Source organism: Erinaceus europaeus, chromosome 8 (genome assembly GCF_950295315.1).
Source record: "Erinaceus europaeus chromosome 8, mEriEur2.1, whole genome shotgun sequence".
Lineage (NCBI taxonomy): Eukaryota > Metazoa > Chordata > Mammalia > Eulipotyphla > Erinaceidae > Erinaceus > Erinaceus europaeus.
The window spans coordinates 49,707,853-49,779,941 of NC_080169.1; the positions used below are offsets into that span (position 1 = coordinate 49,707,853).

At 38.1% G+C, this 72,089-nt stretch overlaps 1 protein-coding gene and 1 long non-coding RNA gene across 2 annotated transcripts; both read left to right on the forward strand.

Annotated features, from left to right (window-relative positions):
* Positions 1 to 7,225: 7,225 nt before the first annotated feature.
* On the forward strand, positions 7,226 to 33,151 carry SEM1 (SEM1 26S proteasome subunit). Its single transcript, XM_060196192.1, has 3 exons — positions 7,226 to 7,407; positions 28,643 to 28,736; positions 32,945 to 33,151. Exons 1-3 carry the CDS (start codon positions 7,332 to 7,334, stop codon positions 32,985 to 32,987), a joined length of 213 nt encoding a protein of 70 aa, XP_060052175.1. The 5' UTR covers positions 7,226 to 7,331; the 3' UTR covers positions 32,988 to 33,151.
* Positions 20,267 to 24,016, forward strand: LOC132539777 (uncharacterized). Its single transcript, XR_009551076.1, has 2 exons — positions 20,267 to 22,091; positions 22,389 to 24,016. It is a non-coding gene; the product is annotated as an uncharacterized LOC132539777 (long non-coding RNA).
* Positions 33,152 to 72,089: the final 38,938 nt, after the last annotated feature.

Genomic DNA, 72,089 nt, shown 5'->3' on the forward strand with positions numbered 1-72,089 from the left:
AATTAACTCTATCCCCTCTGAAGATTCCTACAGGCACTTCCGCCAAGCCATCTTCAAAGCAGCTTCCCAAGCTATTCCTCGTGGGAGACGTGCTAACTATACGCCTTGTCTTGATGCTGAATGCGAGCAACTACTAAAGCAGTATGATGAGTCCGGCGACCCAGATGTGGCTGACCATCTCATTGCCTCCCTGGATGCAGCACGCCAAGCCCGCTGGAAACAACTCATGGAAAGTCTGAACTTCACCCACTCAAGTAGGAAGGCCTGGAAGCTTCTTCACAGACTGGGTGCCAGTAGCCAACCCTCTCCCATCTCCCATCCTCCTGTATCTCCAAACTCAGTGGCCAGTCACCTAACTCAAGTTGGACGTGCTAAGATCGACCCAGTCTGGAAAAGAGAAATTTCTCATGAGTGGTCATCCCACTTCCATTTATCTTGTCCATCTCCAAAACTCTCTCCCTTTACACTGTCTAAACTAGAAGATGCTTTGAAGAGGGTTAAACTGGGAACAGCTGCTGGCTATGATAACATCACCCCAGAACTCATTCTTAACTTGGGCCCCACAGCAAAGAAGTGGCTCACTACATTCCTGTCCCACATCTTGGAATCCGAATCTATGCCCAAAATTTGGTGTCGTGCGACGATAACAGTAGTTTTGAAACCAAAGAAAGACCCAACACTGGCCACCAGCTATAGATCAATTTCTCTCCTCTCCGTGTGTTACAAACTCCTTGAGAGGCTGCTTCTGTCACGTATTTCTCCTCTTACAGAGAAATTCCTATCACCCGCCCAAGCTGGTTTCTGCCCAGGAAGATCTACCTGCGAACAAGTCCTGGCCCTCTCAACTTACATTGAAAATGGATTCCAGAAGAATTTAAAGACAGGTGCTGTCTTTGTTGATCTCACAGCAGCCTATGACATGGTCTGGCACCGTGGTCTCCTAGTCAAGATCTCAAGATGCCTGCCTCCATGGGTGGCCAACACTATATCGTTTCTTCTCCAAAACAGAAGATTCCGGGTGCATCTGGGTGACAAGTCTAGCAGATGGAGACTTGTCTCAAGTGGCCTCCCCCAGGGCTCTGTTCTGGCTCCTACGCTATTTAATATTTACATCAATGACCTTCCAGAAACTTCTTCAAGGAAGTTCATCTACGCCGATGACATCTGCTGCGCAACTCAGGCATCCAAGTTTGACATCCTCGAGGAAACACTCACGAAAGACATGTCTCTGATATCTGATTACTGTAAAAAATGGCGACTAATCCCTAGCACTGCAAAAACGGTATCATCTGTTTTCCATCTACACCATGCCTCGGCCTTGTGTGAGCTTAATGTGCAGCTTGACGATACGAGAATCCGGCATGAAGCCCAGCCAGTCTATCTTGGCATTACTCTCGATGGCACCCTGTCATTTCACGAACATCTCATAAAAACTGCAGCAAAGGTGGGCGCAAGGAATAACATCATTGCAAGACTGGCCAGCTCCTCATGGGGCGCGAGCGCTTCCACACTACGATCAGCATCTCTGGCATTATGCTATTCCACTTCAGAATACTGTGCCCCAGTATGGTTCCGTAGCCCCCATGTCCACTTGGTTGATTCCAAATTATATTCCTCCATGAGGATAATTTCTGGAACCATCCATTCCACCCTGGTTCCATGGCTGCCAGTTCTTAACAACATCGCTCCGCCAGATATTCGTCGGGATGTGGCATCATCTAAGTTCATTTCCCACGTCTACGCTCGACCGGACCTGCCAATATACGTGGATATCTTTGGCCACCCTGTCCAACGCTTGACGTCTCGTCATCCAATCTGGTCCCCTACGCCTACACTGAACTTCTCTGTTCCAGACTCTTGGAAACAGAGTTGGCAGTCAGCTGAGGTAAAGAACAAACACCTCATCACAGACCCCTACAAGCATCAACCCGGCTTTGACCTAGCACGTTATGGTTGGGCCCTTCTCAATCGCTATCGAACAGGCCAAGGCCGGTGCACTGCTATGTTCCATCGCTGGGGAGCCAGAGATGACCCGAACTTCCCCTGCGGCTACAGACAGACTATGACCCACATAGTCAACGACTACCACCTCTCCAGATTCAAAGGGGGTCTCGAAACTTTACATCAGGCTCAACCTGACGCTGTTGACTGGCTACGGAAGAAGGGCAAACGCTAGAAGAAGAAGAATGGGGTATATCCCCAGGAGTGGAATTACTGTGTCAATGGAAGGTCCAAGTCTAGCCTTGTGAGAGTTCTCCAGACTGCTCTCCAGGGAGGCTGGACCAATTGACATTACCACCAGCAGTGCAGAAGGGTTCCTCTGTCCCCACAGCCTCTCCAGTATTTGTTGCTATTGTCCTTTTTGATGTATGCCATTCTCACAGGAGTGAGGTGTTATCTCAATGTTATCTTTATTTGCATTTCTCTGACAATCAGTGACCTGGAGCAGTTTTTCATATATTTGTTAACCTTTTAGGTCTCCTCTGAAGTGCATGTCTTGTTCAAATCCTCTGCCCATTTTTGGATGGAATCATTTGCCTTTTTGGTGCTAAGTTTGCTGAGATCTTTGTATATTTTGGTTATTAGTCTCTTGTCTGATGTATGGCATGTGAAGATCTCCCATTTTGTGAGGGGTCTCTTGGTTTGTGTTATAGTTTCTTTGGCTGTGCAGAAGCTTTTCAATTTGATGTAGTCCCATTAGTTTGTTTCTGCTTTAGTCTTCCTTGCAATTGGGTTTGTTTCATCAAAGATGCCCTTGAGGTTTACGTGGGAAAGTGTTCCACCCAAGTTTTCCTCTAGGTATTTGATAGTTTCCAGTCTAACATCCAGGTCCTTGATCCATTTGGAGTTGATTTTTGTTTCTGGTGAGATAAGGTGGTTCAATTTCATTTTCTGCATGTTTCCACCCAGTTTTCTCAGCACCATTTATTGAAGAGAGCCTTCTTCCTCCATTTAGTACTTTGGGCCCCCTTATCAAAGATTAGATGCCCATAGGTGTTTTGATTTACTTCTGGGCTTTCAATTCTATTCCACTGGTCTGTGTGCCTATTTTTGTTCCAGTACCATGCTGTTTTGATGAAGATGGCTTTATAATATAGTTTGAGATCTGGGAGTGTGATGTCTCCATTTCTGTTTCTTTTCCTCAAGATGGTTTTAGCAATTCTAGGTGTTTTAGACTGCTCTTCTTTTAGGACAAGTGTTCCTTAAGTGGCATAGTAAGTTGATCTAGACTTCCTTTGGAGAGTGGTGTAGTCCCTACAATTGCTGCTGTACAGAGAGGAAAAGGTCCTGGAGAGGCCCACAGTAGGGTTTATGATGTTGTTTCTGAAGGAGATGACCAATGATAGTGGAGAGGGCTCTATTAGAGATCTAGGCCCATCATAATTATGTGGGAATCCAAAGATTACCTGACTAGAGCCCCCGATGATGGGGTGGCCTGGCATTGACCAAAAAGGCCAACATTAAGTGTGCCAGTCTCTTGTCCTTGATTTGGTTGAGGTCAGTGGATGTAGTATCACATGGTAAGGGATCAAGAGAAGAAGCATGAAAAAACACAAGCAAAGTCCCAGATGTTCCAGGACTGGAAGAAATACAAATCTTAAAGAGAACAAGGAAGGTTCCTTGCTGTCTTAGAGGTAAAGAAGGCAATGGATAGTTATTATAATAACTAAGGTATTTGGGAACTTGGTTTACTTTGAAAATCCCATAGTTAGGATTTACTGTACCATACATGACCTCACCATGACTTACGTCAAATAATTATATCTTAGATACTAACAATATCGATCTATTTGCTTCTGATCTATTTGGTCTAAGATTTTAGGTAACTTAGTATTTTTAAAAATGTTATTTTTAGGAATGCTTTCACAATTTAAGCTCAGTATTTGAATTCAACGAGTTTATAAATTTAACACATTAAGTGCTTAAACTAAAGGAAGATTTATTCAGAACTGGGGTGGTGGTAGTGTCAGGCTTTCAGGTCCTAGTGCATGATGGTGGAAGAGGATCTTGGCTGGGGGGTGAAAGTGATTTGCAGAGAACCAGGAAATTTTATTTTATTTTATTTTATTTTATTTCTACCAGAGCCATACTCAACTATGAGGGATTATGGTGGTGTAGGGATTTAACTGGGGAACTTTGGAGCCTCAGGCATGAGAGTCTCTTTGCATAACCATTATGCTATGTATCCCCACTGGAGAACTAGGAAATTTTACACGTGTATCAACAACTGTATATACTGTAAATCATTAATACTCCCAATACAAAATATGAAATAGTGCTTAAATTTTAGAGTGGTTCTACTGCTCTTATTTTTAAAAAATATCATTTATTTACTTATTTTTATTTATATATTTGTATTTATTTATTTATTACCAGCTCTGGTTTATGGTGGTGCAGAAGACTGAACTTGGAACTTTGGAATCTCAGGAATCTCTTCACATAACTGTTAAGCTATCTCCCTGCCCCTACTACTGCTCTTCTTAACGTTGTGACTTTAGCATATTAAATACTCCTTGTATTGCAGTTCCTTCCAGTATAAAATTTAAATTGTAATAATTTAATAAGCCTTTTGTTAAGAGCACTGTGCTTGATACAAAATAAACACTTAAATACAGATCAGCTATAATAACTATAACAACAATAATTATTATTAGCTCAAGGAGGGAATGACTTTTTTTAATAAAATACCAGCCAGATATAACCTCAGAAACAAAACGTAGACTTAAGTGTTTTATGGTTGGCATTGAGGATTCAAGATTTCTTAAAAATTAAGACTCTTATTTAATTATAGCTAACATATATTGATCACTTAATATGTGCTAGGAATTGTGTGATGTATATTAAATATACAATTTCATTTCCATTATAATTGTGCAAGTAAACTATATGCTATAGAGAAATTAAGTAATTTGCTTACAATCCAAATTTAGAAGAAACTGAGTCTGCATTTATATCCTTATTAATCAATTATTTATGTTATGTTTAACTCAGTATGAAATCACACCTCTAACCCTTTAACAGTTTTCCTATGCAAAATGAGAAGTTGTTAAATGTGTCATTTACCACAATAGTTAGAAGAAAAAATTGACCTAATAAAACAAGAATTTATTTCTGTGTCTTCAGCATTCTAGATTCAGTGAACAAATACACTTTTTTTTCAGGGGGTCTGGAGACTTGCCATTTTTGTTTTGTTTTGTTTTTTAAGATTACCTCTTTGAATGTAGTTTTCCTATATTTACTTTGATTTTTTTTAATTTACTAAGAACTGACACAAATATCATCCTTTATCAGATAAAATAATATTCCCAGGAAATAGAATTTGGGATGCCTGAGTCTTAGGGCAAATTTTCATTGCATTTAAAAAAAAAAAGAGATATACCTTTCATCGCATTTTTAAAAAAATGAATTAAAAAGTTTTGAAATGTATATACCAGAGAATTTTAAAAAGTAAATTTAATGAACTTTTCCAACCATCATTACTATTTCCAAAAATATTTTCATTACCCCACAAAGAAATTACAGTCTTAGTAGTAATTAGTCTCAGTTAGTCCCAGTGCAACTATACAGATAGGATTTAGTACTTTTTTTTTTTTAAACTAGAGCATTACTGAGTTAACAGTGGTCCTGGAGACTGAACTTGTGAATTTTGGAGCATCAGCTCTGAAAGCCTTTTGCATAACCATTATGTTATCTCCCCAGCCCACAAATAATTCAAAATTGAAAAAACATACTGTATATTTTATACATTTACTTCCAATTGTAGATTTCCCTCAATGTCTCTTTAATTAATTTTACATTTATTTATTTAAAAGACCAAATAACATGTTTTGAACCTAATTAGGAAGATGTAAATGCTTTTGGTAATTATATAAATCAAAATATTATATAATAATATAAATATATTGTTATACAAACCAAAAGTATTACAATGGGTCTATTTTAAAAATTCACAAGTCGCATTTAACTGTAGGTTCCAAAATTCAAAATGTATGATCTATTTACTAACTTTATTCTTTGTATGCCCATAAATAACTTTATTTTAAAATGGATACACATATGCATTACTATGATTCACTGTGACGTCTTTATTTCCGTGACTCTGAATGGAATATAAGTTCCTTGGTGGAAGGACATAGTCTATAAGTTTGACTCTCAATACAGCTCCTGGCACATACATGACTTAATTCTGTTGAATTAAAGAGTGAAATTTAAGTACATATACATAAGTATCAAAATTGCACTAATGCCCAAATATATATTTATATTTATTATTACATAATTTCATCTGTACACAATTGTCACCTAGAGTTCACAACATATTCAAAATTATATTCAACAGCTGAAAATTCCAGAGTGATGTATTCCGAATACCAGAATATTATACTTGTTAAAGTATTCATAGATGACTCTTATAATCTGTGTAAAGTAATTATTGCACCTGCACACACTATTCAACAGGGTATTCACCACAGTTTAGTTATAATACAGAGGAGTGAATATTGAAAATGTAAAGTTCGGACAGCGACTTAAGCCAAGTGAATAGACATATAGATAAATGTCCAGTACTCAGTGACTGTGGCTATTTTTGGAACTGGATTTGCTGTGATGTGTAGCTATTTATTATTATCTTTCCTTTTTATCTATTTAAAATTTTTAAATATTTATTTTCTCTTTTCTTGTCCTTTGTTTTTTATTGTTGCTGTAGTTATTATTGTTGTTGTTATTGATGTCATCGTCATTGTTAGGACAGAGAAATGGAGAGAGGAGGGGAAGACAGAGAGGGGGAGAGAAAGACACCTGCAGACCTGCTTCACCACCTGTGAAGCGACTCCCCTGCAGGTGGGGAGCTGGGGGCTCGAACCGGGATTCTTAGGCCGGTCCTTGCCCTTCGCGCCACGTGCACTTAACCCGCTGCACTACCGCATGTGTACATATTTAATAACATGATTAGGAAATAAGTTTTAGAATCAATAATCTATGTTAAGGCACTTAGGAGGTCTTTAAGGAATCAACAGTAGACTAAGAAAAAATGCTTAATGTCTTGTTTTAAGGGTTATAAATTTCCCAGTTAGGGCAACCTACCCTCACCCTACTTTGCCAATTAAGAGAACTGACAAGGCAGTGAAGGCAGAGAAGAACTCGCTTTTCCAACTCTGGAGGAAGCGCCAGGCCGACCTCCAGTATCCCAGCATGCCCCGCGCCGCACCCGTAGCTCTCCTCCCGCGTCTCTATGGTAGGGCCGGCCTTTGGGGCTAGAGCGACGCGGAGGAGGGTTGAACGTGACCGGCTTTCTCACTGACCCGCGAGGGTTTTGACCCTAAAACTTCGCTATGTCGGAGAAAAAGCAGCCGGTGGACTTGGGTCTCCTGGAAGAAGACGACGAGTTTGAAGAGTTCCCCGCGGAAGGTAACCGGCGCCTCTGGGCGGCGCAGACAGTGACTCAGGCCTCCGAGTGGAGGCGGGAAGCCCGGTCTCCCCCGGCGGCCTGGCGGCCCGGGGCGCTCGCTGGGCTGAGGGGCCGCGGCCTCCGCTTCCTCTGCGCGCAACATGGCGGCGCTTCTCCCGCCCCGCGATCCGGGCTGGGGGCGGGGGGTGTCCCTTTTGCTCTGCTGCCGGGCTTCCCGCCACTTGACTTGTGCGTCCGCGTCCTGTTTTCTCTTTATTTGCTCTCAGTCTGCAGCCTCCCTTGGCTTTTTTCATCTTTCCAGAAGTAGCTTTTTTTCCTGACAGACCAGTGCTGCTCATTTCCAGGACTTGAACGGGGGAGAGAAGCTTGTTGCCCGGGATGGAGGAGCCGGCGTTGAGCTTGAAACTCAACTCGCTTGCTTTCTCCTCTTGCCCCCTCGCCATTTTTAGTCACTTGGAAAGTAAATAAGAAATTTAAGGTCCTGTAAGACCCAACGTCGACTTCTACATTTTCATTGGCCCTCTGATAGCCAAGAATAACTTGGAAACAATTTTTTTTCTTTGTAGGGAGGGAACTTTATCCAAAGACCCAAATTTTGGTTGGGTAGTTTTCTTTTCTAGGTGCTTGTTATTAAACACGTTTTCACAGGTCTAGCAAGTAAGTTCCAGGTATTGCCACTTTCCAGATAAAGAGTCTGAATCAGTTTCAGAAACTTCCTCAGTGTCAGGAAGCACCTGACTTAAATGCAGCTGAAGCTCCCAGGCGCCAGCTGTAGGACTCGGTTTTGTTAGGTTGTGACTGCTGGTCAACTCCTCAGAGTTGATGTGCTCTGTTGGCTAGTTTCGTGTAGGATAAGAAAGAAAAAGAGGTTGCTGTGGGGGGGCAGCCTTTCCAGAATTGGTAGAAAGGGAGTTTGTGGTTAATGGTGTACAAATCTATTAAGGTAAACAGTTTTCACTTCACTAACTTTGTCGTAAGTTGTGCCCATCATGATCTTATTGTGCATAAAACCACAGAGCTGGAACACTTGTTCTCTTTATTATTTATAGTGTACTCTTTTCTTTTGTTTAGTGGAAGACGACTTTAATATGCATACTGCGCAGACTTAAACTAACCCGAAACACATTTATTTTCAGTTCTGGGATTCATTAGAAATTGTGGGGGTTGTTTTTGTTTTGGTGTTGGATTTATCTATCAAGAGACAAGCTTTCTTTACCCCACTTTCAGGTTGGTCTATAATCTTCCAGCCCTGACCTGTTCGTAGAAAACTGAACTTAATTGAAAGCAAGAGCTCCTTTTTATTCATAATCAGATGAGTAGCATTTACTTATTGTTTTATTATATACAAGGTACAGTGTTAGGTACTTTAGTTACATTATAAAGTTGAATTAGCCCCAAATCCTGAAGAAACTGAGGCTCCGAGTTTAAATAAAATAAGCTGCCTTTGACCTCACCAGGATCTGAAAGGTCTTAACTTCAACCCAGGCTTTTTCCTTAACTTTTGGCAAAGTGCTTGGCACTTTGGTGTTGAATGACCCAGTAAGTAGTTGAGGACTGAATGGTTAAAAGGGGTCTGGAAATAACAGTGTACCCAATGGTATATTTGGTTTTGCAGAATATGAAACTATTATTGAGTATATCATTAATAACTTGTTCAACATATTGCAAGTGCATACTATGAAAAAAAAAAAAAACACTTAGGGGCCAGGCGGTGACACATCTGATTAAGTGCACACATTACAGTGCCCAAGGACCTGAGCTCAGGTTCCTGGTTCCCACATTCGGGGAAAAGCTTCATCATTGGTGAAGCAGGGCTGCAGGTGTCTGTATCTCTTTCCCTCTATATCTGTCCTCTCAATTTCTCTCTGTCTCCAAGGTATTTTTTAAAAAGTCACTTAAATTAAGGGAAAGTGGAATATATTATTTCTAAAGATAAAAGCCTCTCACAGTAGTATGTAGTTTGAAGTAGTAGTATGAAGTAACTTGTACTTAAATTTTTGGTCATCTTACATTTTTGTTGTCTTCAAGTTTTGAGTTTGTAGAACCTAATTAATTCAGAATAAGGAGTAGTACTTGAAATGTCCTTGTTCTGGACTATGCTTCTTTTCTGATGATTTTAATAAGGTCTTCATTATTGGTCTATTCTTTAAATATTGTACATAGTAACACCTTGGACATATGTGCTTATATGTTATAGCTTTTATTTTGATACAAGGTTTTATGCACTTTTTTTTAATCCACTCACTATGCAGAAACTTTAGTTTGATGTAAAATGTATCTGTGTATTTTTTTAGATTTTTAAATTTTTATTTATAAAATGTAAATATTGACAAGACCATAGGATAAGAGGGGTACAATTCCACACAGTTCCCACCACCAGAACTCCACATCGTATCCCATCCCCTGATAGCTTTCCTTTTTTTTATCTCTCTGAGTATGGACCCAGGGTCATTATGGGTGGAAGGTCTGGCTTCTGTAATTGCTTCCCCATGGGCATTGACAGCTCGATCCATACTCCCAGCCTGTCTCTCTCTTTCCCTAGTGGACAGGGCTCTGGGGAAGCTGGGCTCCAGGACACATTGATGAGGTCGTCTGCCCAGGGAAGTCCAGTTGGTATCATGGTATCATCTGCAACTTGGTGGCAGTAATGAAGCTGGAGAGTTGACTGTTGTTTGTCCTTTAACTTTTGTTTTTCTTTGGACTAGTGTTCCCCAAAGGAACATATTGCCTATCTTTTCTTCTGGATGTTTTATGTTTTACACCCAATTCTTTAATCCATGTTGAATTCTTGGTATGGTGTTAGTAATCTAGTTTCGTTCTTTTGCACATCTCTTCGTTTCCCCCAAACCCAGTTATTGAAAAGACTTTACTTGCTCCATTGTAAGTTGTTCTCTATGTGAGTTCATTGCCATGCTGTTAGTTTTGTTTCATAGATCTGAATCTGTTTTTACTCAAGCACCATCCATGCTGTTTTAATTATTATGACTTTGTAATGTAGCTTGGCATTGGAGAGAGTGATACCTCTAGTTTGTCCTTTTCAGGGTTTTTCTTTTTCCTGTGTGTGCATATGCACATGTGTGTGAGTGTGCACTCGCATTGGTGCTTCCCTGTCCCTGGCTATCTTTTGGGGTGGGGGGAGTGACTCCACAACACCAAAGCACCCCCACCCCATGCCTTAGTACTCCCATGTGGCTTACTAGACTTGAACCTGAGTTACCCCTAATATTGTCAGTTTAAGGATGGTAATTATTCCCATCTACAATTATGGAATACTTTTCCATGTCTTTGTGCCGTGTGTGTGTGTGTGTGTGTGTGTGTGTGTGTGTGTGTGTGTATCTTCCATTATTTTTTAAATTGCTACCGGGATTATCACTAGGATGCCGTACCTGCACTGTGAACCTAACACTCATAGTGGCTTTTCTCTTTCTTTTTTCCTTTTCTCTCTCTCTCTCTCTCTCTTTTTTTTTTTTTTGTCTCCAGGGTTATTGCTGGGGGCTCAGTGCCTGCACCACTAATCCACTTCTCCTAGAAGCTATTTTTTCCCTTTTGTTGCCCTTGTTGGTTTTTTTTTTTTAATTGTTGCTGTGGTTATTTTTGTTGTTGTTATTTATATCATTGTTGTTGGATAGAACCAAGAGAAATGGAGAGAGGAGGGGAAGACAGAGAGGGGGAGAGAAAGACAACTGCAGACCTGCTTCACTGCCTGTGAATCGACTCCGCTGCAGGGGGAACCGGGATCCTTACATTGGTCCTTGCTTTTCGCGCCATGTGCGCTTAACCCTCTGTGCCTGACCGCCTCCTTTTTACTCTGTGTCTTTCTTTCTCTCTCTCTCTTTTTTTTATATATTTATTTTTCCCTTTTGTTGCCATTGTTTTTTTTAAATTATTGTTGTAGTTATTATTGTTGTTATTTATGTTGTTGTTAGATAGGACAGAGAGAAATGGAGAGAGGAGGGGGAGAGAAAGACAGACACCTGCAGGCCTGCTTCACCGCCTGTAAAGCCACGCTCCTGCAGGCGGGGAGCTGGGGGCTCGAACCGGGATCTTTGAGCCAGTCCTTGAGCTTTGCGCCACATGCGCTTAGTCCACTGCGCTACTGCCCGGCTCGACTCCCTCTTTTTTTTTTTTTTTTTTTTTTTTAATGAAAACAGGATTTGCAAGGTTTGAAGGGGCAGAGGAGAGATAGCACCTGCAGCACTGCTTCACCATTTGTGAAGCTTCTCCCTTGCAGGTAAGGACTGGGGGCTAAAACCTGACTTGAGCACTGTAATAATGAGTGTGCTCTACTGATGTGAGATGGCCCAGTCACTTCTGTATCTTTCAATAGTGTCATAATAGTTTTCCAAGTACAGGCCACTCACTTTTATTAAAATTATTCCAGGGTATTTAGTTCTTTTTGATATGATTACAAATGAGGTTGTTTTCTTGATTTTTCTTTCTGTTAGGTCGTTATTTATGAATAGAAATTTTTGTATGTTTTGTAGCCTGCCACTTTACATATTTACTTATCCTAAGAGTGTTTTACTGGAGTATTGGGGATTTTCTGTGTTTGTTATGTCATCAGCCAATAGTGGTAATTTTATGTCTTCCTTTCTAATTTGAATAACTTTAGTGTCCTTTTCATGGTAGTGCTTTCAAACAGTGGTGAGAGTGCATGTCCTTGCCTTGTTGCTGATTTTAGATGGAAAGTTTTCAGTTTTCCACCATTGGGTATGAGAGAGAGAGAGAGAGAGAGAGAGAGAGAGAGAGAGTGTGTGTGTGTGTGTGTTATATGACCTTTATTATGTTGAGGTGCATTTCATCTATATTCATTTCACTGAGAATTTCTTATCTTGAGAAGATAATGAATCTTGCCAAGTACCTTTTTTAAATCCTACTGCAGTTGATCATATAATTTTTCTTAATCCATTCATTGATGGGTATCATGTTTATTGATTTGTGGAACCATCTTTACATTCCCTACAATAAATTTCACTTGATCCTGGTGTATGATTCAGAGGTTCAATTTTATTTGCTAGTATTTTGTTGAAGATTTTTATCTATGTTATTGAGAGATAATTGCTCTGTAGTTCATGCCTGCCTACTCCCCAATGTACTTGTCTGGATTATGGATTAGGATAGTGTTGACTTCACTGAATATCACTTTAAAGTTCCCCAACCTCTCAGATTTATGTCAGAGTTTGAGAAAAATAGTTATTCATTCATTCATTCATTCATTTTTTTTTTTTTTTTGAACGTTTGGTATAATTCTGTAGTGGGACCATCCAGAATTGGGCTTTTTGTGTATGTGTGTGGGAGAGTGGGTAGAAATGATGGGGGAAAACTTTTGGTTACTGTTTCAATGTCTTTACTTGTGATGGGGTGTGGTCAAATTTTCTATTTCTTCCTCATTCTATCTGAAATATATATTTCTAATAATGTGTTCATTTTTTTCTAAGAAGCCCAACTTGTTACCATAGAATTATTCATAATATTCTTAATAATTCTTTGTTGTTTCTGCAGTATATGTTGTAACTTCTCTTCTAATTTTGATTTCATTTTTTTAATCTCCATTTATAAAGGTTTTTCTATTTTTATATTGTGAAGTGCAAGTCTCATGTATGCACTCTTCCACTGTTCTGGACCAATGTTCATTTAAATAGACAAGAAAAAGAAAAGAGAGAAACATCATAGCACCTTCCATGTGGTTCTGGGGCACAAATCTGGACTGTTATGACAAAGCAATCATCTAATCACTAGAGTTATCTCTATCCCCTCTATATTTCTAAAATCTTTATTCACACAACTGTGATCCAAAAGGATATCTGGTAGACTTAAGTCTGGTATCTTGGAGTGAGCAGTGTTTTAAGTATTGTCTCATTTATTTTGTCTTTTTTGGTCTTTGACTTTTTTTTTTTTTTTTGAATGATCTGTTCATTGCTTTGAATGAAAAGTTAAAAGTCGGGAGTCGGGCTGTAGCGCAGCGGGTTAAGCGCAGGTGGCGCAAAGCACAAGGACTGGCATAAGGATCCCGGTTCGAACTCCGGCTCCCCACCTGCAGGGGAGTTGCTTCACAGGCGGTGAAGCAGGTCTGCAGGTGTCTATCTTTCTCTCCTCCTCTCTGTCTTCCCCTCCTCTCTCCATTTCTCTCTGTCCTATCCAACAACAACAACAATAACTACAACAATAAAACAACAAGGGCAACAAAAGGGAATAAATAAATAAATAAAATAAATATTTAAAAAAATTTAAAAGAAAAGTTAAAAGTCCCCTCCTATTGTGTTGTCAGCATTTCCCTTTAGGTTGGTTAATATTTGCTTTATATATTTTGGTACTACTTTGTCAAATATATATATATATATATATATATATATATATATACACATATATATATACACACATATATATGTATGTATATATTAATATCTTTCTATTACCATGATTCCTTTGTTGTTGTTGAATACCCAGTTGTTTGTTTTGCTATATTTCTTGGCTGAAAGTCTATTTTATCTGATGTAGGTATAGTAGGCTTTGTCTTTTAAATATTCCTGTTGGCTTGGAGTGCTAGTTTCTATCTATATTTCCCTTTTTATTGTTATTTCATTATTATTATTTTTGACAATGCAAAAACAAACCAGAGCTTCTTTCAGTATGGTGAGGGTCAAGCTCGATCATGGGTTGCACACCACATGGCAAAGCAGTACACTGTCCAAGTGAGCTGTTTCACTGACCTTCTATCCCTTCACTTTAAAGTTGCCCTTGTTAGCTTGTGTCTTATAAATAACTTATAGTTTTAGGTCTTGCTTTTTAAATTTATGTTGGTCTTTCTGTCTTTTCATTGGTTTAATAAAGCAAATTCTTGTATGGGGGTCCTAAAGTTAGCCAGCTTCTTCAACTTTTTCTGTAAACCTTTATTTTATTCTTTTATCTGAAGAAGTCTTGCAAGACTTTTTCTTTTTTTTGCTTTGAATTTTTATTATTGTGAATAATGTTTTCTCTTTATTGGTAAGTTTATGCTGAGAAATCTTAAGGCAAGTCTGATGGGAATATCTTTATAAACTACTCCCCCTCCCCCCTTTTTAAAATCACATGGCTTCTTAAACATTCTTTGTCTTGAACTTAAACTTGAATTGTTTTGCTATTCAGTGTTTTGGTACAGGTGTCTTTCCTTTAGGTATGTGCTCTATTAGCTCCATGCAGTTGAATGTTTTGTTCCTTGGAGTTTAGATAGATATGCTGTATCCCTGTCCCACTCCCCCCATAAACTCTTTGTATGTTTCTCTTTCATTTTACCTTTGGGATACCCTCATCCTGATGCCTTTACAAATATTTTTAGGATATATATTTGCATGTTATCTCTCTTATCTTATTCCACCCCAATTATTTGTGTATATTTGCCTTGGAGCTCACTTGTTTTTTTTCTCTATCAGGTCTCTTAATCTCATATATATTTCATTTGTCACATCTTGAATCATTTCCTTTATTTACTATTATTATTATTATTATTATTTTATTGCTGCCAGGGCTATCACTGTGGCTGGGTGCCAGCTCTAAGAGTTCACTGCTACTGGCAACCACCCCCCCTTCCTTTCAATTTTAATGGATAAGACAGAATTTGAGCGTGGGAAAGGGAGAGAAAAAGACTTACAGACCTCCTTCACCACTTGTGAAACTTCCCCCCCTTCAGGTGGGGAGTGGGGCCTCTAACCTGGGTCCCTGGGCATGATATGTGCACTTAACCAGATGTGCCACCATTTGGCCCTCTTCGTTTTCCTTAAAAAAAAATTTTTTTTTTTAAGTATTTGAGAAAGACAGAGACTACCACACTCACCTCTACCATTATTGTACTGAGGACTTGCATTTAAATCCTGTGCATTTTGCTCCACTATCTCCTTAGCCCTGTTATTTCATGAGCTCTTCTATCACTGGCTTCCCTTTCTAAGGTTTTTCTTTTTCTAAGGTTTTTTTTTTTACCTGTTCAAGTTACAGAAATTTAAACCTTATCTAATAGGGAGATCAAATCTTCTGTGTCTTAGAACTTGGATTCTGGAGTATTGCTTTTTCATTGTGATGCTTGTGTATTTTTTTGTGTGTGTTTTCTTTGTCTGTTGGGACCCTTCCACCCATAATGCCCCTTACTTATGGATTCAGGTTTATAATACTGTTTTTCTGGTGACCCATTTCTCTATTATGGGTTATATATTAGACTGATTAGTCATGTCAGAAATTTTTGTCTTCTCTTACTATCCCTGTTTCTGGCCTCCAGGGATGCTTAGCCAAAATCAGCATAAAAACAGAAGCCCCTGCAGGCCAAAGTGCCTGGTCAGGAGTTACAGAGTAAACGTAAAATTTGATGTGATTGTTAGAATTGGAGATAATAAATCTCATATAGGCTGGTTTACATACTAATAGAGAGATTATTCAAATATGTACTCCCCTAACATGTGCATATATTTCCCAAAATGTTTATACTTGACATAGCTGTTCTGATGTATGGAGATAATACTCAATAAAAAGACACAGGGAAAGGTTTGCAACATTCAGTGAAATCTCATCTTGGGACATATATTGATGCCCACTGCTCCAGACTTGATTCAGGGTTCACATTTGAAAACCTTGGATCCCAGCACTTGTTTGCTTAGCCTGCTCCTTAAAATTTCCTTGTTTTTGTTATAGTTTGGATCAGCAACTTAGAGTTGAACTACTTATCTTTTTCCAGCAGGTGGCACTGTGGATTCGTTTGAACTTTATTTTGCCTCTACTCACTTCTGTAGGTTGGACTGCCTATATTTATAGGTGTGTCAGCAGGGTGGAGAGCACCAGCTACTGACTACAGTGAGTTGAGGAAAGAGGTTGGTTTTTTGTTGCACTCTGGGTCTCTCTCCTTAAGGGCCTCACATCTAAGACTGCACTCTTAATTTGTCATTGTACTTTATGAGATCCTTTCCAGGCATGAGGGTAAGAAAGGAGAAGCACATGCTAAAATGCCACTCTCTTGTCTCTCTCTACCTGGGTCACAGTCTGTGTGGAACACACTGATTCTTCTTCATGCACTTCTTCAGATCAAAGGGTATGGGCTTCAGGGGGCTGATGATTTGCTCACCTGGTAGTAGTCTGCACGTATCACCATGTGTCAGCACCTGGGTTTGAGCACCCACTACCACATGGGAACACCTGCAGAGGGGGGGTGGGAGAAAGAAGCTTCACAAGCAGTGGAGCAGTGCTGTGGTATGTGTCTGTGTTTGTCAGTCTCTGTCTGTCTGTCTGTCTCCCTTGACAAAAAAAAAAAAGAAAAAGAAAAAATGGCAGCCAGGAAGAGTGGAGTCATGCATGCAGTCATCAAAACCCAATGGTGAGCCAGGTGGTAAAAAATAATAATAATAAAACAAACCAAAAAATAAAAGCAAGGGGCTAGTGCTTTTATAACATGACTCCTACTTAGGCTCTTTCAGAAAATATATGTATATGATGTTTTATTATATGCTGTCCCCTTTATATACACAGAGATACTATCCTGTTTGATTTTATATGAAGTGTTTCAGATATATTTTTACAGTAATATAAAAACTTGTGAATCTTAATAGTTGTGGGCTATGAGTTCATTGGATATATCCATGTTAATTGATTTGACTAGTTCTTTACTGATTGTTATCTGTGGCTTTTTGTATACTTGTATTTTATTTTACAGAGTTTCCTTCAGTGAATACCTTTATATCTTTGTATGTTTTTTGTTGTTATATGTAAACTCTTGGGATATTGCCAGATCAGATAGATTCTTTTTTAATTTCTTTCTTTCTTTTTTTTTTTTTTTTTTATAAAATGAAGATAATGACAAGACCATAGGTTAAGAGGGATACAATTCCCACCACCAGAACTCTTTATCCCATCCCCTCCCTTGAAAGCTTTCTTATTCTTTATCCCTCTGTGAGTATGGACACACGGTCATTGTGGGATGCAGAAGTGGAAGGTCTGGCTTCTGTAATTGCTTCCCTGCTGAGCATGGGCATTGACAGGTCGATCCATACTCCCACCCTATCTCTCTCTTTTCTTAGTGTGGCAGGGATCTGAGGAAGCAGAGCCCCAGGATACATTGGTAGGGTTCCCCAGGGAAGACTGGTTGGCATCATGTTAGCATCTGGAACCTGGTGGCTGAAAAAGAATTAAGATATAAAGCAGAACAAATTGTTGACTAATGAGCCTAAAAGCAAGAATATTGCAGGTGAGATTTGGGGTTTCCATTTTGGAAGAAGCTAGTAGGTCTATTTTAGGTGTATTCCAAGGGGCCCATGACTTTACTAGTTTTTGCCTGCACCTGACAGCTAACATGCAGGTGGGCCAAAGGTGTTGTTTGGGGAGATGGTGTCAGACTGTGTCCAGAAACTTCAGGCCTGAAATGTCGACCCTCCAGCTTCATTACTCTGGTGACACCTTTCGTAGCTCATAGGACTCCTTAATTACATTTCAGGTGGTGCACTTCCTAACAAAGCCTCAGAACCTAGATATAGACCAGGGCCCATGTGTCAGGGTTGCATCGTGGGAGAGAGACCAGGAACTCGTGGCAGAGCAGGAATGCAAATCTTTATTCATGTGGTCGTTCCAGAGTCGGATGTGAGTACAGTGGGTTTAGGCCACATGGAGCTAGCAAAATGGCCGCCTCCCACTATGCATGCCAGCCCTTCTCTAGGTCAGGACACGGAAGGGGGGGCGAGCGTGAGAGAGAGAGAGCAACCAGGAACAGCAGCGGGTTTTATAGGGTAAAAACAGAAGTGGCAAGACGGGATGGAATTAGCTAGGGAAGAGGGTGGAGAGAAAAGAAAAAGGCATTCTGGGAACTTCCTTAGTTGCAGTTGCTGTAGCTTTAGCTGGGGGAATTAGCAATACCCTGAGGGGATAATGTGGTGGCGGAGGAGTCATTTTTAAAACAAGGCAGAAGATTGATATGTAAATAATCCTCGCTTGGAAATATGGTGGTTTGTGGGTCCTGCCTAACTCAACCACATCTGCACAATTTCCCAACACCCATGAGCTAGGGCATATGTACACTTGTATCCATAAGTTAGGGGAAAATATATACCTTAAAAGCAAAAGTGCACAATAGTTTGCAGTGAGTCAATAAGTGCAGTAAGCACATAGAAAGACCTAAAAAAGACACCATAAAGTACCTAATCAATAGTTTCTAGTTAGACCTAGACACCCTCCTCACCTACTTCCTATCACTTCCCTCAATCACTCCTTGTCAAAATAAGGACTGCAAAAGCTAGATAAGGGCAAGAGACCAGCATACTTGCCTCTGGTTACTACCAGACCACCCCATCACTTGGGACCCTAGTCAGGGAGTCCTGGGATTCCCACACAGACATGATGGGCCTAGACCTCTAATAGATCCTTCTAGCCACTGTCACTGACTCCATCAGGAACAACAGAATAGACCCCTGTAGGGAATGTCTATTCTCTGAAGGGAAGTTGGACAACATACTCTTATCTACCACCAGAGGAAGATGGGTTCTGAAATTAGTGCAGCCTGGAATGTTCCTAGCGGTGACCACAGAATGCGAGCTCAGATTTACAGGGATGCAGAGGTTACACAGGCTCCTGTGCTGAATATGGGTCCCAGATTAGATCGATGGGATTTATAGTTAACAATATTTATATATTTTCCATATTTGGGAGCTACTCTCTTCCCTGATCCAGCTTTCTGGTCCTTTTAATTTCTTTTTCTAATATAAGCCTTTTTTTTTTTTTCCCTTTTATCAGAGCACTGCTCAGCTCTGGCTTACAGTGATGTGGGGGACTGAACCTGGGATTTCAGAACCTCAGGCACGAGAGTCTGTTTCTATAACCATTATGCAATCTACCCTGCACTGATGTAAGCCTTTATTTTAATCATTAACTTACAAAATAAAATATGGTTCAACCTTTGCTTTCCTGAAACATTTGATAGTGTAAACCTGGTGGCCATTATTCTAGAATATTTTAATTTCTTTTAAATTTTTTTTTAATCTTTATTTGTTGGATAGAGACAGTCAGAAATAGGGAGACAGACACCTGTAGCACTGCTTCACCACTTGTGAAGCTTTCCCACTGCAGGTGGGGACAAGGGGCTTAAACCTTGGCCCTTGTGCACTGTAACATGTGCTGTCAACCGTGTGCACCACCACCTGGCCCCGAATATTTTAATTTCTTTTTCCTACAAAGAGAAAAACCCCAGCACAGTCATTAAAAAAAATATATAATACTGTAATACATTATCATCTTTTAGCCTACAGATCTCCTTAACGTCTCCAATTTTCTCAGTAATGCCTTAATTTAAAATCATAAGTTGATTGCATTTAGTTATCATGTCTTTTTAGTTTCTTCAGTCTTGAATTATTCTGTTTATCTTTGAAGTATATGATTTTGCCACTTTTGAAGATTATAGACCAGTTATTTGGTATAACTGGTTGACTTGTTGAGCATGAACCTCAACAGGTTTTTTTTCCTATTGTTTCCTCATGATTAAATTCAGGTTTTCCATCTTGGTAGGAATATCATATCCTTGATACTGTTTTATTGTTTCCTGCTAGGAGGAATATGATTCTCATATATCCTTTACTAATAATAACTATTAACATGGTTGTGTGAGACCTTGCCATTGTTAGATTACTTCCTTTCCTTTCAAAACTAATGCATAATTTTTGAAAAACTACTTTGGAACAATGCAAATGCAGTGTTTTCTTCATTATCAAATTTCCAATTTATTCATTTGTTTCCATCTTATTAGCACAGGCTCATTCAAATTTTGTTCTTTTTTGCTGCCAGGCTTATTGTTGGGGCATGGTGCCTGCATGACTCCAGCACTGTTCCTGGTGGCCTCTTTTAAGTCTTCCTGATAGTGAGAGAGAGAGAGACAGAGAGAGAGAGAGAGAGAGAAGGAAGAAGGGAGAGACTGAGAGGATAGATGCCTGTAATACTGCTACATCACTTCTGAAGCTTCTGTTCTGCAGATGGGGACCAGGAACTTGAACCCAGATCTGTATGGGTGATAGTGTGTGCACTATACCAGGGAGTGCCACTGCCCAAAACCATCCTTTGGAAAACTAACTAGTTTCATTCATTAATCAAGCAATAAGTAATTGTGATTAAACTTTTAACTTTACTTGGTTGTTACTAGACACTACACATTGAAAGATGTGATAAACTGAAAACATTGACTATTCAAAAAGTACTTAGGCTCTTCTGAAGCATCTGAAACTTGACAAAATATTCCTTAAGTCCACTGTTGTGTTTTGTTATGCATGTTAATACTTGGTAGAAATGCTGTTGTTTTTATTTTGAAACATGCTTTTTTTTTTTTTTAATCTCCCTTACTCCTCAGGTTCATTTGGTAAATATTTGTGGTTCCTATTATACTACAGTAGATGATGCAAGGAGAAAGTGATGCTGATAGAGTTCCCATCAGTATGTTAAACACAGTCTCATTTAATCCTTATAGCATTGTGATAGCATTGTGCCTGGAACTCAGTAATATTAAATAATTTACTAACATGACAGATGACTAGAAGCTGCACCTAGACAAATTTGACTCCTTAGTTAGATACTGTCTAAGTGGTACCAGTGTCAAGGGAATTATGGATCAATTGTTTGTAGCTTTCATTTCATTTAAATTCTTCAGTACTATGAGCCTTTTTATAATTTGAACATGCTTATCCTGAAAACTGGGGCTCTGAATCTTGCTTCCCCAGCCCCAGTTAATCTAGAGCAACTTTGCTTTTTTACTGTATTTTCCTGCTGGACTCCTGGGTAATATGTCATTTGTTTTCCTTCCATGAGGAGTGTTGGTGGCAGGGGGTCAGGTGAGGGTGATAGAATTAAACATCTGATAACTGCAGCAGCAGTTCCAAAGAAGGAGAAATTATTTCCACTTGTATATAATGTGAGATTGTGATGTTTGAATAGAGTTTTCAAGAAAATAAAAATGAAGATGACAGGTTCTGTGGCACAAAAGGAAGATCCAGTATTGTGGTCTCTCTCAAGTGTTTGTCTGTGTATCTATCTGAATGAAAAAAAGGGGGATGGGAGAGAAAGAACGAACAGTGGTGTTGTGTGTGCAAGATACTGATTTCTTAGTCACAGAACAGATATTTGATCTCTAGAATTGAGTGTATATATTTTTGTGAACCTGCAGGGATAAAAGTAATCTGTTTTTTTACAATTTGAGGAATACATTATTTAACTTCATCTCAGAAAAACTAGATTGAGTATAGTTTTATTATCATACTCATGAGAATAATGATACTATTTGCAACTATTGCATTTTTATTTACACTCACTGATAATGTTGAGTGTACAATTTTGAACTTCTTTGAACTTGCATCTGTTTCTTTATATCTTTTCTTCCTGTAATTTTCTGTATGTACATACACATTTTTATTTGAAGAAACTTTGTTGGAAATTTGTTTGCATTCAGTAGCTTTACTGTTAAGGAATGAATGAGAATTTGATGCTCTTGAAAATTGGTTTAGCATAGAGTTTTGCAGCCTTATTTGGTATAAATGGAATTTTCTTTTTACTTCAAAGTGGAGCACTTTTAAGAAATTTTGGATTGCATGTTGGCAGTGGGGAGAGTAAGTAATTTTAAAAACATTTTCTAAGTCGAGAAAGTCCTTTTCACACTTAAGTATCAAGGCGATACTGAATGAAGTATGTGGAGTCATTGATAGTTCAGGTTTTTGAAAATTTTTTTTAATATTTATTTTATTTATTTATTCCCTTTTGTTGCCCTTGTTGTTTTATTGTTGTAGTTATTATTGTTGTTGTCGTTGTTGGATAAGACAGAGAAATGGAGAGAGGAGGGGAAGACCGAGAGGAGGAGAGAAAGATAGATACCTGCAGACCTGCTTCACCGCCTGTGAAGCGACTCCCCTGCAGGTGGGGAGCCAGGGTTCGAACCGGGATCCTTATGCCGGTCCTTGTGCTTTGCGCCACCTGCGCTTAACCCGCTGCACTACAGCCCGACTCCCAGGTTTTTGAAATTTTAAGGTAGTCACAGGTGTATTCTCACTGGCAAATGTGAACAAGACCAGATTTGGATGCACTCTTAAATACATCAGAATCTGTGGAAGCCTGACTATTAGGTATCTGTTAGTTTCATTCCAATTCTGACTTTTTAAAAATATGGTAAATATTACTTTGCTAGTACACATCTGGAGTCTTGCACACTGAAGTAAATATAGCTGTGGTTATTTGAATGATTAACCACAGCCCTGGCAATGCATTTAGTGTTGAAGATAAACCTTATAAGGTCATTTACATATGAAAAGAAGACACTCTACATGAATTAGGTATCCTTGGTAGGTTTTACTATTTTGCCCTTACCATGGCTATTTCTGGCTTAAGTCATTTAAAATAAGTTTTTTGTTTGTTTGTTTTTTATTACATAGGACCCAGGTAGTGGTTGTGGTATACCTATTAGAATGCACATGTTACAGTATACAGGGAGGAGTTCCCCCCCATCCATACCTCCAGGGGGAAGAAGCGTCATGAGTGGTAAAGCAGTGCTGCAGATCCTTTCTCTCTCCCCTCTCAATTTCTCTTTGCCTCTGTCCAAAATAAATTTATTGTATGGTTGTCAGTGTAGTGTGGTTATTGAAACATAGCTCAGAGATGTCAGGTAAATCTCATATACTAAGCAGTCATTTTTTTCTTTCATATGTTAACCTCTTAACCTACTCTTATTACAAAGTATTGGTAATTTTATAAGCAGAATAAAAACATTAGTGTGAGTTTGGAGGAGGAGGAAGGTAAGGGTGTTTTTAGCCCTTTCAGTTTCTTTTTAAAATTAAGAACCTCAGAGAATAGTATAGAATTTGAATTTATTTATTTAATTTTATTTATTTACAGAGCTGGGATGCTACATATGCACATTTTTACTTCTCTTGGGCCAATTTTGTTTCATTCCTTTTTGAAATTTCAGATAGAAAAAGAGGGAGAAAGAAAAGGAATGGCATTGCAACATTCCATTGTCAGTGAACCTTTCTCTGGTGCTGTCCATGATGCCCCATGTAGTATTTGGATTCAAACTTGGATGCTTGAATATGGCAAAGCATGTTCTCTACCAGGTCAGCTATCTTCTAGAAGATTGCTAATTGCAAAATTCCTTCTTAAAACTAATATTAGTAGGAAATATAAGAAAATTGATGCTGGTAAAAAAAAAATCAGTGGGTTTGATTATTGATCTTTTACTAGTGAATATATACTCACTGCCCTATACACTGATTAAACTTTTTATTTTTATGTATTTTATTTTTGAGAGAGAGAGAAACACCAGAGCACTGCTCAGCTCTGGCTTATGGTGGTGCGGGGTATTGAACCTGGAATTTAGGAGCCTCAGGCATGAGAGTCTGTATAACCATTATGCTATCTCACCCACCCTAAACTTTTTATTGTACATTTAACTGAACTTTCTAGAAACCTGAAATAGTCTAGAAAAATTTATTGAGCTTGTGGAATAGCTCCCTTGGATACTGTTCTGCATTGCTATGTCTGCAGTCCAGTTTTGAGCTCTGCATTGAAGGATGCTTTAGTTTTGTGGTCTCTTGTTCACTTTGTTCGCCTGCTCACTTTGCTGCTCTACACCTCTGCCTCTATCTTTTTTTTTTTTTATTTAAGAAAGGATTAATTAACAAAACCATAAGGTAGGAGGGGTACAACTCCACACAATTCCCACCACCCAATCTCCATAACCCACCGCCTCCCCTGATAGCTTTCCCATTCTCTATCCCTCTGGGAGCATGGACCCAGGGTCATTGAGGGTTGCAGAAAGTAGAAGGTCTGGCTTCTGTAATTGCTTCCCCGCTGAACATGGGCGTTGACTGGTCGGTCCATACTCCCAGTCTGCCTCTCTCTTTCCCTAGTAGGGTGTGTCTCTGGGGAAGCTGAGCTCCAGGACACATTGGTGGGGTCTTCAATCCAGGGAAGCCTGGCCAGCATCCTGGTGGCATCTGGAACCTGGTGATTGAAAAGAGAGTTAACATACGAAGCCAAACAATTTGTTGAGCAATCATGGACCCAAAGCTTGGAATAGTGGAGAGGAAGTGTTAGGGAGGTACTCACTGCAAACTCTAGTGTACTTCTGCTTTCAGGTATATATTTTGCAGTAGTTTATGGATACGTGTGAACATAAGCTCTCTCTCACAGAAACTGGTGTATATCTAGGTTATGGGACTTTGTTAGAAAGTGAACCACCTGGGAGTCGGCCTGTAGCGTAGCGGGTTAAGCGCAGGTGGCGCAAAGCACAAGGACTGGCATAAGGATCCCGGTTCGAACCCTGGCTCCCCACCTGCAGGGGAGTCGCTCCACAGACGGTGAAGCAGGTCTGCAGGTGTCTATCTTTCTCTCTTCCTCTCTGTCTTCCCCTCCTCTCTCCATTTCTCTCTGTCCTATCGAACAACGATGACAACAACAATAATAACTACAACAATAAAACAAGGGCAACAAAAGGGAATAAATAAATAAAATATTTAAAAAAAAAAAAGAAAGTGAACCACCTGAGATGAAATTAGAGTGTACTATAAAAGGAAAGGTCTCACCCGAGTAATGAAGCTGAAGGGTTGTCATTCCACACGTGAAGTCTCTGGACACAGTCTGAGGTGAAGCATGTTGAGGTGGCAATCGTTGCATTGGTTAGGTTGTGATCGGCGGATGCAATATTATTTGGTATGGATTGGGAGATGCATACGGGAAAGTGGGCCCTATCCAAGGGTTCCAGGACTGGGGGAAGTATGGGCTCTATAGTGGAGATGTGAGGTTCCTGCTGTCTTAGGGTTCAAAAAGATAATCGATAGTTAATGTTATCATCACATTATTTGGTAATTGGGTTAACTTTGAAAAGTCCTTTTGTTATGGTTTGCTGTACAGTATCCAGTATCTTGTATATAGCTGTGCTATTGTATGCTTCTAATCTACTTGGTCTAGGCTTTTGAGAGAGTCCACATATCAAATACACAGCCTATACATTAAAAAGATTCAGTTTGTGTTTTGAAAAACTTTGAGACATACAGTTGATTTTCCCCCTCTCATATTAATCAACTACTGATTTATATGTCTACATTTTGCTAGGAGTGTACATAAACACCATTCCCACCAACAAAAGACTGTGACCCATCCCTCCCACCCACTCCCACCCCCCACTGGCCCAGGAAGCTGCATGTCTACCCCTCACCACAGGGTTTTTACTTTGGTGCCCTATGCCTCTATCTTAAAAAAAAAAAAAAAAAAGTCATCTTGTGATCTCTTTATGGGAGAGCATTGGATGAGATAATCCTTGCTCTAGAAACATTCTTAAAATAAATGCACTTGAGAATTTTATTGTTGTGTCTCATTCATTAGTGAAAATATTGTTGATTTCTTGCATCTTGAAATATAGACTGTTGGCTTCTCCAAAACCATGTACCTGATTCTGTTTTCTTAATATTGATCTCCAAGGAAGGAAATTGAGAAATTTAGTTATATCTACATAGTTTTTTTTAAAAACACTATAAGAAAATCTGAAGTCCTATCTTTTGTTATTTGTCTTTCTTTTCTCATTAAAACATCCTTAACCCTATTTCTCTTAAGTAACTTCTAAAGTGAAGTTAATGGCTAGCATATGAAAGATTGACTAACTTTTATAATTACTGTTTTTAGATCAAGAGAGGATGAAACAAAAATACATAAGCTTTGATTTAGAGTTCTGTTGCATTCTTCACAAGTTTTTTTTTGTACACAAGACAAGTATTATTTATAACGTAAAGATAAAATGGAGTTGTTAACTGTTAAGGTACTCAAACACTAGCAGTAGACATCTAAACTGATAAATTGATTTTATAGTACACAGCATTATAAAAGATTTGCACAAAAGAAGCATCCTAATATTAAGGGCAAGAAGGAAGGGAAAAATAAAACAGGAAAAGCTTCAAAAAGTGACTTACATACCGTTTTTTTTAAAAAAAATTTCTTAAATGTTTTATTTATTTATTCCTTTTTCTTGCCCTTGTTTTATTGTTGTAGTTATTGATGTTGTTGTTGGATAGGACAGAGAGAAATGGAGAGAGGAGGGGAAGCAGAGAGGGGGAGAGAAAGACACCTGCAGACCTGCTTCACCACCTGTGAAGCGACTCTCCTGCAGATGGGGAGCCGGGGGCTCAAACTGGTATCCTTACACTAGTCCTTGTGCTTGGCACCACCTGCGCTTAAACAGCTGCGCTGCCGCCTGTCTCCCAATTTTTAAAAGCACTTCTTTCACTTTTTTGGGGGTGGGGGGCTCCACTTCCAGCCCACCACTTTTGTTCTTTATTAAATTTTAGATTCAGGGAGAGAGAGAGAGAACCTATATCACCAAAGGTTTCCTAATGTTTTTGTACTCCCTTGTCTTGCTGGACCTTTAACCTGGGCAAGAATAAATCAGAAAAAGAGTGCCATTGTATATAAGAAATGATAATGTAATAGGTAAGGAAATAGACTAGATTTAAGATTAATTTAGGAGATGAAATGAACAGAATTTGGTCAAAGTAAAAGGAAATGTATGATTACATTCCCTGTCTTCTGTAGGCATTTGTATGTAGAACTCTAAAAGTTCAGTAAAGGCCTACAGTGGGGGTAGAGGGATTTATAAAGCTACATAATGTTAAAAATTTGTCAGGGATATGGTAAACAGGAAAGAATTCCTAATTCAGACATTCTACTACAAAGTAGTATTCGTGAGTATAAAACTAGAGATATGTGGAAGGAACCTTGGATTTCATTGTATTCTTGACATCTAAAATAGAGGTAATAACTAGAGAGTTGTTAATAGGGAAGTCATACACACACACATTATACCTGCGCACCTCCTGGTCTGTAACTTCTTGTGCTTATTACCACTCAGTATTTCTTCTGCTATGACTAAACTGCCTGAATGTTAGTCCATGTCTATATTTTCAGACTATTCTAAATAGAGATAAAAACTAACCTCACTCACCCCAAAGTTAGGAAACATAGTAAGCTAAAAGCTGTCGGACAGTACCCAACTTCCCCCTGCTTAACTCTGGGGTCTATTTACATAACCACTAGAACTGCCCTGCCTGCAGGACATTGGTTTAATCCCCACTGGTTGGAGCTGTCTTTTTTGCTCCACCCCCTCTCCCAATCACACCCTGATTTCCACCACTCTCTTTTCACTCCACCCTCTCTATGTCACTCCTGTTTCTGCCCTACTTGGCGAGTATATATACAGCTGCTCTTCTGTTTGAACACACTTGGGATTGCCTTCTGGCGCGTATGCTGGTCCCTGTTCTGGGTGCCAGTTGCGGGCTAGCTTCGGGGGTGACAGAGACTCTGGGACTCTTGGAGCCAGAAGGCACTCTCAAGTGTGTTCAAACAGAAGAGCAGCTGTATATATACTCCCCAAGTAGGGTGGAAATAGGATGTGGCATAGAGAGGGTGGAGCAAAAAGAGAGTGGTGGAAATCAGGGTGTGACTGGGAGAGGGGGCGGAGCAAAAAAGACTGTTTGAACCAGTGGGGATTAAACCAATGCCTGCAGGTAGGGCGGTTCTAGTGGTTATGTAAATAGACCGTAGAGTTAAGTAGGGAGAAGCTGGCTTACTGCCCAACAAAAAACTAACATTTCTCTTTATTCATGTTTTTTCCTTTATAAATAAGATGTATTTGTTATTCTGCAAGTGTTTTATAAATGGTCTATAATTCTTTTTTTTAATTTTTTAAAAATATACTTTTATTTAATTTTTTTTTATTTTTTTAAAAAAAATATTTTATTTGATTTTAATGAGAGATACAGAGAAAGATTCAGACTAGAGCACTGCTCAGCTATGGTTTCTAGTGAATTTATTCTATTTACTGTTATTTATATGTGATTTAATTCTCTTTGTTTAGCAGTTTTGAATTCTAGAGTACTATCTGCTAGTCATCTTGCTCTAATGTTGATGCTGTATTGTGAGAGATAGTGAAATGGATCTCACAAAAATTAATCCAAGGGGAAAATCAGAAAAGTAAATAATCTAGTAATTATAATGTTTCATATCAAATAGAGATTGTTTGTATTCACTTCTGTTTTAGAGTATCTTCAAATTTAGGAATAGAAAGGTCAACAAAAGTTGAGGGTTAAAGAGGAAAATTTCCATTTCTTATAAATAATATACTAGATAATTTTGAATTGTGAGTGTGTTCTTTGGCAAGATTTTCATTTTTTATAGAAATAATATTGGAGAAAAACTTAAGACAGAACCTGTTTCTGATTTTAGACTGGGCTGGTTTAGATGAAGATGAAGATGCACATGTCTGGGAGGATAATTGGGATGATGACAATGTAGAGGATGATTTTTCCAATCAGTTACGGTAAGTTTTAAGACACTTTTCTTTAATATAGATCAGTATTAATTTTAAGCATGGAACACATGACTTGCATGTGATAATTGTCCTCTTAAAATCTAATTTCTGAAATATGTTTTGAATTATGAAAGTAATTTATCTCCTGTGTTGGTAAGCAAGAATACTTTGTAATTACATAAAACTTAGTGCTTTCTAGTCTTTATAAAGCTAGTTAGAGGGATGCATACTTGCTGTTTTTATCCTTGTGGGTTTAATTTGATTATTTTTCATTTCTTAACAATATGGAATAACTCAGCAGAAATTAAAATCATGGAACATTAGAATCCAATAGGTTAGGTGGGTGATTCTCTAGCTGGAATGAAAATTAGGGTGATGGAAGTGTACTTTTTCATACCCATGTACCATTCTACCAATTACTGTTTATGATGGAGACATAGTCTATATGATATGGAATTAAATATTTTAAACAATACAGTTCAGTAACTATTCTATTTTCATAACGTGCAAATATCATCTCTGCTTACTTCCAAAAACATTCTCTGCTCTTGGAAAGGGAACTATCTCCATAATACCCCTTAGGCAGTCACCCTGTATTCTTGTTTACTTCTAGTTCCTGACAACCACTAGCTTGGTTTTCTGTCTAGTAATTTGCTTGTTCTAAATTTTAGATAAATAGAAGCATATAAGTGACCATGTGTGTTTAAATTCCCTTTATGCTTTCAAGGTTCGTCTATGTTTTAGTACATGCGTTAGTACTTCATTCCTTTTTGTGGCTGAAGAATATTCTGTTGTATGGTTATTCCGAAGCTTGTTTATACAGTGTCAGTTGAGGGGCTTTTGGTTTCATAGATATTGGCTTCTGAGCAGTACTGCTATAAACATTCATGTACAAGTTTTTTTTTGTGAATAATTCTCTTTAGATTTGGGGGATATAATTTTAATCTTATTTAGTTTTAATATATAGAAACATATGACAACTGTGTTGAACAGTGCAACCTCATGTAATATTCATATCTTTATTTTTGCAAAATTATCTTGAATGGGGATAAAAAATGCAACTTAATGGTAGAGCCCATGCTTTGCATGTATGGTTTCCTGCCTACTCCCAAAAACATAAAACCAAAGTTAATAAAAAGGAGGCACTGAGAAAGTATCTTAGCAGACTTGTTAATCAGGACTCCTTTTTATTTATTTTTGTTTTATATTTTTGGATAAAATAACTCACTTGGTTAGTAGGTTGCCATGTGCACAACCTAGGCCTAAGCCCAGTCCCCACTGTGTTGAAAGCTTTGTTGCTGTGATCTGCTATTCTTACCCTCTTTGTCCCTGTCTTTATCTGAAAAAGTCACCCTGGAACAGTGAGACCTCAGTGGTGACCTAAAAAATACAATAATAAAGTAGAAAGGAAAGTATCATTTGTGTTTCCAAGTGACTAAAATTTGTTTTGTTCTTACTGCTTCTGATAACATTGTTTCCTAACATGTAAATAGAAATAGATTAAATTATGAGATTTTCACATGCTACATCTCATATAAACACTCTAAAAGCCATTATAGTTCCTAATATACCATATCATATATTGCTGTGAGTAGCAAAGAACTTTCTCAAAGAATTTATTTGATAGAGAAGAATATCTTTATTTTTTTGTATATATTATAAACAATCTGTGTGTGCAACTAGAAATTACCTCTAATAGAAGTAGACACAGTCTATCCCAGACGTATCTGCTACACTTGTTGCCAGCATCTTTTTTTCCCCTTTTAAAAAATCATCTTTATTGGGGAATTAATGTTTTACATTATAGTTGTTGACACATAGGTACCATCATCTCCCTGTGAAAGGTGTCTGTAGAATATACTTTCCCCCAAATTGGGCCCTTTTTATTTTTTTGTTCCCCCATTGCCACCAGTGTTATTACTGGGTGCTTGGTACCTGCACAACAAATCCATAACTCCTGATGGCTTTATTTATTTATTCCCTTTTGTTGCCCTTGTTTTATTGTTGTAGTTATTATTGTTGTTGTTATTAATGTCATCATTGTTGGATGGGACAGAGAGAAATAGAGAAAGAAGGGGAAGAGAAAGATAGACACCTGCAGACCTGCTTCACCACCTATGAAGCGACTCCCCTGTAGGTAGGGAGCTGGGGCTCGAACCAGGTTCTTGCGCTTTGCACCACGTGCGCTTAAACCACTGCACTACCACTTAATCCACTGAGATATTGCCCAACTCCCTTTTTTATTTTCCCCCTGCAGGGTTATTGCTGGGACTAGGTGCCTGCGCCATGAATCCACTGCTCCTGGAGGCTATTTTTTTCCCCCTTTTGTTCCCTTGTTGTTACTGCTGGCGTTAGTGTTGGATAGGATGGAGAAAGTGAGAGGGTAGGGGAAGACGGGGAAAGATGAACACCTGCAGACCTGCTTCACTGCCCGTGAAGCGACCCCCATGCAGGTGGGGAGCCAGCATCTTGAAGGGGATCCTTACTCTGGTCCTTGTGCTTTGTGCCACCTGCACTTAACCAGCTGTGCAACCACCCAACCCCCATTTTTTTTTAACTACACAGAAATTAAGAGGGGAGGGGAAGATAGGGAAAGAGAGATACATATGGACCTTGCTTCCTGCAGGTAGGAAGGGGAGATTTGAGTACTGGTCTTCTCACATAGTAATTTGTGTGCTTAACTGGGTATATCACCACCTGGCCCCACCAACACCAACTTAGATGCTTTTCCATTTAGTCGAACTTTGGGAATGTTTGCTTTGTTTTTCTTTTACTTACACGCACAGGCACACACGAGGTGATGGGTGGGTCCTTCCCACAGCTCTACTCCACTATTCATTAAGCTTCCTTTGGTGCTGGAAGACTTTATGCATGATCAAGTGTGCACCCTACTACTGGGTGAGCTATCTCCAAGCCCCATTTTGTTAAGATAACAGAAAGTAAATATTCTACATTGATTTTTATTAATCATGAGAAAGCTGTTAAAGAAAGTTTCAAAATTATTTTGATCTTATGTAAATTTAATATGAAGAACAGATATTTTACTTTTCAGTGGATGGTATTTAAGCCAAGTTACTGGGTTGTCAGTAAAGTCATGACATTTTCCTATGCAAAAATGTGACTTTTCCAACAACCCAATACACTTGACATGCCTATTATCTTTCTTTACCTTACTGGATGTAAATATATAGGTCACATTTATCAGTCTTTACTTTTATGCAATATTTTATTATGGATTGATCTTCACATAATTATGTGAACTTTTAAGAATTTGAAATGTGGGGACCAAGTGGTGGCTCACCCCTCAGAGCACACACCTTATCATGTGTGAGGACCTAGATTCAAATACCTGGTCCCAGTCCCATCCCCATAATACCCCCCTACACACACACACACACACACACACACACACACACACACACACACACACACACACACACACATGCCTTTATCAGAAAGAGAAAAAATAGGCACTGGGACTAGTGAGTGGAATCATGGTGGTAAAAAAATAAATAAATAAATCTTGTAACAGATAAGTTGCTGGTTATATTTGGAGCTATAGTTTAAATTGCTAAAACTAATGTACAGTGTTTTATACAGTGAAGATCAATAGTTAATTTTCTTAAAATATGACTGAAACTTGAGGTATTTAAAATCATAAATAAATGTTTGTCACATGTATGTATAATTGGGATTTTTATCCACGTTTTATATATGGAAGTACAGGCTAATGTTTTACAACTTGGTGTATTAATTTTGTTTGTTTATAAGTAATACAATATAATTCTCTTATACCCTTAAACTTGATTACTAATTTTTGGCTGCTTACAGCAGTAGATGTATGTCAGTATGAAGAGCAGTCTGTTCTTCATATACAAATAAAGTAATTTTTATGATTATGAAATGCCTGGAGGTTTGACATTAATGGGTTATGATATTAACCATATGATTAATGACTCTTAAAGCTTAATTTATTATAACCAAAGCACTTGTATGGCATTTTGGAGTATTTACTCACATTTCTCCTACAAATACTTTTGATGAAAATAATTTTACTAACAAGCAAATTTTTAGTAGCATTACATTCATTTACACCCAATTTTTAATATGCATTTAATTTTTAAATTATTGCCTAGGTTAATTAATTTGTTATGTTATTTCTAAAAAGCTGCTAATTCAAAGAATGTCTAATGTTATTATTTTATGCTTTATTGTAGAGCTGAACTTGAGAAACATGGTTATAAGATGGAGACCTCATAACATCTGAAAGAATTGTTGAAGCAGCCTACACTTGAACTGTTAACTAAACTCTAGAACAGAGAGCCCAGGGTGGAATGTTTAAAAAAAAAAATGCTTATTTCATCAGTTGCTTGAATTTATTTTTGTTTTGTAACACAGACACACAAATAAATGTTTTGGTCTAATGTTGGTTTAGAAGTCTTGATCTTTTGCCCTTATTCATTTATTTCCACATTACTATTGATTTTCCAGAACTTCATTATATATAGTAATTTTTTCAATTAACTTTAGATAACTAAAGTAATTTGAGACTAAGCATGTGATCCCAAATTCAGTGTTTTCCTTAAATTACATCAATTAAGTGTAGTTCAGTTTAGAAGTTAGTTCATTTGAGTCACACTTAATCTTAATTTCATTTGTATTATATAAGCACAGATAATATTTATGATATTTCTAATGTAACCCCTCAAAACCTGTGGATTTAAAATATTAACCATTTTGAATTGCTCTGATTATTTCCCATGCCAGTGGTATTAGTGGTTGATAGAGTATTATTAAAATACACAGTAGTTTGACCACAGTTCTAAAGACAAGTCCTCTGTTAAAATTGAGGAGTTAGGCCAAAGATACTTGAGCATTCATTTAGTACAATTCCATGATAAAACTTACTTGAGCTAATGTATCACTTTTATTAGGACTTTTTCCAAACTTAAATGTTTAATCATTTAGAAGTAGAATCATTAATACTGTTTAATAATTTAAGTTGCAAAAATTAATCTAGCATGGTACAGTATGATATTAAATGGATATTGGGCATCTGTATAAAGTATAAATTGTGCCTTGAAATGATTTTGAGGATAAACTATCTTCCACTAAGACAAATTTGTCTTACCTACTTGTCAGAACTAGGTAATGATACAGAAAGGGAATCTGGAGAAGTCTACAAGCACTTTATTTTACATAGACAATATTTTGCAATCATAGTGAAATAAAAATATTCATGTTAATGTTATAGCATGTAAAGAAATATTTTGATGTAGACTTGTAATATTCTAGTTAGACTCTTATCAGCGATCACCTTGTCTGATAACTACCCAAAGGGAAAGTCTTTTTAGAGTTTAGATTAATAAGGTAGGTACACTGTTGAAACTTCATAGGAATGGGGAGGAAGCTTAAATGGGTTCTCTTTACCCTGTGTCTCTACCCTGTATTTGTCTAAGTGAATTTCAAAAATTAGTATAAACAGTTTCCTCTGTTAAGGATTAAATATCTGAAAATTGGTTTGGTGCATTGTAAGAGTATCAGTAATATAAAGAGAAACTAATCTGATAACTGAAGGAAACTATTTTCCTGGGATTTGACAGCTAACAAATTTCTTTAACTTGATGTTTACAATGACCCTCTGAAGCAAGTAGGAGGGGCCTGATTATTGTATCAAATAAAAAAGCTTAGTCTGAAAAAAAATAGGAAATGCACATGAGTTGTATAGCTGATAAGTGTTGGCTATTGACAGGAATCCACTTTTCCCCCTAGTTTATAATAACTGACTTCAATTTGAAATAGTTGTAAAATCATATTGTAAATGTAATAATGGCTTTTGAATATGTACTTATTTTTTCCCAACTAGGGCTATCACTGGATGACTCCACTGTTCCTGGTGACTTTTTTTTTTTCCCTTTTCCCCCCCTTGGACTGAGAGAGAAATAGAGAGGAAGAGAGAGAGATACTTGCAGCTTTTCCACTGCTAATAAAGTTTCCTTCTTGTAGGTGGTAACAGGTGATTTTTTTACTTTCATCAGTCCTTAGATTACAATCGTTAACATGAAATGCCATGTACCCTTATATTTCTACTAAATGTTTAATTTGAAGAATTGTGAAAAGCCAACTCTTGAAATGACACCTTAGTAATGTCTTATTTTTTCATGATTTAAATGACATGTCCTTTATTTTTAAAAGATAATCTATACCCTTTCAGTCCCACACTCACCAAGATGAATGAGAACATTTGCCATTTTGTCAGAGAGCTAGCCACTTATTTACATTACTACCAGTCCATCCATATACAAGAGAATTGAAATTTGGACTTGAGTTTCTAGCTACCTTATGTCATTTATATGTTCTACCTCTAAAAGTTCGCATGTACTTTTTGCTCTAAAAATCTCTTTAGCTTAGGCAAATCAAACTTTGTGCTAAGGAGACAGCATAATAGTTACACAAAAATATTTTGAATCTTTTCTCCCCAGTATTCAGTTCACTGGCAAGTTGTATGACATTTACCTCCAAAATATAGCCATGTTAGTTAACACTGCCTTCTCAGCATCCATTACTCCCCTTTCTCTTTTTCCCAACAAGTGTTTTTTCTCTTCTGATATTTTTTCACATAGAATATTTTGACTCAGTCAAATCAGTCAGTTCCTTTCCCAGCTTAAGGTGGCCTCTACTTTCCCTCCTCCCTCAATTTCTTTCTCCATTTTCCCCTTCCCTATCAATTTCTCTCTTATCCAAAAAAATTGGGGGGGGGGGAATGACTACAGGAGCAGTGGACTCGTAGTATAAGCACTGAGCTCCAGCAATAACCCTGGAGGCAAATAAATAAATAATAATTTTTTTTAAGATTTATTTCATGAAAGATCAGATTTCTGCTATGAGTTGCCAAAGTGATCAAACCTGAGGTCTCACATGTCAGTTCTTGTGCTGTATTACTGAGACATCTCACTGGTTGCTTTGTTAATGTTTAGTTCTTACTATTATTCTCCATAAACGCTAGCAATGACTTCTAAAGCACTAATCTAAAAAGTCTAAAATGCTTATATAACTCAACATGGATCTGCTTAATGCCTGTTTCTGCTCATATAGTTTGATTTTTATAGTGTCATATTTTAGGCTGGGAGATAGTTTACTTGCTAGGGTGCATACTTTGTCATACATGAGAACCCAGGTTCAAGTTCCAGCCATCCTGTGGTAGTACTGTGCAAGGTGTGGAAGCTTCACAAATGTGGATGGGTGCTGCAATGTCTCCTTCTCATCTCTGGGAAAGGAAGAAGCTTATCTGCTAAAAGCAGTGTAACAGTATAGGCATGAAACCCTGGGAGCAAAAATAAAACTAAACAATACTGTTAGATTTTACTTTCTTTTTCAGTTTAAAATTAACATTTGGAACAGGAAGACAGTGCACAGGACTTGGATGCTAAAGCTGAATGGTCCTCTGGTCAAATGAAGAATATCAGACTCGGGGAGGGGGCATCACTCAGCACTAGTAGAGTACAGGTCTTATGTTTGAGTCACAGTACTGCATATGCCAAAGTGATGCTATGCTCTTCTCTCTCTCATACACACACAGACACACACTAAATAACTAAAAATTAGTTGCTGTTGTACTGGCAAATTGAGCATTTTAATTGTCATTGAAAGATATTTTTCTATGGGAAACTTTTTCATGTTAAACTGCTATCATTTTAGAACTCACAAAGTACAGGAAAGTCTTAAGGGTAGTCAACGGGAGTTTAGATGAGTGATGCTAAAGTTCTCCCCAGGAGTCAGAGGAGGTATGAAGATATGGCTTTGTTTCAGTTGGAGTGTATTGACCTTTATTTGCTTTAGACATTGGAATTCAATGTAAGATTTCATTTGAAAAGTGGATTCTGCTGTCTTTGAAAGTTTGATAATAGTGATCTAGAATTTCTACAATATTGACAATTTCTCCTAAATACTACCATGTGAGTTAGGTTTTACTTTCTGTCCAGATTCAAGGTAGAGCTACTTCATACTGTGAAAATTATAAACATTTTTTTCTAAGTTTGCTGAGTCTGTCACCTATATATTTGTGATCATGATGTTAACACACAGAATTGGGCAGATTCTTTAAAGAACATCTATCTCTGCCACTTCATTTTCCAGATAAAGAAATTAGCCCAGAGTGCTTTTGATTAGTCCCCAAGGTCACATTGGGCAAAAGCAAAAAGAGGCTTCTAGTACTCTTTTCACTGTATTGAACTTTCTCTTTTTGGAGTTTTCTTTCATCAGTTAAATATTAGGATGCATAAATGGCATAGAAGTAAGGATAAGTAAGAACATACAACATTGAAAAAGAAATTTCTGTATCCAAAATTATTGTGGCGCTATGGTACATCACACACTATTTATTGAAACCAGGCTGTTAATCTGAATACAAAAAAAAATCTATTTGTGCCAGTATTTGTTAATGTATGTTAAATAGATGCCTCTTGGCCTTTGGTTTAAAACATTTTTCTATTTGAGCATACAGTGAACACTGGTTTCATTATGGCTCAGTAATTTCCTTGATAACACCCAGGTTTTCTTATGGATTATTAATAGCACCACCTAACTTCACCCTCCCAGCCCCACACATAATACTAATTTCCCTGCAGTTTCTATGGGTCCAAAACTCAAGCTCCTTTGCCCAAATCTAATAAAGGGGTGAAGGCATATAGCCATTGTTAGGACACTTAAATTCCTTTTCTGTCTCCTGCAGAGAGATACAAAGATGGGGAAAGCTTCCATGATTATATAATCCATTCAGTCAAGATCACACAAAAATTCCTGCCTCTGAGGACTTTCTTCACCAGGGCATCTTTGACTCATTATTGTTTTGTTGTTTTTTTTCCTTCAAGATTGACACTAAAGCCTCCTCTTTGATTCTTATAACTCTCTTGGTTTAGGCTTGGTGTATTCCACTAGAAGTAAAGGGCTTGGTGGCAGTGTAGGCCTTTCAGGTCCTGGTGCATGATGATGGAAAAGGAGATGTGCTGGGGGTGAGAGTGTTTTGAAGAAATTGAGACATTTTACACATGTACCAACCGTTACTGTAAACTATTAATCCTCCAAATAAAGAACTATACAACAACCCCAGAAAAAAAAAAGGAATGAAGATTGTTAAAAAATAGATCTTTGGGCTAGGTTGTGGCACAGCTAGTTGAGCATACAAGTTACAAGTCCCTAGCTCCCACCTGCAGAAGAGCTTTGTGAGTGGGGAAGCAGTGCTGCAGATTTCTCTCTTCTCTATCTCCTCATTCCCTCTCAATTTCTCTATCTCCAAAATAAAAATAATTTTTAAAGAAATTGTGTTTTTTTTTTTTTCTTTACAGGAACAGGGCAGGGAACAGGGTAGATAAAGATTATCATGTACTAATGAAGTTTTATTATTTTTTGAAGTTAGTTTTTAATCCTAAAGATTGAATTCTGTATGGTGAAAATCAGTAATTATTAGATTGACTATGCGTTTTTCTCTTTGTACTGTCACTTTTTTTTTATACTGTGTTTTCAGGAGCTCTAACTCAACTGCAGTTGGAGAACCAAGGTACTCTGTACCACTGCTAGTATGCAAGTTAGAGACACCAAGCAAAGACTGATAACCATGCTAAAACCAGAGGAACAAAATCTCAAGGATCCAATTGGAAGTTCTTGTACAACTGAATTTTCTCAGAGTAAAACCTTGGTGGTAGGGGCCAGGTGGTGGTACACCTGGCTGAGTGCAGCACAAGAATCTGGGTTCAAGGCCCAAGTTCCCACCTATGGGGAAAGCTTCACAAGTGGTGAAGCAGTGCTACAAGGTGTCTCTCTGTTTCTTTGTCTCCCCCTTCCTCTCAATTTCTGGCTATTAACAGATTTTTCAGCTATAGTCTACATTACTTATTATATATATATATACATATATATATATGTGTGTATATATATATATATATATATATATATATATATATATATATATATATATATATATAATTTGCCATCACTAGGGCTTCACAGCTTCAGATAGAGGGACAGAGACAGAGAAGCAGAAGGGGAGAAGAAAAGACAGCATTGAAATATTTCCCAGGATAGTGTTAACAGGTGAACTATATTGCTGGCTATACATTAAAAAATTTAAGCTGTATAATAATGTCCAGACACATTTTTGTGCAGGAACATAGCAAAAGATGTAGTTTTCTGGTTATTTGTTTTATTCTCCTTAATATTGTGATTTCTTGGCATATTCTCCCCCTTGATTTCATTTATGTGGTCTTGGCTTGGGATGTCCTGCCACCCCCCGCCACCCCCACCCCCCCCCCCGCCCTTTAGGACTCATCTTAGTTTTTATATGGAAAGACTATTTTGAACTTGCAGGTTGGGTTCAGCACCTCCTCCTCCATATTCCTGTTGCACTCTAAATGCCTATTTTACCCTTTGACTTCATTTAAAATTAAAATTCGCTGCTTTGAGGATTTTTCCCTCCCACACTTAAAATTTGAAGTCCTCATAGGTGGAGGTCTATATTCATTCAGGCTTTTCACTGTTCCATCTAATGAAGTCTTCCATAAGCACCAGCTGAACCAAAATAAATGGGCAAAACCTGATTCCCATAAATGGAGGGGTCCACAATTTTTTTTTAATTTTTTTTAAATTTTATTTATTCCCTAGGGGTCCACAATTTTATTGTAATTTTGTACATGAGACCTAAATTTCATAATCCAGCCATCATAGAGAAGCTAAATAAGAGATCTGAAATTACAATTGAGTCTTATTGCTGACATCTGGCTGGTTTCAAAGCAAGTTTTTTTTTTTTTTAATCTGTATATACAACTACATAATAACTTCAACTGTTGAGTTCATTAAAATCTATCCGTAGGCAAATTGTTACTAAACATACCATGGGTTGATGTCAGCCCACCATAAATATAGCTCATTATGCCAAAAGCATAGCTTGGGCCACTTATTTGAGGCATAAGTAAAGACCAAAGTCTTATTAACAGTTGTGCTCATTTGACGGTTTCTTGGAAAAGGCAGGGGATGAGTTTCCATGTGGTAAGCTACTGAACTTCGTTCCGTATTTCTCTAGTTATAAACACACTTTCCTCATTGTTATTTATTAGAAAGTAATACAAAGCAGAATGTTGGGTTTCTGTCCTGACATTTTTTAAAATAATTTTTATTTATAAAATGGAAACACAAGTCAGACCGTAGGATAAGTGGGGTACAATTCCCACCACCCAAACCCCGTGTCTCATCCCCTCCTCCCCTGATAGCTTTCCTATTCTTTATCCCTCTGGGAGTGTGGACCCAGGATCATTATGGGGTGCAGAAGCTGGAAGATCTGGCTTATGTAATTGCTTCCCCACTGAACATAGGCATTGACAGGTCCATTCATACACCCAGACTGTCTCTCCATAGTGGGGCAGAGCTTTGGGGAAGCAGGGCTCTGGTATCCTGACATTTTATATTGAATTTATTGTATGCTCTTTGTTTGCCAAGTATGATGGCAACCTTGGAGTCTAAACCCTCAAATCTTGCTTAATAATTTAATCTACTTAATCTTTATATATATGAAGTATATACTTTCCTGAAAGAATATTTGTGCTTTATGAAAAAGTGCTATGGGTTAAAACTTTGATCTGCAGTGGAGTAGAATTGAGATCCTCAAAATTAGCTCCCATACCTATGAACTAATTTTTTAAAAGAGTGTCTAAAATATTAAATGGAAAAAGGAGAGCCTATTCAGCAAGTGATGCTGCGTAAATTGAGTTTGAAACATGTAGAAAAATGAAAATGGACTAGTAACTTTCATCATATACAAAAGCTAATTCCAAATGGATCAAATATTTAGAAGTTAGACTAGAAAGTAGCAATTACTTAGAAGAAAACATAGGCAGAACTCTCTTCCTTTTAAGTTTTCTTTAACATCACTGATTCAAATCCAAATGCAAGGAAAATAGAAGCAAAAAATAGACCAGTGAGACTACATCAAACTGAAAAGCTTCTGCATGACAAAAGGAATCGCCACCATAACAGAGACATCATAGAGTTGGAGAAAATCTCTATGTGTTATACATTGGACAGAGGACTGATAACCAAAATACACAACTCACCAAAATCAACATTAAAAAGACAACTCCATTGAAAAATGGGAGAAAGATATGGGCAGGACATTCTCCAAAGAAAAGACCCAAAGGGCCAACAGATACATGAAATGATGCTCAAAGTCAGTCATGATCAGGGAAATGCAAACAAAATCAGCAATGAGATACCACTTTATACCTAAGAAACTATTGGAAAAGCCTGTGAGAGAAAGACACTCTTACATTGCTGGTGGGAATGTATGTTGCTCCAACTCCTATAGAAAAGTCTGGAGTTACATCAGAATTCTTGGAATGGGTTTACCTTATGACCCATCAATCCCTTTCTAGGGCTTTACACAGGGACAACAAACACCACCTATCCAAAAAGACTTAGGTCATTAATGTTCACAGCAGCACAGTTTTTAGTCGAGCAAACTTGAAGACAAACCACATGCCCAATGACAGATGAATGGCTAAAAAATTTATGGTACACAATACACAATGGATTATTATGCAGCTGTTAAAAATTATGAAGTGATTTCCTTTGCAATAATATGGTTAGAACTCGAACACATCATGTTGAGTGAGGCAAGCCAGAAATGGAAAGGCCAATACCAAATGATCTTACTTATAAATGGAACTTAAGAACAAAGAACACTAAAATAAACCATACGGTGAAATTTGGACTAGGTGTGGTTTATTGCACCAAAGCAAAGGACTCTGGGGAAAGAAGGAGAGGGACAGTATGAAGAGACACTAGGATCCTGTTGTCTCCTAGACACTTACCAAGGAGAGATGAGAGGTTGTGCCTGTGTGTTAAAGACTATACGATAAATGATTAAACTCTTAATAAAACAAAAAATCAAGATGAAAAATTAAATTAATGCTTATTTTTTCTTTAAGTCAATAAGAGCATTTAAAAATCATATAGGCAAAAAAATCATATAGGCATAATAGATATGCATAAATACATATCCACAAACAGATATAGAGATCTTGGGGTTTTCCTTTAGAATTTTTAGACATAAAACAGTAATGTAAGACTCAAAAGAATAACTAGATCTCTCTGCCAAATGAAGTAAATTCTGATTGCTACCCTCCAACCCCTCAAAAACAACAGAACAAAACAAATAAACTGGTCTGTAATTTGTCATGTGAGGATACAAAAGGTTTAACTTAACCACAAACAATGAATTACTGAGGAACATGGTCCAGATAATTTTGTATTTGATAACACCATTATTCATTTCCCTGATGTCTCTAGCCTTTCATTCTTTTTCTGCCATCTGTCAAAACACCTGAATTAAAAACTTAATTGTATATATATAAATATATATATACATATATGCACACATATATATGCTATTAAAATTTAGTTTTTTTCTCATCTCTGGGGAGATATGGGGGATAAGAAAAGAATATATTGTAAAGTAATATCTATCTTTACATTCTACTTTTTGTTTTCTCAGAAACAATAGCTGAAGACTGTCTGGGATGTTCATGTAATTTCAGTATTTGAAGCTAAGAACTCCATTGTTCTAATTTGATCTAATTCAATGAGTAGAATGAAGTACATTTTCTCGTTATCATGAATTGTAGATTTGATTATTAATTAGTATTTAATCATTAATAATAACAATGTAGATTCTATTATAATGACACATTGAAATTTATTATAATAAATTAAAAATTGCTTAGAAATTACACATTTGAAATTAACAACAGTATATAAATTGGCTTAAGTTGTGAACTGTGGAGTCAAAATCATCTGATTAAATCTTGGCTTGGTTATGTGCTGTTTGACCTCAGGCCCATTACTCAAACTTCTGAACCGCATCATTTAAAAAAAGATACAGGGGGAGTCCGGCGGTAGCACAGCGGGTTAAGCGCACATGGCGCAAAGCACAAGGACCGGCGTAAGGATCCCGGTTGGAGCCCATGGCTCCCCACCTGCAGGGGAGTTGCTTCACAAGCAGTGCAGCAGGTCTGCAGGTGTCTTATCTTTCTCTCCCCTTCTCTCTTTCCCTTCCTCTCTCGATTTCTCTCTGTCCTACCCAATGACAGCAACAACAACAATAATAACGACAACAATGATAAAACAACAAGGGCAACAAAAGGGGGAAAATGGTCTCCAGGAACAGTGGATTTGTGATGCAGGCACCAAACCCCAGCAATAACCCTGGAGGGAAAAAAAAAAAAATACAGGACAGAATAACTTGTGGGTTACATTAGAATTAGAGGTAATTGTGTGTGGAACATTAAATTATGCATAATACATGTATTGATGCTGTACGTAATATAAAAATAGGTGCTGTCAATACAGCATTTTTGAGGAGTACTGAGCACTCTGTATTCACTAAATGATTATCATTTTTAATTACTAATATTCTACTATCAAACTAACTTTGACTATGAAAGTAAAGAGATAAAGTAATCCATACACATGACCCAGGTTTAAGCCTAATCCCCACTAGACTGAAGGAAGCCTTAGCGATGTGGTCTATCTTGCTTTCTGAAAAAAGAGAGGGAGTTGGGGGGGTGGGTGGGTGGAGAGAATATAGGTCCAAGAAGGATGACAGAGGAACTAGTGGGGGTTGTATTGTTATATGGGAAACTGAGGAATGTTATGCATGTACAAACTATTGTATTTACTGTTGAATGTAAAACATTAATTCCCCAATAAATAAATTTTTTAAAAAATTTTTAAAAGGAGAAAGAGAACAAACAAATTAACAACCATGCAAAGTACCATAAACTGGATAGATTAAAACCACAGAATTTTATAGTCTCACCTTTCTGGAATATAGATGTCACAGACCAACATGTAGCCAGAGACTTGGTCCCTATGAAATTTGTAGGGGAAACCTTCCTTGCCTCTTCTGAGCTTCTAGTGGTTTGCTGGCAATCTTTGGCATTTCTTTCTGTGTGACTATGTAAATCCAGTATACCTCATTGTCACAGGTATTGTCCTATGTGTCTCTGTTCTAGATGAGAGTCTTCTTGCAAAGACACCAATCTTACTGGACAATGTGCCCACCCTATCCTAGGATAACCTCATTATAACATTTGCAAAGTGGCAACGGTAGAGAGTATCTAGTATCAGGTTGCATTCTGATAGACTGAGGGTGAGGATTTCAGCATATCCTGTTACATTGAAGGGTGATAGGGAAAAGATGGAGAGACACAGTACAACCCACTACTATCAGAAAATAAAAAAGCTGATTCCAAAATTATGAAGGGATTCATCCAATGTCACAAAAAGGGCAAGAACCCAGATATGACTTTGGAGTCAAACAGACTTGAGTCAAAGCCTAAGAAAATTAATTTCATTTTTTTTATTAGTGATTTAATAATGATCAACAAAATTGTGAGATAAGGTGAGTACAATTCCACACAATTCCCACTTGAGTTTCACATCCCATCCCCTCCATTCAAAGCTTCCCTATTCTTTATCCCTCTGGGAGTATGGACCAAAGATCTTTACGAGATACAGAAGGTAGAAGGTCTAGTTTCTTCAAAGGAATACAGATTGGAAGGGAAGAAGTCAAGCTCTCCCTATTTGCAGATGATATGATAGTATACATAGAAAGACCTAAAGAATCCAGTAGAAAATTACTTGAAGTTATTAGGCAATATAGCAAGGTATCAGGCTACAAAATCAATGAACAAAAATCAGTGGCATTTCTTTATGCAAACACTAAATCTGAAGAAGAAGACATCCAGAAATCACTCCCATTTACTGTTTCAGCAAAATCAATCAAATACCTAGGAATAAAGTTGACCAAAGAAGTGAAAGACTTGTATGCTGAAAACTATGAGTTGCTACTCAAGGAAATAGAAACTGATACCAAGAAATGGAAAGATATCCCATGCTCATGGATTGGAAGAATAAATATCATCAAAATGAATATTCTCCCTAGAGACATACACAAATTTAATGCAATACCCATCAAAGCTCCACCAAGCTTCTTTAAGAGAATAGAAAAAACACTACAATCATTTATCTGGAACCTGAAAACACCTAGAATTGCCAAAACCATCTTGCCGAAAAGAAACAGAAATGGAGGCATCACACTCCCAGACCTTAAACTATATTATAAAGACATAATCATCAAAACAGCATGGTACTGGAACAAAAATAGGCACACAGACCAGTGGAATAGAACTGAAAGCCCAGAAGTAAATCCCAACACCTATGGGCATCTAATCTTTGATAAGGGGGCCCAAAGGATTAAATGGAAAAAGGAGCCTCTCTTCAATAAATGGTGCTGGGAAAACTGGGTTGAAACATGCAGAAGAATGAAATTGAACCACTTTATCAGACCAGAAACAAAAATCAACTCCAAATGGATCAAAGACCTAGATGTCAGACCAGAAACAATCAAATACTGAGAGGAAAACATTGGTAAAACACTTTCCCACATACACCTCAAGGACATCTTTGATGAATCAAACCCAATTGCAAGGAAGACTAAAGCAGAAACAAACCAATGGGATTACATCAAGTTGAAAAGCTTCTACACATCCAAAGAAACTATTAAACAGAGAGACCCCTCACGGAATGGGAGAAGATCTTCACATGCCAGACATCAGACAAGAAACTAATCACCAAAATATATAAAGAGCTCAGCAAACTTAGCACCAAAAAAGCAAATGACCCCATCCAAAAATGGGCAGAGGATATGAACAAAACATTCACCTCAGAGGAGATCCAAAAGGCTAACAAACATATGAAAAACTGCTCTAGGTCACTGATTGTCAGAGAGATGCAAATTAAGACAACACTAAGATACCACCTCACTCCTGTAAGAATGGCATACACCAAAAAGGACAGCAGCAACAAATGCTGGAGAGGTTGTGGGGACAGAGGAACCCTTTTACATTGCTGGTGGGAATGTAAATTGGTACAGCCTCTGTGGAGAGCAGTCTGGAAAACTCTCAGAAGGCTAGACATGGACCTTCCATATGATCCAGTAATTCCTCTCCTGGGGTTATACCCCAAGGACTCCATAACACCCAACCAAAAAGAGGTGTGTACTCCTATGTTCATAGCAGCACAATTCATAATAGCTAAAACCTGGAAGCAACCCAGGTGCCCAACACCAGATGAGTGGCTGAGAAAGCTGTGGTATATATACACAATGGAATATTATGCAGCTATCAAGAACAATGAACCCACCTTCTCTGACCCATCTTGGACAGAGCTAGAAGGAATTATGTTAAGTGAACTAAGTCAGAAAGATAAAGATGAGTATGGGATGATCCCACTCATCAACAGAAGTTGAGTAAGAAGATCTGAAAGGGAAACTAAAAACAGGACCGGATCAAATTGTAAGTAGGGCACAAAAGTAAAAACCCAGTGGTGAGGGGTAGACATGCAGCTTCCTGGGAAGGTGGGGGGTGGGAGTGGGCGGGAGGGATGGGTCACAGTCCTTTGGTGGTGGGAATGGTGTTTATGTACACTCCTAGCAAAATGTAGACATATAAATCAGTAGTTAATTAATATGAGAGGGGGAAAATCAATTATATGTCTCAAAGTTTCTCAAAACACAAACTGAATCTTTTTAATATATAGGCTGTGTATTTGATATGCGGACTCTCTCAAGAGCCTAGACCAAGCAGATTAGAAGCATCCAATAGCACAGCTATATACAAGATACTGGATACTGTACAGCAAACCATAACAAAAGGACTTTTCAAAGTTAACCCAATTACCAAATAATGTGATGATAACATTAACTATCGATTGTCTTTTTGAACCCTAAGACAGCAGGAACCTCACATCTCCACTATAGAGCCCATACTTCCCCCAGTCCTGGAACCCTTGGATAGGGCCCACTTTCCCGTATGCATCTCCCAATCCAAACCAAATAATATTGCATCCGCCGATCACAACCTAACCAACGCAATGATTGCCACCTCAACATGCTTCACCTCAGACTGTGTCCAGAGACTTCACATGTAGAATGACAACCCTTCAGCTTCATTACTCAGGTGAGACCTTTCCTTTTATAGTACACTCTAATTTCATCTCAGGTAGTTCACTTTCTAACAAAGTCCCAAAACCTAGATATACACCAGTTTCTGTGAGAGAGAGAGCTTATGTTCACACGTATCCATAAACTACTGCAAAATATATACCTGAAAGCAGAAGTACACTAGAGTTTGCAGTGAGTCCCTCCCTAACACTTCCTCTCCACTATTCCAAGCTTGGGATCCATGATTGCTCAACAAATTGTTTGGCTTCATATGTTAACTCTCTTTTCAATCACCAGGTTCCAGATGCCACCAGGATGCTGGCCAGGCTTCCCTGGATTGAAGACCTCACCAATGTTTCCTGGAGCTCAGCTTCCCAAGAGACACACCTTACTAGGGAAAGACAGAGGCAGACTGGGAGTATGGACCAACCAGTCAATGCCCATGTTCAGCGGGGAAGCAATTACAGAAGCCAGACCTTCTACCTTCTGCAACCCTCAATGACCCTGAGTCCATGCTCCCAGAGGGCTAGAGAATGGGAAAGCTGTCGGGGGATGGGGTGGGATATGGAGATTGGGTGGTGGGAATTGTGTGGAGTTGTACCCCTCCTACCTTATGTCTTTGTTCATTAATCCTTTCTTAAATAAAAAATTTAAAAAAAAAAAAGAAGGTCTAGTTTCTGTAATTGCTTCTCCACTGAACATGACCGTTGACAAGTTGATCCATACTCCCAGCCTGTTTCTATCTTTCCCAAGTAGGGTAGGGCTCTGGGGAAGTAGAGTTCCAAGACTCATTGGTGAGGTCATCTAATTGGTGAATATTATTTCCATTAAAGTGAATTAATCTCCCATCCATATTAAATGCAGAACTTTTTTGAACCTTTTTTTGGGGGGATATATATATATATATATTTAGACACTAGTTATGAAATATACTTTTTAAAGTTTAAGTGGAAGTGAGCATATTCCATGTAAATGTGAGACTTGGGTTTGATCCCATGTACCTCATATCACAGAACAGTGCTCTGTTCTCTCTCTGTCTCGTGGTAAATATATCTTGAGTCTGTGTGTCATAATTGGCTAAAATTCCCGGTAGTATAGTTTTTCTTCATTGACACCTGGAGAAAATGAGTGTGATGATTTTTTAATTTTAGTTTTTTATTAAGATTTTACTTGCTTATTAATGAGAAAGATAGGAAGAGAGAGAGAAAGAGCCAGACATCATTCCATCACTCCATCACTCTGGTACATGTGCTACCGGGGACTGAACTCAGGACCTCATGCTTGAAAATCCAATGCCCTATCCACTGTGCCATCTCCTGGGCCACTTTTTGTTTTGTTTTGTTCTGAATCAGAAATGACATTTATATAAAGCAATATTAGGAAAAGTTAGTGATATAGTAACACCTTGTTTAGGTTATTTTAAAAAGTATCTGTGAAATATATATATTTTTCTTTTCCAATAGCTAGCACCTTGAAAAGAATTCAAGCTTAAAGTTATTAATCAAAACTTCTCTAAAGTAAGATTTTTATGTGTGTTTCTGCCTTTACAGGAACTTTATAAGCTTTATAAAAGGAGGCAATCCAATTTCTCATCATTAAAACAGTAGTGTGCAAAACATGATCTGCTTCCAACTAAAAGTAATAGAGACTTGGCAAATAAAATATTGATGTTACAAAAGGACAGGAAGAGGAGATGGGAAAATTTTTGCTAGGCCTTGTTTACCTGTGAATAGCACACTGTATTATTTTGAATATTACTCAAATAGTATTAGATGCTTATATTGGGGAGAAGCCTGAGTATTTGGGACCAAAGAAAGGCCCTGCTGTGATTTAGTAATACTGCTTTCTTGAACTAAATTGAGGCTTTTTGGTTTCGTGTGTTGGAAGATGCTACTGCCTTTATCAGCCAGCACTATGACAATTGGGTATGTGGTTCAGTAGCCCTAGAGAAAAATAATTCTGAATAAATCTCCAGCTGTAACATTCAGATATCCAAACCCTAAGATGATGTGAGATTTAAATGATAATACTTTGGAGGAGAGTTGACAATAGCTTTGTTACTACACAGGAAGTGCTAAGTTGATTGTGGCCATAGGGTAATAAATTACTATAACACATGCCTTTGAAGTAGCTAGAAGAAAGGGAAAATTACCCCATTTGACTGATAGAAAAACTGAGACATGGGCAGCTAACTTTCCTGTGGTTACCCAGAGAATAGTTGGCTGAGACTCCAGGATTCCTGACTCCAAACTCACTGCTGTAACCAACAGACTGAAACCAGCCACTAAAGGCTGTAATTTGGTCTTGAGGTTGTGGCCATAGTGTAGAACCACAATAGTGAGGGAAACACACTTTAAGGAGACCTTGAAAGTTTCTCAAGGGAATTATGCCTCTTTATCTCCATTGATTATGCAATGATTAGAATAAGTGAGAGCTCTGTTCCCACTGCGTTTATGGTATTGGGTTAGGCTGGGGTCCTTCAAAGGAAACAGAAGTTTTGCCTCACCCTTGAGTTCAAACTTTTTAACCAATTGTATTGAGTTTATGATACACAAATCAATGTGTTAACATAATTTTTATTTGGCTGAAGTCATATGTAACATGAGTTTTCATGAATATGACAAAATGAGCCCAAGAAGAAAACACTTGGAAAGGAGACTTGGAACTTGAGAAAGTATACTTAATCACCCTTAATGTGGGTGATTTGGGGGCATCTGAATGGGCCTAGACTTTGCATTAAGAGAGCCTTTGGTGGAGGCCAGGCGGTAGCGCACATAGTGTGAAATGCAAGGACTGGAGCAAGCCCTGGGCTCCCCACATGAAAGGTCACTTCACAAATGGTGAAGCAGCTCTGCAGATGTCTATTTTTCTCTTCAGCTGTCTTCCCCTCATCTCTCCATTTCTCTTTCTCCTATCCAACAATAACAACAGTAGCAGCAACAATAATAACAGAAATAACAGCAACAGCAATGGAAAAAAGATGGCCTCCAGGAGCAGTGGCATCAAGCCTCAGAGATAACCCCAGAGGCAGAAAGAAAGGAAGGAAGGAAGGAAGGGGGAGAGAGAGAGAGAGAGAGAGAGAGAGAGAGAGAGAGAGAGAGAGAGGAAAGGAAAGAAGAAAGGGGAAGGAAGGAAGGAAGGAAGGAAGGAAGGAAGGAAGGGAGGGAGGGAGGGAGGGAGGGAGGGAGGAAGGAAGGAAGGAAGGAAGGAAGGAAGGAAGGAAGGAAGGAAGAAAAAGAAGAAGGAAGGAAGCCTTTGGTGTCTCCAGGAGGCAGAGAATAACTGAAATGGGTTCTACTCCAGGCTGTAGTTCTGGAAGGCAAGCCTTAGCTTTAGCGTTGAGGCTCAAATAAGAGGTTTCAACAGCAACTTTCAAGCTGTTTTTGAAAGAACTTTGAAACAGAGTTAACACATAATTGTTATTATGATGACATTAATAAGTACAACATTACATTTTCACTGACTACTATGGGCTGAGTTTTATGCTAGCTCTTTGTTATTTGTTACCGTGCTCATTTCTTACTATAGCTTTGAAATGTGAGGTTATTCCACCCCACCCTTACCCCTCCCACACACACATTTTATAAATGTGGAAATTGAGCACCAAGGGATTAACTGACTAACTTGTGTAATATCACAAGGAATTTAGAACTTCAGTTTAACTGCGCAAGCTTTATAATCATCCTTACTAGAACAGGGGCATGTCAGAACCTTGTTCATAAGCACAAAAAGAACCCAGTGGCCAAATTCTGGGGGCAAGTAAAATAGATATATTGCACAAAAGTTTAATATTATTTTAAAGAATTAGATTAATCCCAGAAACTAGGCATTGGCTATGTCTTTGAGTAGAAGCAGAATGGCTCTACAATGGAGACCTGAGATTCTAAAGCAGTATTTATCTATATTTAAATGTCCTTCATAATGACAGCTTTTCCTCACTTACTAGAGGTTAAATTCATTTGAGGTCATGCAGATTTGATTTGAAATCTTCTGTCAGACCCTTTATCTAGCTGTATTGTGACAGGTAACTTACCTAACCTTTCTGAATCATAATATCCTCATCTGAAGGGCTAGAGTCTCACAGGATTATTGTGAAGAGTCAATGAGATAATACATACACATATTTAACTTGAGCCAGAATGTCAGCAGTACTTAAACTTAGCTGTACATTAGAGTCATCCACCAGACTTCAAATTTTCCTACAACCAGGCACATTCCAGTTACTAAAGTCAGAAAATCTAGGTGCAGGATCCAGACATCAGTGTTTTCTTTTAAAGTTCCCAGTGTGATTGCCATGTGCAGCCAAGGTTGGGTACCAACACATAAGTGCTAATAATATTCTTCTCTTGTTTAGACAAAAGCTAATTTTCTTCCTTAGTCTACCAAAGAATTGGCGAAATTCCTGAATAAAAATAGCCATGTCTACATCTTAGCTATAACAAGACTGTTTTCCTAACTTAAAAATAGAGTACTAGCTTCATATTTACTCTCAAGTTCAAAGAAGTTCAAGTTGCTATATTTCCTTTACTTTATTAGGTGTTTCAGTTTAGCTGTCAATTCAAACAGTGAACAGGAATGAGAAACCAAGGATATGGTTTTAAGGTTGGGTATTTATGTACCAAACAGATTATCTTTTATCTCTTCTTTGTCCTGGGCTCTCTCAACCCCACCCCAAACACAAGTATTCCCACCCTTACCTCCAACTACAGCTTGGTTCTTTTCTGGAGAGGGAGCTTCTCCCTCTCTCTCACCCCTCGTTCCCTCCCCAATCCCTTCCTCTACCCTTCTCTACCCCTCACCTTTCCCTCCCCCTCTTCTTGCCCCTTTCCCTCCTCTCTCCTTCCTTCTCCTCTCCCTTTCTCTTGCTCATCAAAGAAAATTGAAAAAAAAAAAAAAAAAAAAAGACTGGTGGGAGCAGTAGAGTCATGCAGGCATCAAGCCCCAGTGGTGATTGTGGTGGCAAAGAAGAGAGAGACAGAGAGAGAGAGAAATAAAGAAAGAAAACAAATAAAGAGAATGCAAAACCATTGTCTCAGATACTGTTGTGGATGTACTGCACTCAACTTTGTGGGTGCTGGATGCATTAATGGTCAGACTGGGCTTATCATAAAAAGATGTATATCAGAAACCTTAAACTAAGATATGACCAATGATTTATCCATTGGGTTGTCAGAAAAGTCATGATGTACTTTTTCTATGCAAAAATGATTAATGACTTTTCTGAAAACCCAATATATTATTTGTTTATTTTATAAACAGGAGAGGCCAAACCACCTCTCTATCACATATGCTACCAGAAATCAAACCTAAGACTTCATGCATCAAGGCATGCCATCAACTTTTGAGTCACTGGGCTGGCCTCTGGTCAATAGTTTTTGTATTTTTTTCCTTTTTTGTGAATTATTTTATTTTTTCTCTTTTTTAAAATTTATTTATTAGTGATTTAATATTGATTTACAAAATTGTAGGATAATAAGTGTATAAGTCCATACAGTTCCCACCACCAAAGTTCTGTGTCCCATCCTGTCCATTAGAAACTGTAGTAGTTTCTCCAGTGTCACAGAAATGGGCTGATTCAGTAACTATTTCTTTATATCTATGTGTGTGTACACATGTATTCTCCCCCTTTTTATTAATTTAATAACAGTTGACAAGACTGTAAGACAAGAGGTGTACAATTCCAAACAATTCCCACCACCAAAGTTCTGCATCCCATCCTTTCCATAGGAAGCTTCCTCTTCTTTACCCTCTGGGAGTATGGACCCAGGATCATTATGGGGTGCAGAAGGTGGATGGGTTGGCTTCTGTAATTGCTTCTCGGCTAGACATAGGTGTGGCAGGTTGATCCATACTCCCAACCTGTTTCTATCTTTCCCTAGTGGGATAAGGCTCTAGTAATTTTTTTCTTATTGCTTTCTTCAGTGTTTATAGTTTCACCAATATGTATCCAGGTATGCATTTTTAAAAATTATTTTTAATTATTTTGCTAATCTGTGCTTCTTTGTAAACTCATATTTTCTCATTTCTGGAAAATTCTGAGTCTTTATATTAGATGTTTGCCAGGCTAGCATGGGGGGGGGGGGCCTCTTCCTGGGCGCATACTCTCTGGGTTGGAGAGAACTTGGCCGGAGCCAGCCTGGGCTGCTACTTACTCAGCAGTGCGGGAGATAGATGACTCAGGAACCAAGTTTGTGGCAGGCTAGGCAATGCAGTCTTTATTGATCAGAGAGACAACACTTTTTATAGGATAGACCTGGAAATGGCAAGTCGGAAATGTAAATGGATAGGAAAGGGGTGGAGAAAGGCAAAAGGTCTCTGGGAAGGTAGAAACTTCCTTAGCAACTGTTGCAAGGGTTTTAACTGGTGGGATTAATTAATACCCTGGAGGCAGGGAAGGTCTCAAAAGAAAATAGATCAAAGGAATGGAATGTGTGGGGATCTTTCAGGCAAAAACAATGATTATGTAGGCCATAGTATCAGGAATACAGGGTGGAGCAGGGGGAGCTGGCTTATCAGTTTCCCAACATCTCCCCCTTTCTTTTTATCTAATGACCATAATATCAGGAATGTGGGGTGCTTTGTGAGGCAGGGAGTCTGATAGAATGAGGCACACCTTTGGGGGGGTTACTTCTGTCCTTCCTTGTTCAACCTATCGGTAGAGAGAGAGACTAACAGGAAAGATGCACTCCTCAGGTCAAGCCCTGCCAAGCTCAACCACATCCTCACAATTTCCCAACAGATGTTGACTTCCTTCATATTCTCTTTGACAGTACATTCAACAAAGAGTTCTATGGCTTGTTGCAGTACAGTTTTGCAGGTGTGAGAACCTACTAAAGTTCTCTAGTAAGGCTGTTGCATAGTCATGAGTAGTTTCAAGACCTTGAGGATTATATAAAGTAGCACAATTACTGGGTCCTTGCTATATCATCAGATTGTGTTTGTGAAATTTGAGGAGATGGAGAATCTTTTGTATAGTTATAGGACTGCTAGCTGTTTTTCTTTTTAAAAATGTTCAATCCATTAAAAATTGAGAGAGATTTGATTTAGTTAGCAGAGAAGATGTCCTGAAGAGCAGGGCATAGGGTTGAGCTTAGTCTGTTTCTCCATTACTTGGGTGCCTTATTGGTAGTTATGAGCCTACAAACATTTACAGCATCCCTGAAGTGGTAAGACTTGTAGTTTCTCTGGGACACTGGGTGCCTTGTCAAAATCAAAGGCCTGGAGCAGGACTCTGTAAGGGCTATTTGAAATTTTCATGTTGTATACTAAGGAAAGACTGCCTAATAATAAATTAGTTTCTTCAATAATACTTTCACACAGTTACTGCCTGTTAGTGTAATATCTTCTAATACAGAAACAAATTGTGGATTCTGTTTCCTAAACGGTGAATAGAACACATATGTGTATTTAATTTTGCTTAATTCTCATTACCTTCATTTTATCTTCTCAGAATATATGATTCGTATAAAAACAAATTAGTTTTTACTCATGGAAACCATCTATGTGATTTAGTCATCTGAATCATTAAATAGAAAAATCTTATTTATTTATTTTGCCTCCAGGGTTATTGCTGGGCCCCGGTTATTGCAGTGACGCACCTAGTTAAGCACACAAAAAAAGACTTTACATTTGATCTTTGCAATATTTTTTATAAAAATGCCTATACCAAGCAATCCCAGTCATCCAAGTATGTACGTTGATACTGACCAAACTTGAAAATTTTCAAGATAGACACTAAGATTTATACTAAACCATTTTTCGCTGGAAGCCCTCTCTGTGCAGAAGACTGGGTTTCACCAAGCATTGCACTAAAAGATACAAGGGAGAATATGAACAACATGCCAATGTAGTGGTCCCTGTGCCTTGAAGCTGAGAGAGTTACAAGCCATTGAATCACACATCCCATCCTCTGGTTTCACTTGGGATTCATCAGCCTAAATAACCTGAGTGTCATGATTGATTTGGGAGACTCATTTCCTTCCCTGGAAATCATTAAAGATGGCCTCGGCTTGCTTAAAGCAGCACTTTCTCTAATGGAATCCTTTGGACTTGCTCATAAGGAAGAAAGGTCCCATCAGCAGGTGGCTGCTCAACCCTGCTGGTCTAAGACCTGCCCAGATCTGCCCTCTCCACAAAGATGACTAGTAACTCCTCAGACCTCCCCACTGAGCTCCTTTCAGAGAGTACAAAAAGGGCTTATTGCTATTCCTAATGGAGGCAGCCACCCTGGGCAAAGGGCTGACCATTGGCATCCTCTTGGCCATCACCTCAATTAGTGAGACACACTTCTTGCTACTTGAAGAATTTTCAACAGGAAACTCCTTAGTGAATGATTTGACTTCTCCCCTCTGTGAAATACCTAGACATTGTGACCTCTTTTAGGAAGCCAATGTTAACTTCCTAATTAAATTCTTACCTTTGAGGTCTTCCACCCAACTGAGAAAACCCACTAGAGGTTTGCCCCTAAGAATTTGCAGTTTCTTCTGTTTGATTTTACCTCTCGGGGAAACTAGGAACAACTACTATGATCTGTAAAGCTTGTGGGTTGCACAAGGTGATTCTCTTTTCACTAGATTTTATTCCCTTTTCTTCATTTTTTAAATTATCTTTATTTATTTATTGGACAGAGATAGCTCAAAATCAAGAGGGGTGGAGGAGATGGAGACAGAGAGAGACCTGCAATACTGCTTCAATGCTCGCAAAGCTTTCCCCCTGCAGGTGGGGACTGAGGGCTTGAACCTGGCTCCTTGTGTATTGTAACATATACATTCAAACAGATGTACCATCACCCAGCACCCTCTCTTTTCTATATAGGGTGGAAATAGCCTGACCTAAAATCTGAAAAGTGGCGTCAAGTCCACTAAAAAAGTGGCGTCAAGTCCACTAAAGTGTTGGCTTACAAATTATAAAGCCTCTGAGATTTTAGTTCTATGATGTCCATTCATCTCTAACTATGCATCTATCTGGATGAAAGCTAGCACTTGAAATGCATTCCTTACAAGTATAATTGATTCCCAGTTTAGAATCATCTCCATAACCTTGGAATAGCTTCTAGTCTACACATGACATTTCTTTTGGTTCCTGTTTATTAAACAATTTGTCCAGCTTTATTTATTACTGACTTTTAACCATAAAGTTGTAGACACTACTAGAATTCCATCCTGAATTCCCTGGGCAGACAACCTCACCAGAATGTCCCAAAGTCTTGTCTCTTCAGAGCCCTACCCCACTAGGGAAAGATAGAAACAGGCTGGGGCTATAGACTGACCTGCCAGTGTCCATGTCCCGTGGAAAAGCAATTAGAGAAGCCAGACTTTCCACCTTCTGTACCTTATCAAGAATGTGGGTCCATACTCCAAGAGGGATAAAGAATGGGAAATTTCCAATGGAATGGATGGAACATAAAATTCTGGTGGTGTGAACTGTGTAGAATTATACCCCTGCTATCATATAATCTTGTTAATCATTATTAAATCACTAATAAAAATTAAAATGTATATATTATCAGTGAAATAGGAAGTACCTCAACCTGTTCCTTAATTTGACCATTTACACTGTTCTTTCAGAGTTTTCCCATGTGTTCATGTTGAATTTTCCTGTTTCTGTGGAGATGAGTAGCACCCTTTTCATACTTTTCAGAGCTTACAGTAAGTATTTCTTTAGGATAAATAATCAGAAATTTATACTCTAGACCATATATTTTTAGACTGACAGTTGCAACCTAATTTTTAAATTGCACCAACTTATAAATAAATAAGACTTGCTTATTATTATACATTTTAAAATGAATGATTACACTTTATGTACTTTCAACATGTGCATTCTTCAGGTCGTCTACATCAGCCACAAATGATGAAAGACTCACTATTGGTAGTACTAGAGTTTGGTGTTCTTGTTCATCGTATTCTCACAGATTTTTATGGGATCTGGAGATTATTTTTCCCACTTTGTTTTGCATAATCAAGTGTACACATATATAAATCCTTTTCCATGTACAAAAAATATAGTTTTAAATACTGATCTGCATTTAGATGAAAAAACTCTTAACTCTGCTTTTGTTTTAGTAGGCCCTAAATGAAGTCTTGAAGACTAATAGGAAAAATTGTCTTGAAGCTACTTAAATGCAAAATTAATTAGACCAGGGGAGGATGGACATGGGGATTAAGCTGTCATGCTGGAATGTGACAGACCAGACATGCTGGGGAGGTCAGTATGGGATAGAGATTAATGATTAACGAGTTCCTGTATTAGAATCTGCAAGATGGAATTCAACTGAAACAGCTATCATCAGGCAAGGGAATCACACTCAGGTTGATGAACATGCTGCTCAGATAGTAGGAATGGGGTATTCTGGCTAGAGATTGTGGATTAATGGGTTTAGGCAACCAAAGACTGGTTATTGTGACTAGGGCGATTAGGCATTGGTGTGTTTGGCAGACAGTGGCACCAGTGGCAAGGATGGAATTTGATCATAAGATCAGAATTTAGAAGGAGTGAACATTTCTATGCTCTTGCCCAGTAACAGAGCCTGTTTTTGAGAGTAGGCTAGTTTAAATCTGTAGAAGTATGGGCCTGAGGGTGGAGAACATGAGGATGGGGAACAAAAGTATATGGGACTAGGAGTACCATATATACCAAATCTCCTGATTGAATAATTCTATTAGTGACTGCTGGAATCTATCATGGGAATCTGGCCCAAAGTTTCTGTCAATGCAATTAATTGCCAACTAATATGTATCCAATTTAACTTTTACTTTTTTTGTTATTTAATGACTTGTATCTCTAGTAGTGTCTCTAATAATTACTTTATAATTATTTAATCCTCAAAATAACTGGTTTTATAGGAGCTTTATATTGATTATTGGGATGACAAAATAGAAGGTGAGCAACTTGTTCAAAGTCACAGTCATCTAAGTCCTAAAACAGAAAATTGGCAAGTGGATCAAATCAGGACACCCAACATCTGTAGTAATGAAGAATGGGCCAGAATACTTTGGGGAAGTGATGGGCTTGTTCATAACCTATATTAGTTTCATAGATGTAAACTCATGTAAAAAATTTTCAGTTTATTATTTAAATATGTTCAATTGATTATATAACAGATATACTTAAATAAAGCTATTTTGAACATATAGAAAAATAACTGATAGTACCATTAGTCAATGAAAGTATGTAGATAGATATAGAATGCTTTCTGTTGTTGTTGTTGTTCAACCAAATGACAATGAAAATGGGAGTGTCTGGGTACTAGGACTCTCTTTTTAATGATCTTTTTTATTATTTATTTCTATTTATCATTTTTATTTATTTATTATTTTTTATTATTTATTGGATAGAGGCAGCCAGAAATCGAGAGGGATAGATTTGGGGGGATAGAGAGGGTGAGAGACAGAGACATCTGCAGTCCTGTTTCACCACTCACAAAGCTTTCCCCCTGCAGGTGGTGACCAGGGGCTCGAACCCGGGTCCTTGTGCACTGTAATGTGTGCGCTCAACCAGGTGCACCACCACCCAGCCCCTAGAACATTCTCTATTCTCCCTATCAAGAAAATTAAGAGGGGGGGAAACTTGAATAAAACTGACTGACCTCACTGAAAAGAAGTGAGCCTCCTGCAAAGCTCTGTTGCTTACTGCAGCTAATCATTCCTGGTCAACTGTCAGCTATGGAGCCTAGCCACTACCTTTCCTGTCTGAGGAGAGCATGGTACTTCACTTCCATGGACTCTGACATGGTGATGCTGCAGATCGTATGGTATGTTGTACGACTGTAGCCAAGAGTCGTACAAACCACTTACTCTTTTCTACTCAGTTCCATGTGAATATTTACAACTATTCAAGTCTCCCACACAATCATATTCTCTCAATTTTGGGCAAATAGCCCTGCTTCCAAACTCACAGAGAAGTAGACATCATTAAGTGTAATTTCTCCCCCACAGACAAATGTACCCCCTTGCCCCCACCCCTCCCCCAGCTACTCCTTTATTCTTTCTAGTTCCATAAGAAAAAGAGGTGAGGTGGCTGTGTGGTATAATGGTTAGGAACAGAATATCCTGGGTTCTTATCTTGTTGAATTGGTGACCATGGAAAGGTTATGTCTCAGTGTTCTCACATGTAATCCAAAGGTAATGATGGTATTAGTTTCATAAACTATGAGAAGGAACAAATAAGAAAGTAAATGCTAAGTGCAGCACCTACTACCAAACACATATTTAATCCCTACAGGCCAAAGTTAACACCCTCATGATTCCTTTCTAACGCTAGCTTTATTTGCTAACTTTTCTAAGGCTAACTTTACTTTACTTGTCATCCATGTTTCTGTTGCTGGTTTCTGGCTACAAGTGTCACTTCTTTTCAACACCTCCTTCCACTTTCAGCTAAAAGTGTTACCTACTCTGTGAAGCTATCCTACCTAGTAAAATGAATTGTGTTTCTTTAAAAAAATTTTTTTAAATGAAAAAAAACTTTTTTTTTATTTGAGAAAGGAGACATTAACAAAACCATAGAATAAGAGGGGTACAATTCCGCACAATTCCCATAACCTGATCTCCATATCCCATCCCCTCCCCTGGTAGCCTTCCCATTCTCTATCTCTCTGGTAGTATGGATCCAGGGTCATTGTGGGTTGCAGAGGGTGGAAGGTCTGGCTTCTGTAATTGCTTCCCCGCTGAACATGGGCATTGACTGGTCAATCCATACTCCCAACCTTCCTCTCTCTTTCCCTAGTAGGGTAAGCCTCTGGGGAAGCGGAGCTCCAGGACACATTGATGGTCTGCCCAGGGAAGTCTGGTCAGCATCTTGCTGGCATCCAGAACCTGGTGGCTGAAAACAGAGTTAACATACAAAACCAAACAAATTGTTGAACAGTCATGGACCTAAAGACTGGAATAGTGCAGATGAAGTGTTGGGGGGTATTCCCTGCATGCTCTTGTGTACTTCTGCTTTCAGGTATATATTTTTCCCCATAAATGGGCACGTGTGAACCTATGCTCTATCTCAGGGGACCTGGACTATATCTAGGTTTGGGGACTTTATTGGGAAGTGGAACACATTTTTAAACTTTATTATTTATTTTGGGTGGAGCAGAAGTTGAGAGGGAAAGGGAAGATAGAGAAGGAAAGAGATAGATACCTGCAGCTCTCTGCTTCGCTTCTCATGAAGCTTCCATCCCGCAAGTAGAGACCAGGGGCTTGAACCCAGGTCTTTATAGATGATAACGTGTGTGCTCTACCAAGTGCACCACTGCCTGATCCCATAAATTATATTTCCTTGTTGTGTATTTGTTTCCTCTGATAGACTCTGAACCCAGGAGCCAAATAATCACTCCTATAGGCCACAGTGCTTAAGTGTGTGATTTTTTGTTTGTTTGTTTTTTAGGGTATTATAAATGTTGATTTAAAAATATATTTTAACATTATATATGAACATATCAAATGTTGATTGATCTACTATTGGTTGACAATGCTATATGAGTTTCAGAACTACAACTACAACCTTCATATGCATATAGGGTACATCTTACTTATTACCATAGTCCTAGTACCTGCCCTTCATCAATATCAGACTAATCTTATCTGCCCATTTTTTTAAATTAATATTTTCTTCTTTAAACTGTCTTATTATATTTATTTATTCATAACCATTGTGCTATCTCCCCAGCCCCCATAAGCTTATTTTTTTATTTTGTTTTCTTTGCTGTTAGGATTGAGTCTCCAAAGACATCTCTTTGGTCAATGTTCAGGAGGGTATTACCTATATTTTCCTCGTTGTATTTTGTGGTATCAGGTTTTATAGCCACATTTAATTTATTTTGAATTTCGTTTTTGCATGTATTTGCCCAGGTTTCCTAGTGTTGTTTGTGGAAAAAGCTTTCCTTTTTCCATTAGTCTTGGTTCCTCTGTCATTGATTAAATTTCAGTGTTTGTGTGATTTTATTTCTGGGCTCTTGATTTTATTATATTGGTTCGTGTGTTCATGTTTGTTTCCAAACCACACTATTTTGATTACTATTGCTTTATAGGTAGTATAATGTCTGGGAGCATGATACCACATTTTCTTCTTTTTCCTTAGGGTTGTTTTGGATATTTGAGGTCTTCTATGCTTTTATACAAACAGTATAATTTCTTCTATTTCCTTGAAGAATTCCATTGAAGTTTTGACAGAAATTGTTTCAAACGTGTACATTGCTTTTGGTGAAATGATAATTTTAACAATGCTTATTTTTCCAGTTCATAAATATGAATCTTTCCTTTTCTTTGTTTTTATTATTACTCTTAATAATATTTTATAGTATAAGTGTACAGATCTTTTACCTCCTTTATTAAGTTTAGTGTCAAGTATTCTATCCCATTTGATATTATTGTTAATGGTATAATTTTCTTAATTTCACTTTTTTTGACAACTTACTATTTGCATATGGAAATTCAACAGATTTTTGTATATTGATTTTCTACCCTGTCATTTAGTCACATACACATCATTTATTGCAGTTTACTGTTACAGTCTTTAGGGTTTTCTGTGTGTATCTGCCATTTGTTTTGATTACTATCATTTTGTAATGTTTAAATTCAGTAATTAGTGTGTAAGTTTTTAAAAAAATAAGATTTAAGATGAAGTCACATTTTCTTTTTCTGTTATGAATCTGAATCTGCATTCTGAATTTTTGAAAAAAGCCAGGAGTCAGGTGGTAGCGCAGCAAGTTAAGCATACATGGTGCAAAGCCCAAGGACCGGTTTAAGAATCCCGGGTAGAGCCCCCGGCTTCCAACCTGCAGGGGAGTCATTTCACAAGCAGTTAAGCAGGTCTGCAGGTGTCTATCGTTCTCTCCCCGTCTTCCCCTCCTCTCTCCATTTCTGTCTGTCCTAACAATGACAACATCAATTACAACAATAACAACAGTAACAATAAAAAACAATAAGGGCAACAAAAGGGAAAATAACTAAATAAATATATATATAAAAGAGCCAAATGCAATGTTTCTCTTTATTGCTTTGTTCTGTGTTTTTAAAATAAGTATAATATAATTAGTTGGTCAGCATGTAGCCATGGAGTCAATGAGGTCTGGTTTGGCATTATAGCTCCTATCACTTAGTAAATGTGTGACATGATTATTTAAACCTCTAGTTATTGTCATTTGTTCACATATAAGCGGAGCTATTCATAATACGTACCACTCTAGGGATGTTATATTAAATTGATAATGCATAGAAGACACATAGTGCAATGTTTGGCACATTAACCATTTCTACCATTACTGTTACTAGACTTGAGGAAACTCCAAAGCCATAATATTATAGCTTCTAGAAAAATCTACCCAGATCACAGTCATGTGTAAGCACTAATGGTGCTGTCAAAATTATAAGAAGAATGAAAATAAAAGAGAAAAGGGGCAACATTTTTCCTCTGTTCACAGATTTATCTCTTTAATGTATGCTTGAGTGATTATCTGTATAAGTACGCATGCTTTAAGTTTAAGTTTAATTCATGTGATTAGCTTTTCATTTCACATCTCAAAACAATGTGCGTAATAGGGGAAAAGCTACACTTCTTTCTTTTGGAAAACACAACTGAAGATGAAAAAAGCTTTTTCTAAAGTAGCTTAGATTTTACTTGGAATATTAAATATTATTATGCACATATTCTATTATGCATTCAATATTTTAGGAATTGATTGTCACCATAAAAATGAAAGTAATCTAATTAATGGTTAAATTAATTATGTAGCATATACCTTGAAAAGATCAGCTTGATATGAATACTTCCTTGTTCTTTTTCTTTTTTTTTTTTCTTTTCTGATTTTTTTTTTTTAATTGGGGAAATAATGTTTTACATTCAACAGTAAGTACAATAGCTTGTACATGTATAACATTCCCCAGTTTCCGATATAACAATACAACCCCCACTAGGTCCTCTGAATCCTTCTTGGACCTGTATTCTCCCCACCCACCCACCCCAGAGTCTTTTACTTTGGTGCGATATGCCAATTCCATTTCAGGTTCTACTTGTGTTTTCTTTTCTGATCTTGTTTTTCAACTTCTGCCTGAGAGTGAGATCATCCCATATTCATCCTTCTGTTTCTGACTTATTTCACTCAATATGATTTTTTCAAGGTCCATCCAAGATCAGCTGAAAACGGTGAAGTCACCATTTTTTACAGCTTAGTAGTGTTCATTGTGTATATATACCACAACTTGCTGAGCCACTCATCTGTTGTTGGACACCTGGGTTGCTTCCAGGTTTTGGCTATTACAAATTGTGCTGCCAAGAACATATGTGTACACAGATCTTTTTGGATGGGTGTGTTGGGTTCCTTAGGATATACCCCAGGAGAGGAATTGCAGGATCATAGGGCAGGTACATTTCTAGCCTTCGGAGAGTTCTCCAGACTGTTATCCACAGAGGCTGGACCAATTGACATTCCCACCAGCAGTGTAGGAGGGTTCCTTTGACCCCACACCCTCTCCAGCATTTGCTGCTGTTACCTTTTCTGATGTATGACATTCTCACAGGAGTGAAGTGGTATCTCGTTGTTGTCTTTATTTGCATTTCTCTGACAATCAGAGACGTGGAGCATTTTTTCATGTATTTTTCAGCGTTTAGGATCTCTTCTGTGGTGAATATTCTGTCCATGTCCTCCCCCCATTTTTGGATGGGGTTATTTGTTGTCTTGTTGTTGAGTTTGGCAAGCTCTTTATATATGTTGCTTATTAAACTCTGTATGGCATGTAAAGATGTATGGCATGTAAAGATCTTCTCCCATTCTGTGAGGGTTCTCTTGGTTTGGGTGGTGGTTTCTTTTGCTGTGAAGAAGCTTTTTAATTTGATGTAGTCCCATAGGTTTATACTTGCCTTAGTCTTCTTTGTAATTGGATTCGTTTCATTGAAGATGTCTTTGAAATTTATGCCGAAAAGAGTTCTGCCAATATTTTCTTCTAAGTATCTGATAGTTTGTGGTCTAACATCCAAGTCCTTGATCCACTTGGAATTTACTTTTGTATTTGTATTTGGTGAAATACAGTGGTTCAGTTTCATTCTTCTGCATGTTTCAACCCACTGTTTCCAGCACCATTTGTTGAAGAGACTCTGCTTTCCCCACTTAAAAGTCTGAGCCCCTTTATCAAAGACTAGATGTCCGTAGATGTGGGGGCTCACTTCTGGGCTCTCAATTCTATTCCACTGCTCAGTGTGTCTATTCATGTTCCAGTACCAAGCAGTCTTGATGACAATGGCCCTATAATACAATTTGAGATCTGGGAGTGTGATACCTCCGGTTCTGTTCTTTTTTCTCAAGATTGTTTTGGCAATTCTAGGTCTTTTCTGGTTCTAGATAAACATTTGTAGCATTTGTTCTATTCTCCTAAAATATGTGCTTGGGCTCTTGATGGGGATACCATTAAATTTGTAGATGGCTCTGGGTAGTATATTCATTTTGATGATGTTAATTCTTCCAACTCATGAACATGGAATATCTTTCCACTTCTTTGTGTCTTTTTCAATTTCTTTGAGTATTTACTCATAATTTTCAGTATACAAGTCTTTCACTTCTTTGGTTAGATTTACTCCTAGCTATTTTATTGTTTTTGTTGCTATAGTAAAAGGAATTGATTTCTGGATTTCAATTTCTTCTAGCTTAGTGTTTGCATAGAGGAATGCCACTGACTTTTGAATGTTAATTTTGTAGCCTGACACCTTACCGTATTGCCTGATGATTTCCAAAAGCTTCTTGCTTGATTCCTTAGGTTTTTCTATGTATACTATCATGTCATTTGCAAATAGGGAGAGTTGGACTTCTTCTCTTCCAATCTGTATCCTTTTAATTCCTTGCTCCTGCCTGATTGCTATGGCAAGAACTTCCAACACTATGTTGAATAGTAATGGTGATAGTGGGCAGCCCTGTCTAGATCTGAGTTGAAATGCTTCCAGTTTTTCACCATTGAGTATGATGTTGCCTGTAGGTTTGCTATATATAGACTCCACTATCTGCAGGAATTTTCCATCTATTCCCATTTTTGTAGTGTTTTTATCATAAAGGATGTTGTATTTTGTCAAAGGCTTTCTCTGCATCTATTGATATGACCATGTGGTTTTTGGTCTTGCTTTTGTTGATGTGGTGGATCACATTGATTGATTTACACATATTAAACCAACCTTGCATGCCTGGGATAGTCCCCACTTGGTCATGATGAACAATCTATTTGATATACTGCTGTATCCGGTTGGCTAGAATTTTGTTCAGTATTTTCGCATCTATGTACATCAGAGATATTGGTCTGTAGTTTTCGTTTTTGGTTGTGTCCCTGTCTGTTTTTGGTATCAGAGTGATGTTAGCTTCATAGAAGCTGGCAGGGAGTATTCCAGTGTCTTCAATCTTCTGGAAAAAATTATTATTTTATTTTTGTTATTTTTTTATTTTATTTAAGAAAGGATTAATTAACAAAACCATAAGGTAGGAGGGGTACAACTCCACACAATTCCCACCACCCAATCTCCATAACCCACCCACTCCCCTGATGGCTTTCCCACTCTCTATCCCTCTGGGAGCATGGACCCAGGGTCATTGTGGATTGTAGAAGGTGGAAGGTCTGGCTTCCCTGCTGAACACGGGCGTTGACTGGTCGGTCCATACTCCCCCTCTCCCTCTCTCTTTCCCTAGTATGGTGGGTCTCTGGGGAAGCGCAGCTCCAGGACACATTGGTGGGGTCTTCAGTCCAGGGAAGCCTGGCCGGCATCCTGATGACATCTGGAACCTGGTGACTGAAAAGAGAGTTAACATACAAAGCCAAACAAATTGTTGAGCAATCATGGACCCAAACTTGGAATAGTGGAGAGAAAGTGTTAGGGGGATACTCATTGCAAACTCTATTGTACTTCTGCTTTCAGGTATATATTTTGCAGTTGTTTATGGATACGTGTGAACATATGCTCTCTCACACAGAAACTGGTGTATATCTAGGTTTTGGGACTTTGTTAGAAAGTGAACCACCTGAGATGGAATTAGAGTATACTATGAAAGGAAAGGTCTCATCCGATTAATGAAGCTGAAGGGTTGTTATTCCACACGTGAAGTCTCTGGACACAGTCTGAAGTGAAGCATGTTGAGGTGGCAATCGTTGTGTTGGTTAGGTTGTGATCGGCACATACAATATTATTTGATATGGATTGGGAGAGGCATATGGGAAAGTGGGCCCTACCCAAGGGTTCCAGTACTGGGGGGTTGTAGAGGCTCTATAGTAGAGATGTGAGGTTCCTGCTTTCTTAGGGTTCAAAAAGGCAATCAATAGTTAATGTTATCATCACATTATTTGGTAATTGGGTTAACTTTGAAAAGTCCTTTTGTTATGGTTTGCTGTACAGTATCCAGTATCTTGTATATAGCTGTGTTATTGGTTGCTTCTGATCTACTTGGTCTAGGCTTTTGAGATAGTCTGCATAACAATTACACAGCCTATATATTAAAAAGATTCAGTGTGTTTTTTTCTTTTTTTTCTTTTTTATTTAAGAAAGTATTAATTAACAAAACCATAGGGTAAGAGGGGTACAATTCCACACAATTCCCACCACCCATTCTCCATATCCTAACCCCCTCCCCTGATAGCTTCCCCACTCTCTATCCCTCTGGGAGCATGGACCCAGGGTCATTGTGGGTTGCAGAAGGTGGAAGGTCTGGCTTCTGTAATTGCTTCCACGCTAAACATGGACGTTGACTGGTCGGTCCATTCTCCCCGTCTGCCTCTCTCTTTCCCTAGTAGGGTGGGTCTCTGGGGAAGCGGAGCTCCAGGACACATTGGTGGGGTTTCAGTCCAGGGAAGCCTGGCCGGCATCCTGATGACATCTGGAACCTGGTGACTGAAAAGAGAGTTAGCATACGAAGCCAAACAATTTGTTGAGCAATCATGGACCCAAAGCTTGGAATAGTGGAGAGGAAGTGTTAGGGAGGTACTCACTGCAAACTCTAGTGTACTTCTGCTTTCAGGTATATATTTTGCAGTAGTTTACGGATACGTGTGAACATATGCTCTCTCACACAGAAACTGATGTATATCTAGGTTATGGGACTTTGTTAGAAAGTGAACCACCTGAGATGGAATTAGAGTATACTATGAAAGGAAAGGTCTCACCCGAGTAATGAAGCTGAAGGGTTGTCATTCCACACGTGAAGTCTCTGGACACTGTCTGAAGTGAAGCATGTTGAGTGGCAATCGTTGTGTTGGTTAGGTTGTGATCGGCAGATGCAATATTATTTGATATGGATTGGGAGAGGCATATGGGAAAGTGGGCCCTATCCAAGGGTTCCAGGACTGGGGGAAGTAGGGGCTCTATAGTGGAGATGTGAGGTTCCTGCTGTCTTAGGGTTCAAAAAGATAATCGATAGTTAATGTTATCATCACATTATTGGTAATTGGGTTAACTTTGAAAAGTCCCTTTGTTATGGTTTGCTGTACAGTATCCAGTATCTTGTATATATCTGTGCTATTATATGCTTCTGTCCAAGATGGGTCAGAGAAGGTGGGTTCATTGTCTTGATATCTGCATAGCATTCCATTGTGTATATATACCACAGCTTTCTCATCCACTCATCTGTTGTTCGGCACCTGGGTTGCTTCCAGGTTTTATCTATTATGCATTGTGCTGCTCTGAACATAGGAGTACACACCTCTTTTTGGTTGGGTGTTATGGAGTCCTTGGGGTATAACCCCAGGAGAGGAATTACTAGATTATATGGAAGGTCCATGTCTAGCCTTCTGAGAGTTTTCCAGACTGCTCTCCAGAGAGGCTGGACCAGTTTACATTCCCACCAGCAATGTAAAAGGGTTCCTCTGTCCCCACAGCCTCTCCAGCATTTGTTGCTGCTGTCCTTTTTGATGTATGCCATTCTTACAGGAGTGAGGTGGTATCTTAGTGTTGTCTTAATTTGCATCTCTCTGACAATCAGTGACCTAGAGCAGTTTTTCATATGTTTGTTAGTCTTTTGGATCTCCTCTGTAGTGAATGTTTTGTTTATATCCTCTGCCCATTCTTGGATGGGGTCATTTGCTTTTTTGGTGCTAAGTTTGCTGAGCTCTTTATATATTTTGGTGATTAGTTTCTTGTCTGATGTGTGGCATGTGAAGATCTTCTCCCATTCTGTGAGGGGTCTCTTTGTTTGTTTAATAGTTTCTTTGGATGTGCAGACGCTTTTCAATTTGATGTAGTCCCATTGGTTTGTTTCTGCTTTAGTCTTCCTTGCAATTGGGTTTGATTCATCAAAGATGTCCTTGAGGTGTATGTGGGAAAGTGTTTTACCAATGTTTTCCTCTCAGTATTTGATTGTTTCTGGTCTGACATCTAGGTCTTTGATCCATTTGGAGTTGATTTTTGTTTCCAGTGAGATAAAGTGGTTCAATTTCATTCTTCGGCATGTTACAACCCAGTTTTCCCAGCACCATTTATTGAAGAGAGCCTCCTTCTTCCTTTAATCCTTTGGGCCCCCTTATCAAAGATTAGATGTCCATAGGTGTGGGGATTTATTTCTGGGCTTTCAATTCTGGTCCACTGCTCTGTGTGCCTATTTTTGTTCTAGTACCATGCTGTTTTGATGATGATGGCTTTATAATATAGTTTAAGGTCTGGGAGTGTGATGCGTCCATTTCTATTTCTTTTCAGCTAGATGGTTTTGGCAATTCTAGGTGTTTTCAGGTTCCAGATAAATGACTGTAGTGTTTGTTCTATTCTCTTAAAGAAGCTTGCTGGAACTTTGATGGGTATTGCATTAAATTTGTATATGGCTCTGGGGAGAATATTCATTTTGATGATATTTATTCTTCCAATCCATGAGAATGGGATATCTTTCCATTTCTTGGTATCAGTTTCTATTTCCTTGAGTAGCAACTCATAGTTTTCAGCACACATGTCTTTCACTTCTTTAGTCAACTTTATTCCTAGGTATTTGATTGATTTTGCTGAAACAGTAAATGGGAGTGATTTCTGGATGTCTTCTTCTTCAGATTTAGTGTTTGCATAAAGAAACGCCACTGATTTTTGTTCATTGATTTTGTAGCCTGATACCTTGCTATATTGCCTAATAATATCCAGTAGTTTTCTGCTGGATTCTTTATATTTTTCTATGTATACTGTCATATCATCTGCAAATACTGAGAGCTTGACTTCTTCCCTTCCAATCTGTATTCCTTTGATTTCTTTCTCTTGCCTGATTTCTATGGCAAGAACTTCCAGTACTGTGTTGAAGAGTAACGGTGACCGTGACAGCCCTGTCTAGTCCCCGATCTGAGGGGGAATGCTTTCAGCTTCTTTCCATTGAGTATGATGTTGGCTGTAGGTTTGCTATATATATAGACTCCACTATATGAGGAATTTCCCATCTATTCCCATTTTTTGTAGAGTTTTGAGCATGAATGGGGGTTGGATATTGTCAAAGGTATTCTCTGCATCTATTGAGATAATCATGTGGTTTTTGGCTTTGCTTTTATTGATGTGGTGAATGACATTGATTGACTTACGGATGTTGAACCAGCCTTGCATTCCTGGGATGAATCCCACTTGGTTGTGATGAACAATCTTTTTGATATGTTGCTATATCCGGTTGGCCAAGATCTTGTTTAATATTTTGGCATCTATGTTCATCAGTGATATTGGTCTGTAGTTTTCCTTTTTTGTTCTGTCCCTATCAGCTTTTGGTATCAGGGTGATGTTCACTTCATAGAAGGTGGAAGGGAGTATTCCTGTTTATTCAATCTTATGGAAAAGCTTAAGAAGTATGGGTACTAACTGTTTCATGAATGTTTTGTAGAATTTATTTGTGAAGCCATCTGGTCCAGGACTTTTGTTGTTGGGGAGATTCTTAATAACAGTTTCAATTTCTTTATCTGTGATTGGTGCATTTAGATTTTGTAGTTCTTCTTGGTTCAGTTTTGGAAGGGCATATGCTTCTAGGAATTGTTCCATTTCTTCCAGATTCTCTAGTTTGGTGGCGTATAATTCTTTATAGAAGTTTGCAGGATTCTCTGGATTTCTGTGGTGTCAGTTGTGATATCTCCTCCATCATTTACAATTCTATTAATTTGAGTCTTCTCTCTTTTTTGTTTGGTGAGTCTGGCTAGGGGTTTGTCAATTTTGTTTAATCTTTCAAAGAACCAACATTTGGCTTCATTGATCTTTTGTATGGTTCTTTTATTTTCGATGTTGTTTATTTCTGCTCTTACTTTAGTGATTTCTGTCCTTCTGGTTGCTTTATGGTTCCTTTTTTCCTCTTCCTCTAAGTCCTTGAGGTGTGCAGTAAGGTCGTTCATTTGAGCTTCTTCTTGGTGTTTAATATGTGATTGTATGGCTATAAGTTTCCCTCTCAGTACTGCTTTAGCTGTGTCCCAAATATTTTGATAGGTTGTGTCTTAATTTTCATTAGTTTCCAGGAACATTTGAATTTCCTGCTTGAGTGAATCTCTGACCCAGTGGTTCTTAAGGAGTATGTTGTTTAATTTCTAAATTCTGTGACTTTTAATAATTTTCTGTTTGTTGTTAAATGTTAATTTTACTCCACTGTGGTCTGAGAAGATACTTGGCATGATTCTGATGTTCTTGAATTTATTGATGCTCTCTTTGTGGCTTAACCTGTTGAGTATGTGTTATGTGTATTTGAAAAGAAGGTGTATTCCAGTTTTTTGGGGTGAAGGACTCTAAAAATGTCCAAGAGGTCTAGTCTGTCAATCTCTTCATTCAATTCTCTTGTATCTTTGTTGTTTCTCTGATTTGTTGATCTGTCTAAGTGTGAGAGTGCAGTATTGAAGTCTCCCACTATTATTGTATTACTATTGATGTATTTTTGAAATTCTTTCAGTAAGTGCTTGACATATTTAGAGGGTCCCTCATTGGGTGCATAGATGTTAATAATTGTTAAGTCTTCTTGGCTGATTGATCCTCTAATCATTATGTAATGTCCTTGCCTATCTTTTATTACTTTATTTAATTTAAAATCTATAGTGTCTGAGATGAGAATGGCTGTTCCTGCCCTTTTTTGTGGTCCGTTATCCTGTATGATAGTTTTCCATCCTTTCACTTTAAGTCTGTGTTTATCTTGTTGTGACAGATGGGGTTCTTGCAAGCAGCATATGGTTGGGTTATGTTTTCTGATCCATCCCCCCACCCTGTGCCTTTTGATAGGTGAGTTTAAGCCATTGACGTTTATTGATATTATGGATTTAATGTATTGTAGTGCCATTGTTCAAAAAAAAATTTTTTTTTTGTTTGCTCTGATATATTGCCAGTATTATAGTGATGTTCTTGTTTATAAGAGTTCATTTAGAACCTCTTTCAGGGCTGGTTTGTTGATGGTTGCCTCCTTTAACTGTTGTTTGTCTAAGAAGGTTTTGATCCCTCCATCTAGTTTGAATGAAAGTCTAGCAGGATATATTATCCTTGGTTGAAACCCTTTTTTCTCTCAGGGCTCGATAGATATCTTGCCATTCTCCTCTGGCTTTTAGAGTTTGAGTAGAGAAGTCTGCAGATAATCTTATGGGTTTTCCCCTGTATGTGACTTTTTGTTTCTCTCCTGTAGCCTTTAGGATCCTTTCTTTATCCTTACTCCTTCTCATTGTGACTATGATGTGTCTTGGTGTCTTCAGGTCTGTGTTGATTCTGTTTGGAACTCTCTAGGCCTCTTGAATCTTGATGTTCTTTCTGTTATTCAGGTCTGGGAAGTTTTCTTCTATTATTTCCTCTAGAATGTTTGCTTTCCCTTCCTCTCTTTCTTACTCATTTCCAGAAGATGTGGTCAGAGCTCATGCCACTAGCTGCTTCTCAGCCCGCCATCTTCCGGGAACCCCTCCAAATATCTGGAAAAGTTTTAAAAGTAGAGGTATTAGTTCTTTGAAGGTCTTGTGGAATTCATTTGTAAAACCATCTGGTTCAGGACTTTTATTTTTGGGGAGGTTTTTGATAACTGTTTCAATTTCATTGGCTTTGATGGGCCTGTTCATGTTATCCACTTCCTCTTTACTTAGTTTGGAAGTTCGTAGGTATCTAGGAAATCGTCCATTTCTTCCAGGTTCTCTAGCTTGGTGGCATATAGTTGTTCATATCAACCTTACATGATATGTTGAATTTCTGTGGTGTCTGTTGCAATATCTCCTCTTTCATTTACCATCTGATTTATTTGGGTCTTCTCCCTTTTTTGTTTTGTGAGTCTGGCTAAAGGTTTGTCAATTTTGTTTACTCTTTTGAAGAACCAACATTTACTTTCGTTGATCTTTTGTATGGTTTTCTTATTCTCAATGTTATTTATTTCTGCCCTAACTTTAGTGATTTCTGTCCTTCTGGTTGCTTTA

Bases quoted from the DNA above. Each gene is read 5' to 3' on its own strand.
- SEM1 (XM_060196192.1), top strand. From the start codon at position 7,332: ATGTCGGAGAAAAAGCAGCCGGTGGACTTGGGTCTCCTGGAAGAAGAC. The intron at 7,408-28,642 runs GTAACCGGCGCC...TTCTGATTTTAG, and splicing joins TGAAGAGTTCCCCGCGGAAG to ACTGGGCTGGTTTAGATGAA. The intron at 28,737-32,944 runs GTAAGTTTTAAG...GCTTTATTGTAG, and splicing joins GATTTTTCCAATCAGTTACG to AGCTGAACTTGAGAAACATG.